The 72,089-nt window shown below is 37.3% G+C and overlaps 1 protein-coding gene across 1 annotated transcript; it reads left to right on the top strand.

Moving 5' to 3' along the window:
* Positions 1 to 18,769: 18,769 nt before the first annotated feature.
* On the top strand, positions 18,770 to 64,837 carry GORASP2 (golgi reassembly stacking protein 2). Its single transcript, XM_044669802.1, has 10 exons — positions 18,770 to 18,857; positions 47,776 to 47,856; positions 48,925 to 49,128; positions 49,427 to 49,513; positions 50,342 to 50,472; positions 52,859 to 52,991; positions 55,441 to 55,564; positions 58,861 to 58,947; positions 60,189 to 60,299; positions 63,689 to 64,837. Exons 1-10 carry the CDS (start codon positions 18,795 to 18,797, stop codon positions 64,018 to 64,020), a joined length of 1,353 nt encoding a protein of 450 aa, XP_044525737.1. The 5' UTR covers positions 18,770 to 18,794; the 3' UTR covers positions 64,021 to 64,837.
* Positions 64,838 to 72,089: the final 7,252 nt, after the last annotated feature.

Below are 72,089 nucleotides of genomic sequence, written 5' to 3'. Positions count from 1 at the left end.
TAAAAGGGTCGAAAAACTCTCTAGGTGACTGTTTCACATTTTAGGCCTATCCAGGGATATTTAATTTTTTCTTCTATCTCAGTTACCTTTCCATTTAATTCTATTTGAGTAATGAGCCTTTATGAACTTCCTAAATATAGTTGAAGTACAGCATCTGCTTATTCAAAATTATTCTATCCTATTAAGGATAGGTACAAAGGATTCTTTGGTATAGTTGTTCAAATTATTCCATGATATCAGTGTAGCATAGCTTCTGTTTCTAACCACATCTAGGAAAAATGAAATTCTGACAAAACAAGTGCAAATGACTCTAGTGGGGAATAAAAGAGAGGGGCTAGCTGTCTAAAGAAAAATCTATATGGATATGTAGGGAGCTCAGTGGTCAGCTCAGATTTTAAAAACAGATGTGTAAAAAATGGAGGGAAGATAAAGTAGGATGATGGCAAAAGACTGGCACAGTCCTATAAGAAACATTAGGAATTCTGAAGACTGGAATAAACTGTGCTGACTACGAATATTAAGGACTACAGAAATAGCATACTTTGTATATATCTATTTACATGTTGTCTCCTTCATTAGAATGGAAGCACCTTAGGGCAAGAACTATTTTTGCCTTTCTTTCTATCCTCAGTACTTAGGACAGTACCTAGAACACAGTTCTATATTTGTTGATCATTTGATTAAGCTGTGAAACATGGTAGATGATAATGCCATCCCAATACAGACTAGTTAAATGAAAACATTTGTCATGCACCAAGTGAGTCTCTATTAGGAAATAGAATGCAGAAAAAAAATCAAGAAAAGAGAGGAGAAAGAGCATCCCAAGCCTCAAGTTCCTGAGAAACATCTCTCTTTAGAGCTGGACTGCCTATAATCCCTTTAAGAACTCACTGGTGACAATAAGAGCACAATCTGGGCTTTAGTCATCATCTAGTTTCTGTGCAAAGAAATCCATCCAAAGATGTGATGGATACTGCCTTAACCTCCTACTCGCTGTGCTGATGATTGCTCTGCCAGTTTGGAGAGCTGAAGGTCACAGGGACTCATACTATCCCTGAGCAAGAAGAGTCAGAGGAGGTGCTTAGGAAATGGGTGGTAAGAATGCTTTCTGCTTGAGCTAACCTTTTGTTGTATTAAACATTTTGCATTCTACTTTAAATAAATGTCCCCTTTATTTGTCATATGATTATTTCTGTAAAGAAAATGGAGGCACGTGACTATGGTTTTTAAATAGATGATGAACTTAAACCTGAATGTGGTTTGGGATGATATTGACAAAAATATTCAGGGTGACATTTTTTGTAGTAACAAAAAGTTCAACATAGAATGTGTTAACCAATTGGGAAATTATTGAAGTAACCATATTGTGTGAATTTAGTAGAATGTTTTTATGCTATAAGAAAATACAAATGTAATAAATTCAGAGAAACATGAAGGCACACAAAATAAAGAAAGCAGAACCCCAAAAGGACAATTATAAACAATGATTATCACCACATTGGTGACAAAGGAGACAACCAAAGCAACCAGGGTTGAATATAAGCAAATATCCCCCCTTTCTATTAATAACAGACAAATTACAAAAGTGAAAAGTAGTATTCCTTTTAATGTAACCATTTCTAAGTACTACCAGGTGCCAGGCACTGCCCTAGATGTTCAAAACATCACTATAAGATGGAAACAGTCCCTGCCTGGGAAGAGGATATATTCTAGTGAGGGAAAATAACAAATATAATAAGTAAATAAAAATAGAGAAACCTAGGTAGAATTGATGAACTGATACAGAGTGAAGTGGTCAGGACCAGGAGAACAATTTCTACAGAATAACAACATTTAAAAATCAACCTATTTAAAAGATTTAAGAATTCTGATCATTGAAATGAACAACTGAAATAATTCTAGAGGATTCATGATAAATCATGCTACTTCCCTCCCAACAGAAAAGTAATAAGAAACTCAAGAAGCAGAATGACATATGTTTTCTTGGACACGGTCAATATAAGATTTGTTTTGCTTGATTATGTTTATTTATGACAAAGGGGTTTTTTCCCCCCAGTGGTGAGGGTGGGAAGGAGAGAAAACTGACTTTTGCTCTTTGAAAAAAATTAATTAAAAAAATAAAAGCAAAGGGAGAATACTAACTGGAAGAATTAAGAAAGGGCTTTTTAGGAGGTAGTGCTTGAATTGAACTTAAAAAGAAGTAGGGGGGCAGTTTAGTAAATAGAGAGCCAGGCCTAGAGATAGGAGGCTCTGAGTTCACATCAACTCGGATATTTCCTAGCTGTGCAACACTGAACAAATCCTTTCACCACCTATTGCCTAGTCCATACCACTTTGTTGCCTTGGAACCAATACTCAGGATTGATTCTAAAACAGAAGGTAAGGGTTGTTTTTTTTGTTTGTTTTGTTTTGTTTTGTTTTGTTTTTAAACCCTTGTACTTCGGTGTATTGTCTTATAGATGGAAGATTGGTAAGGGTGGGCAATGGGGGTCAAGTGACTTGCCCAGGGTCACACAGCTGGGAAGTGGCTGAGGCCGGGTTTGAACCTAGGACCTCCTGTCTCTAGGCCTGACTCTCACTCCACTGAGCTACCCAGCTGCCCCCTAAGGGTTTTAAAAAAAGAAAATTAAAAAGAGTTAGGTATTCTGAGAGGCATTAGTAGAGGTAGAGAAAATATCCTAGGCATGAAACACAAATTGTGCAAAGGCAAATAGATTAGGAAGGATTAGGAGAACACAATCACAATATTGGGCAGTTTTGCTTAACTATTTTAAGGGACTTTGTTGAATGGTTGTAGGGAAGTGACTATTGTGTCAAAACAAACAAACAAACAAACAATATATATATATGTACATATATATATATATATATACACACACATTGGGTATATAAAGGGATAGTGTGTGTTGTCCATGTGAGTATGTAGGGCTTATGGGGAAGCATAAATAGATTATCTCTACAGTCTTCACCACTCATTTTTCTCCAAGGTGGACTTTGAGGCGGGGTGCTCCTCTGTCCTCAAAGAGAGTATTATGGGAGGACTGGCTGATCTGGTTTGGGTGGACTGGTTCACCTAAGGATTTATAAGGCTCCAACAAATCTTAGAAAATAAATATTAGGAGAAAAGGTTAAATGACCAGGAGGCAAAATGGAAGTTGCCTCTCCGAAGAGGAAGAAGTAGGGAGCTTATATAGGAAATACCACATGACAAGTGGGATGTACAGAGAAGGGGTAAGGAATATCAAAGAGGTTTGGGGGGACCTTTCTTTATAGGCAGAAAAGAAGGTACATTATCTGTGATGGGGTAAGGTATCACATATTTACATATCCATTTAGGGGTTTCATATGTAAGGAGGTGAAAGGTGCAAGTCATCTTTTGTTCTTTTGTAAACTGGTTTTTCAGGCCAAACTGCATTCCTGAAGTCAGGGGCCAAGATAGTCATTGTGTCTCCAAGATTTGGCTGGGGAGTCCCTATATCCACCACAAGATGAAGTTTGGGCTAGAACTATATCTATCCTCCCCTTTAAATATTGTTAATTTTGGGGAAATGATTTTTAGATTCTAGTTGAGTTCCTGTCACATATGATGTCAAATGAAGTCAAAGTACCAGTCAGTTTTCCTCAATTAAAAAAAAAAGTTACAAGAGAAGACTTGATGAGTAGGGAAGGGAGTATTTATTTGGAAATTAATGGGACATAAACAAAAGTCATCAATAATTTGTAAAAAAAAATGTTAAAAAAATCTACCATTTGGAAGATGATTTCTAGGCTACCTCAAGGACAGCAGGAAGAAAATCTTGGGTACAGAGTAGTAAAGTAAGCACTGGATTTGAAGTCTGAAACCCTGAGTTCAAATCCTGTTCTGTCCCTACAGAATGTGATTTTGGATAAGCTATAAACAAGCATTTAGTAATTCCTAGCTTTGTGGCCCTGGGCAAGTTGCTTAACCTCATTTGCCTGTCCCTTACCAATCTTCTGTCTTGCATCAATACTTAGAATTGATGCTAAGAGAAAGTAATTTTTTTAAAGCTTTTATTAAGTTAGGCACTAGATATACAAATACAAAACAATTCTTTCCCTCAAGGAGGCCACATTCTAATGAACTGGAGGAATTCCATGTGAACTGGAAAGACCTCCAGGAATTGATACAGAGTGAAAGGAGCAGAACCAGGAGAACATTGTATACAGAGACTGATACACTGAGGCACAATCTAATGTAATAGACTTCTCTACTAGCAGCAATGCAATGATCCAGGACAATGCAGAGGAATTCATGACAAAGAATTCTATCCATATCAGAGAAAGAACTGTGGAAACAGAAACGCAGAAGAAAAACATATGATCGATCATGTGGTTCAATGGGGAGATGATTGGAGATGTTGACTTTAAATGATCACTCTATTGCAAATATTAATAATATGGAAATAGTTTTTGAACAATGATACATGTAAAACCCAAAGGAATTGCTCATTGGCTATAGGAGGGGGTTGGAAGGAGGGGAGGAAAAGAATATGAATCATGTAACCATGGGAAAATATTCAAAATTAATTAATTAAATAAAGATTTTAAACAACAAAAAAGGAGGCCACATTCTACTGATAAGTCTTTCTGGGTTTCAATTTCCCCATCTATAAAATGAAGGAGTCGGAATAGATTGCCTCCAAGGTCCCTTCTGGCTCTAAAATCTTAAAGATCCGGTAATTTCTAGGGGCAGCTAGGTGGCTCAGTAGACAGAGAGCCAGGCCTGGAGACAGGTGGTCCTAGGTTCCAATCTGAACTCAGCTACTTCCTAGCTTTGTGACCCTGGGCAAGTCACTGAACCCCATTTGCCTAACCCTGACCCCTCTTTTGCCTTGGAATTAATACGTAATATAAATTCTAAGACAGAAGGTAAACATTAAAAAAAATCCTGTAGCTTCTATGTTACTATTCAGTGTCTGGCTCTACATGATCCCATTTTGGGATTTTCTTGGCAAGAATGGGGTGATTTGTCATTTCCTTCTCCAGCTTATTTTACATATGAGGAACTGAGGCAAATAGGATCAAGCAACTTTCCCAGAGTCACACAGCTAGGAAGCAGAGTCTGAAACCAGATTTGAACTCATGTATGATGAGTCTTCCTGATTCCAAGTCCTACACTCTATCTACTGCACCATCTAGCTGCTCTTACTAAACCCTAGGAAACTCATCACACCTAGGGATTTTTTTTTTGCCTTTGCACACCTGCAACAGCACCAGACAAAATCATGTCCCTGTGCACACTTTTTCTTGACCATACAATTTAATTTATCCTATGAAAGAGAAAGTAGTGACTTGGATTTCCTTCCATCACTCATATCAAAACTTGGCATACAATCCATGCCCCTCTGTTGTCTGATGCTCTTGGGCAACCATCTCTTTGTGGCATCAAGCACTGAAAATAGTTTGTAAATAAAAAAGCCTCAAACTGTTATGGCTTCAGTAATTACTGACCTTATTCCATCTAGCAGCTTTCATCTTCATGGTGCTTCACAGGTGATAATTAGTCCCATAAGCATTTAACTCCCAAGTGTTCCACGCCTCCTCCTCCATAGTTGCTAGTCAAATTCACCCAGCAGAGGCATCTTATGAGGAAAGGCACCAGGAGGACAACATCCAGATAATTACAAGAGACACACTTGTCCCTGAAAAGTCCTTTAGGCAAGAAGAGATCTCATCATCTTCCTAACTTTCTTGGGAAATGTGGTGAGAATAATAACATATGATGAGGCTGGGCTCATCCACCTATTCAAAAAAACAACATTGAATTTAGAATGGGGAGGTTTGAATATCAATTCCAAAACTTACTTAGCCAAATGATCAAAGGCAAGTTACTTAATATCTCTGTTAAGTCTCCTCTGAGATAAAATGAGGACAATAAAGACATTCTATTATTATGCAAATACTTGTGGATTTGTTAGCACACAGCTGGAATTAAAGTCAGGAGCTCTGGGTTCAAATCCCATAGCAGACATTTACTAATTGTATGGCCTTGGATAAATCACTCAAGGTCTTAAAGCCTCAATTTCCTCATCTGGAAAATGGAGTTGATATGTGTAGTTCCTAAAATCTTTAAGTCTTATATTGTTTGGGTTGGGAATCATGATCCAAGAATGGAGATCTAGAGACAATGCAAGTTACAGAGGACACTTTATTACTAGCATGCACACTAGGACAGCTCCCAAATAGAACCCTGCTTGGGAGGAGGATTACAGCAGTTATATAGGCTCTTGGAAATGTTTGCATAGATAACAGGGTATCTCTAGTTTGGGTGGGGGGCTGTAGCTCCTTCCAGGAAGGGGCCCAGTGGGGTTTGTGGTTCTCTGACTGCCATAAATCCGTATTCTGCATTTGCTATCCAAATTCCTACCTTACCTGCTATAAGTGTCACTGACTTGCTATCCATAAGTGTCACTGACTTGCTATATGTCCAAATTCCAACCTTGCAATATAAATGTGAATTATATTGCTGAACCAATGAAACTGCACAAGGACACACAATCTTATGTTTGGGATGCATGAGTCTGATTCTGTTTTGTCTGCTGAGGGTTATGGGGGAAGGTGCAATTATGTAGCATTTTCTTGCTTTTGATTTCTTAGAGCTGTATTTGGTAGTGATTTCTAGAATGAATTTAGCTTATTCTAATGTATACATCAATGTAAGACTAATGTGTAAAGGCCTGTTTGTCCCTTTCCTATTTACTAATTACTGTAGTTCAGTCATTTTCATCCAACTCTTTGTGACCCCATTTGGGGTTTTCTTGTCAAAGATACTGAAGTGGTTCGACATTTCCTTCTCCAGATTATTTTCTGGATGAGGAAACCGAGGCAAACAAGATTAAATAACTTTCCCAGGGTCACACAGTTAGTTAGTGTCTAGGGGCAGATTTGAACTCAGGAAGTTGAGTCTTCCTGACTCCAGGTCCCAACCTCTAACCATTGTACCACCTAAATTCCCATCCTGTTTATTGATACCTAACCCAATACCTTTTGTGGAGACCATATCTGGATCCTATTAAAACTGGGCAGCAGGGAGCCCTGTAACTCTCAAGTATGCCTGGACAGCAGAGCTTAAGGTTAGCAAAGTTGCTTTATTATACAGAATAGTTTTAGATCAATCAATCTTCTTGGATTCAAGTGTAGAATATTTTGCTTCTAGAAACTGGTTTGTTTGCTTCTAAGCAAACACAAATCCATGTCTCTGGCATCCAAACGTGTGCCTTAAACAGATCTCCCATCATCTCTGCTTCTCTAAAGATAAGATTGAGCTAAAAGAAATCTGAGAGGTAATCTAGTCCAATTCCCTTAATTTATAAATGAAGATATGAAAGGATTTGCCCAAGTTCACAGAGCTAGTAAGTAATAAAAATGGGATTCAAACCCAGTACCTCTAAGTTGAAATTCAGTGCTCTTTTGAGTCAGACAATAAGCATGTATTAATCACCTACTGTGTGTCTGGGCCTGTGCTAAGTGACAATAATCTATGTTTTCCAATTTTCTAGGTAATTTGTGCCTAACAAAAGAATATGAAAGTGTAATCCCCTATCCTAATGGCACTACATGATTGGGAGAGTGGATATGTATTGCAAGTGTACTTCTCTGCTCCACAGTTCTACATGCCTGAGAATTCGCCCTCACCTTTATTTTTTATTTTTATTTTTTTAAACCCTTACCTTCCGTCTTGGAGTCAATACTGTGTATTGGTTCCAAGGCAGAAGAGTGGTAAGGGTAGGCAATGGGAGTTAAGTGACTTGCCCAGGATCACACAGCTGGGACGTGTCTGAGGCCAGATTTGAACCTAGGACCTCCCATCTCTAGGTCTGGCTCTCAATCCACTGAACTACCCAACTGTTCCCTTGCCCTCACCTTTATAATGGCTCTAATTTATCTCTTGGCACTCAAAACCTTGGGAGATTAGTAAAAGCATACTTTTCACCAGAATCCTCAGTTACTGCTTATACATTTCACAAATGTATGCAACAATCTGGCAAATGCATCATTTCTCGTATTGCAGAGTAAACCCCATCTGCCTCCATCCCACAGTCTTAGGGATTTCTTGGATGGTATTTTGACAGTTTCCTTTTATAGATGGAGCTCCCAGTCAAGGCTTCTAAGGATGCCCACATTTGACATTTATTACAAATGGTCCAAGACCCCTTCATACACTAAGACTGCATGCATACATATCACACAAATTAAAGGAGAGACTTCTCATATAAGTGTAACCTATAACATGGAGGCAGGGTCAGCCACAGGGTTGGATGCAATAATTATGTGCTGATGGGGTCCTCCAAATAGTTACAGATTACATTGAAAGTGAAGGGTTAGTATGTGTGCCCATAAGAAATTGCTTTTAACTCAAAGGCTTTATCAAAGCATCAAATGTCTTTATTATTACAATAAAAATTATTATAATAAAATTACAATAAAATGACATGTCAGAGTCACCTCTTCTTGTAGCTCCTCCTTCCCTTCCTCCATGCAGACAGAGATGGCAATGTTTTCTTGATTTTTATATTAATTCCAGTGCCAGAATGTATCAGTAATGAAAAAAGGAAACAAGCATTTACTAAGGGTCTACTATGTGTTAGCTAGGCTAAGATCTTTATAAATATTGCCTTATTTGATCCTTACTGCAACCCTGAGAGGTAAGTTCTACTATTATCCCCATTTTACAATTGAGGAAATGAAGGCAGACAGTGATTAAGTGATTTACCCAGGTTACATTGCTAATAAGTATCTAAGGCTGGACTTGAATACAGATCTTCCTGACTCCAGGGCTAGTACTCTTTCCACTGTAGCACCAAGCTTTCTCCAGAGATAGTACAACAACAACAATTCTTTTAAATAGCACTTTGTGGTTTGCAAAGCTCTTTACAAATATTATCCCATTTTATTCTCACAGCACCACAATCCTGGAATATAGATGCTATTAATATTTCCATTTTTACCAATGAGGAAACTGAGATTAAAAGACTTGCCCACATTTACTGAGTTAGTTAAGTGCCTAAGGCCCGAGAGCTAGCTGCCAGTCAGAGTGACTACAGCCCAAGAGACACGTAAATAAACTGTTGGGAAAGCAGTGAATTAGTCCAATCATCTCAAAAAATAATTTGGAATCATGCAAAAAAAAGTTACTAAATTATCCATATCCTTTGACTCAGAGATGCCTTTGTTGGGTCAAAAACAGAAAGGAAGAGTATGTATGTGTACATATACATACACATACACACCTACATGTATACACACATGTGTATTTATAAATGCTATGTTAAATCATATCCTAATAATATAATACACAGTGTGTTATATATAATACTTATTATATGTTACATATAGACAGAAAGGCTGGATATCACATATACATATACACATATGTGTGTGTATGAGTATGTGTTTGGACAAGTCATTTTGTCTCTCCCAGCTTCAGTTTCCTCTTCTATAAAATGGGGATTAATAACAGCACTTCTCTTACAAACAAAAAACATATAGAAAGTGTTTACAAATCTTAAAGTGTTATATAAATCTTAGATATTGTAACGATTGTTAGTGTAGTTGGATGAACACCAGAAAACCTGTTTCAGAAAGGCTTAGAGACAGTTTTTTGGCTCTCAACACCAATATTCATCCAGCTGCTCCTTCCTTGAGAATAGCGTGCCCCAACTCAATATCCTGCCTCTTGCCAGGGAAAGGTTTTTGTTTCTCCCTTAAATTATTTTTCCTGAAGAAAATAATCTCCCATTTGCCCAATGCAAGTAAAGGCATCACCTTTTAAGTTGCCCAAGAAAATAGGGCTTTTCTAATATTCTAATTCTAGAGTTAAGTAAAAAATAAAGTTTCCGAAGGATGCATGAAAGAAATTCCAATCCTGTGTTGAATTCCAAAAACCAATGATTCTTTCACAAAATGAGTTTTAAGCATAGCATAGTTGGCTCCTAAACCCATTTATTCAGTTGTGAAAATCAAACATTGATCCTATATTTTAGATTTGATTCTATTCTGTAACTCTATTCTGCATTTTTAAATAATAACCTGAGCCTTTCCTTTGTCTCTGAGTGAAGAAGCTCAGGAGTTTAATTGTTCAGTCTTCCTCTTTCAAGTTAGATACAAAAGTATAGTTTTCCCCATCGGTTACTTGTAATGGGAGAAAAAAATTCTGAAATCAGTTTAGAAGCTCTCACAAAACACTTTAATTCTAAAGGAACTGTTATCTCAGCACCATCTGAAAATCATTCTGTGCCAAGGAAATTTGTTATCCCTCATAACTTCTGTTTCTGGAAAACTCCATGACATCAGTTTGCTATCCTTGAAGACATACCAGCTGACCCAGTCCCATTTTTGCCTTTCATTGCCTAATTAAAAGTGGCCTTCATTAATGCATTGCTGGTGGAGCTGTGAACTGATCCAGCCATTCTGGCTGGCAATTTGGAACCATGCTCAAAGGGCTATAAAAGAATGCCTGCCCTTTGATCCAGCCATGCCATTGCTGGGTGTGTACCCCATAGAGATCATAGATAAACAGACTTGTACGAAAATATTTATAGCTGCGCTTTTTGTGGTGGCAACAAATTGGAAAAGGAGGGGATGTCCTTCAATTGGGGAATGGCTGAATAAACTCTGGTATATGCGGGTGATGGAATACTATTGTGCTAAAAGGAATGATAAACTGGAGGAGTTCCAGGCGAACTGGAGAGACCTCCGGGAACTGATGCAGAGCGAAAGGAGCAGAGCCAGAAGAACATTGTACACAGAGACTGATATACTGTGGTAAAATTGAATGTAATGGACCTCTGTACCAGCAGCAATACAATGACCCAGGACAATTCTGAGGGATTTATGGTAAAGATGCTACCCACATTCAGAGGAAGAACTGCAGGAGAAGAAACATATAAGAAAAGCAACTGCTTGAACGCAAGGGTCGGGGTGGACATGATTGAGGGTGTGGACTCGAAACTACCACACCAATGCAACTACCAACAATTTGGAAATTGGTCTTGATCAAGGACACATGACAAAACTAGTGGAAATGCGCATCGGCCATGGGTGGGGGGAGTGCGGGGGGGGGGGTGAAGGGGATAGGAGGAGCATGAATCAGGTAACCATGTTAAAAATGTATATTAATAAATGTTAAAAAAAAAAAAAAGTGGCCTTACTCATTTCCAGGAACCAGTGAGTCTACTTTCTCTGGTCCACTCTCAATAGTTTCAGGATGCTGATGGGTCCCAAAAATAAGACAGAGAATATGTCCAAGGTCTCTCATGTGTGTGAGCCTACTTTCCTTAGTGTAACCATTTGTGTTGTCCCCAACCCTACAATGCTATCTACCCTATAACCAATTGTATTATTTCCTCAACCTACCCCTGTTCTGTTCTTTGTTCTAATCTAATAAAAAAAAAGAGCTACATCTCCTCTTCAGGGTCTTTTGTCTAACTGAGGGAGTCATTTGACTGACTTTATTCAAAGGTGCTTGCTCTATTAAAAAACTGTTATCTTGCTCAGACAGAATGTGCCTCATTCTACCTTTGTTGAATTTCATTCAAGAAACAATAAAAGTGAGGCAGACATTGACTTAGGATCTGCCAATGCTCAAAAACTTGGTTCAAGTTTCCAAGCATAATGATTTTATTATACAAAGCATGCCAAGTATATAACAAGTATATAACAAGTATATAACAAGTATATAACAATCTTGGACGATGCCTCTTCACATTGGCACTGGACCCTGAATACAGGGGGAGCCAGATTTTTTATGCAGGAAAAGAAAACAGTTAATAGGATATAAACCATTGGTTTTATAAGATTAATCACTTACAAAAATGAACAATATGGATATATGTTTTGTGTGATAATACATGTATAACCCAAATTGAATTGCTTGTCAGCTCTGGGAGGGGGGAAGGAAAGAGGAAGGGAGATAATCTAAAACATAACTTCAGAAAACTTACATGGAAATTTGTTATTACATGTATTTGGTAAAAAATAAGCATTAAAAAAATTTTAATAGTATATAAACCAGAATACAAAATTAGGTAGTCTGATTTCTAATTGGAGGAAAGATTGGGGGCTTTCTGCATTGGAAGAATGAAAGCAAATGGGTAAAATTACCTAAACAAGAAAAAGAGGCATCCGCTGATCCCCAAGTGTCTATCTTCAATCCAAAGAACAAGAAAATAGAAACTTATTGACTATTATAGGCCAGTTTTCAAATAAGATATACAGGTTGCATCAATCTTCAGATCTGACTAGGTTTCTGCATACCCAAGGTCCTTAGGTAAGTGTCTCTAAGAAACAGGTAGAGGTGGTCCAACTTCCCAGACACGCAGGGATAGGCTCAAACAATGCAACAAAGTTTTCTCACAATTCCCATAATTGAATAAAGTTTTCTCACAAGACAGAAATTGGACTAGATCTATGAATAAAAAGAAAGGGGTCTGAGGTAGCACCAGAATTGAGTTACAAAATGGTTCACTCAATTACCGCAAATCCCTCCTCAGATGGACCTCTCTTCTTTGTCAGGGAGAATCTATAGCTCCCACAGACAAAAGGAACTATGATCCGAAATAAGCTGGAACATGCCAGAGTGGCTACAGAAGGCTCTTGGCTTCCTAGGACATATTCTTTTTGACATCTCCTTTTCCATAGTCCCTATGAAAGAGAGCTTCAAGTTATCTAAGAGATAATTATGAAATTGTTTACAAAATACATGGCCCAAAGGCTACAGAGAAAGAAGAAACTCCCATATAGAATCTAAACCAATGCTCTTTCATAAAAACATTCTGGATGACCTTGAATTACTTGTATAAGGAATGTTATTGAAGTTCACTCCTCTATAATTGCTTTGCTGTTAACAAGGAAGATTGTGCTTTCCCTTTTACCCACTAAGGGTGGTATGGTCCTCTATAGCAAAAGAATGATGCCTCATTGGTAGCTGAGGATGCCATGAATGTCATTGCCCATGCCAATATTTTGTAAACACATGAGGATGCAGCTGTGGATGGTCAACAAGACATCATTCAGAACTGAAACAGACCTTTTTCACAAATGGGGCTTTTTGCATGAAGGCAACACATCCACATAATTGCTTTCTCACTGAGAAATTAACATGCAGAAACAATTCAGTCTTGTTTTTTGTATATTGAAATATTTGTGTTTATTGATGATTGTTAAAGTTGACAATAATTGTTTTTAATTAAACATGTACTAACACAAAATATGATACAGAAAAGCTAGAGAAGTAGGCTATGGACTTTCTCAGGAGGCCTAAATCCATGATGCCTGGTGTGGTAGAAAAAGACAGTTTATCCTCATCTCCCATGAGTCCTTCCCAGAGATAAAATAAATGATGTCACTTATATCACAAATTTCTCCTAGTCCTCTGTCTGCCCAGAGGTACAGTCATGAGGGCACTAGTAGTATTTTTCCTGGGGCATAAAATACATGTAGGCTATAGATTGCTTCAACAAAAAGGAAATGTCCTATATTTCAGTACACAGATCTGCTAACAGTGGTACCTGCGACATGCTTCAGAATGTTGGGAGCTGGGGCTCTGATCTGACTATGGGGACTGCCTTAGAACCAAGACACAGTACTGATTCTAAGAAAGAGGGTAAGAGTGTTTTGTTTATTTTTAAAATAATTGTCTTTTTTTTATTATGGACTTAGCACAAACATTTATAGATAGAAAAAGAAAACCATTTGTTTGCTCCAAAAAAAGAGCACATAAAATTTAACCCACCACAAAACAACTCTTGTATTTTCCTCTGAATTTATGTTTTGAATTATGTATTGAATGCTAGTTATCTTTCAATCAATTGATAAACATTTACCAAGCCCCTTATATATGCCTGGAACTATAACAAAGGCAAAAATGGAATAATTTCTGCCCTCAAGGAACTAACATTCTAACAAAGGAGACAATATGCTTATCCATGTGTCTATCCATATGCATAGACTGTTGCTCAACTGTTCAGTTATATCTGACTCTTTGTGACCCCCTGGACCATACTGTCCATGAGGCTTTCTTGGCAAAGATTCTGGCATGTTTGCCATTTCCTTCTCCAGTGAATTAAAGCATTTTTAATTATTAAGCAATTGACTCAGAGTCACACAGCAAGGAAATATCTGAGGCCACATTTGAACTCAGGTCTTCCTGACTCCAGACTCAATGCTTTATCCACTGAGCCACCTGGCTGAATCACATACATACGCATGCACATATACATATATACATATATATTATACATAATGCAGTTTGGAGAGTGAGTGTACTAGCAGTTGGGGAAACTGAGAGAGGCTTCATGAAGAAGTCATTCCCTGAGCTAAGTTTTGTGAAAAAATTAGAGATTCCGAGAGTCAATGAAGAGGAGGGAGGGAATTCTGGTGCAAAGACACAGAAATAGGAGGCAAATTCTCGTTTATATGTTGAACAACAGGTAGGTGCATGGTTAAATGGAAAAAGGCCAAGCAGAGGGCCAGGTAGAAGACCAAAAAGGGAGAGGCAGGGTTGGGTTGGGGAGAGATTTAAATGCCAGAGAGGGGGTTCATATTTTAATCTCAGAGGAACAGTGCCCCTGGAGCTCACTGAGAAGGAAGGTGGAGTGTGATCAGGCCCAGGCTCTAGGAAGTGTCAGATGTCTGACTTGAAGGTTGTAGTCTTCTGTGACTAGGGTGGTTATGTCCTCAATGAAAGCAGAGCAGTTTAGAGGATTCATTGGCCGCACCAAGACAAGAGCTGAGTTAGCTGAGTTCATACCCGATAGCCATTAAGCATGTCAGTACCTTGGGTGCTTATAAGCCCAAGATGTGCAGTGGATTAGTAATGGCTAAAACCATCCAGATGCTGGATATCTTGCTGGATCCTAAAAGGAATCATCGATTCCATCTAAGTGATTAAGAGTGCTGGGCCTAGATAATTCAAATCTAGCTTCAGATACTTACTAGCTGTGTGACCCTGGGCAAGTCATTTAATTCTGTTTGCCTCAGTTTCCTCATTTGTTAAATGAGCTGGAATTCAGTATGTTTGCCAAGAAAACCCCAAGTGGGGCCAGAAAGAGTTCAAACATGATGGAAACAACTTGAACATCAACAGGAGAGCTGACATTCTGTTGGTGTGCTTCTATTAATTTACCTTTATTGTGACTCATTTCCACTTCTAGCTGGGCCTGCTCCAGACTTCCCGTACCTCCCCACAGCTTTCCATCAGCCCCATTACCTCAGACACAGAGGAGTCTAGACAACCTGGGGGAAGTCCAATCCTGACTCACACTAGCTGAACAGGCCCAAGAAATTACAAAAAAGGATGAGGGTCATCCAGCCACTCCTCAGTTATTTGCTCTGCTAATAAATGAAGAGGCCTCCAGGTAATGGGGAGCAAGTATGGCTCACAGAGAGAGCCTCTGATGGAACTTCACTCTCCCCAGGCTCTATCTACCTGGAGCTTGAGGTCCCCAACCCCTTCATGCTATGGGATGGTTGTTAACTCAAAAGCCTTCAGTAACTCCACAGATCCTGTTCTGTCTCAGTGTGTAGCAATCTATGACTTCTCTTGCCATTATACCTGCTGACATGAAGCTATATGCTTTATAGCATGGTCATGTGAAGTCACATGGAGTCAAAATACAGAGAAAGTCTTATAAAAAGATGTCCTCTTAATGGTGAAAAGATAGTGTAGGGGAGAAATATTATAAACTAATCAATAAATTAAAAAGAATTAAGTGTTTACTATGTACCAGCACTACTTTAGGTATGAAGGATGCAAAGTAAAACATTTTAAAAAATCTCTGACCTCCATACATTCTATAGGGGAAGACAACATATATGCATAAAAATATATTCAAAATAAGAATGAAAATAAAACTTATGGGGGACATGAAAGTTCAAGACTTTGACAGGCTGTAACGTAGAAGAGAAATTAGATTTGTTCCTATTGGCCCCAGAGAATAGAACTATGAGCAACAGGTCAAAATTGCAATGAAGCAAATTTGGGCTTGGGGTGGGGAAGAACTTCCTAGCAATTAGAACTATCTCAAGTACAATGATAGGACACAGTTGATTGCTTCTCCCTGGAGCTCTTAAAGAAATTACTAGATCTGTGGAAGTAGAAATCTAGAAGAAAACATATGATTTGTCACACATGTATGGGTATATGATTTGGGATTTCTATTTTTAAAAACTACTCTATTACAAAAATGAATAATATAGCTATGCTCTTTATGATGGCAAAAAATTGGAAGATGAGGGGATGCCCTTCAATTGGGGAATGGCTGAACAAATATCTATTGGTGATGGAATACTATTGTGCTAAAAGGAATAATGAACTGGAGGAATTCCATGTGAACTGGAATGACCTCTAGGAATTGATGCAGAGTGAAAGGAACAGAACCAGAACATTGTACATAGAGACTGGTACATTGTGGCACAATCGAATATAATAGACTTCTCTACTAACAGGAATGCAATGATCCAAGACTATTCTGAGGGACTTATGAGAAAGAATGCTATCCACATCCAGAGAAAGAAATACAGATGAAAAATATTTCCTCAATCACATGGTTTGGTGGGGACATGATTGGAGATACAGACTCTCAATGATCAGTCTAGTGTAAATATCAATAATATGGAAATGGGTCTTGATCAATTACACATGTAAAACCCAGTGTAATTGCTTGTCATCTTCAGGAGGGGAGAGGGAAAAGAGGTGAGAGAGAATATAAACCATGTAAACATGGGAAAAATTCTTTTTTTAATTTTTAAAAAGTTTAAAAAGAAATTATTAGATGATGACTTATCATGGGGAAAGTGGTAGAAGAAAGTCTTTCTCAAATATGTGTTGACTAGATGGTCTTTGAGGTTCCCCTCACCTCCAGAATTCTGTGTTTCTATGGCCACAAAATCAACAGCATGATATGGCAGCCGGAAACTAATGGTGATCTAATTATTGTGTTGTACTTTGCCCTGGTCATACTAAATCCAGAGTACTGTCCTGAGTTTGGGGCATCCAGTTCTAGAGAGGGCACTGATAGACTGGAGAGTGACTAAGGGCAACCAGAATAATAAAAGTCCTCAAGATCATACTATTGAAGTGCTAGTTGAAAAACTAGGAATGTTATCCATGTGTTCTTGGAGCCTTCTTGCAATTCTTCCAGCACGACAATCTATCTCCTGACTATTCATTTTCTTCTGATTTTTTCATTGTCTTCCACAACCTTGAACTCTTCCCTCCTCATCTCTGCCTTGCTAGCTTCCCTGGTTTCCTTCAGGTGTCAGAAAAAAAAAATCTCATCTGCAAGAAATCTTTCCCAATCCTCTTTAGTGTTGATTATCAGATTATCTCCACTTTGCCTTTTATATAACTGGTTTGGGCATGGTTGTTTGCATGTTATCCCCACCCATCCTACCATGAGCTCTTTCTGGAGCTGTTTCTTGTCTTATTAACCCCAATATTTTAGCATAGTGCCTGCCTTTGAGTAGGCTCTTATGGTCTTGATTTCAAGTTTTTCAAGAATTTCACATCAACTAAACAAAATATGAACAACAGCAACAATGTGTGAGAGAGGGCCTGAAAGGAGGGAGAGAATTTGGAATTCAATTTTTTTTAATGTTAAAAGCAAAAAAAATTAAAAACAAAACATTTTGGGAAGAATTCCATAGGCTTGATTAGACTGTGGAAGGAGTCCATGACACAAAATTGGTTTAAGTACCTCTGAATTAGAGGAATTCCCCAAACAAGAAAGGCCTCAAAATGATCATTTGGAGGAGGGCAACTACCAGGAACGTTTCCTATTTTAACATTTCTCACTCAACTCTTGCTTTCAGTATTTTGGGCTAAGTGAGACCAAGAGGTTGGGAATAGAAAGAGGTACTTTAGGAAGGGGAGAAACTAGAATAACACCTGACCAGATAAAGAAAAAGATAGGAAAGTATAAACAGAAGAGTTTTTGCTTGCGAAAGTGGTAGAAACACAGGGCCAGAACTACCAAGCCAGAGCAGGGCTCCTATGGGCAGGAAGGCTTTTTGACTAATACTGACCAATCCCCAGAGAAGAGGAGGGGTCCCCGCTGATGCTTCTCCCCAGCACCACCACCCCCAAACCTCCTCCCGCATAATGGGGGGAGAAGAGAGAAGAGAGAAGAATTTGCTCTTATTTTCCAAAGGCTGCTTTGGAGCAAGTGATATTCACTAAGGAAACAAATCCTAAGGTCAGAGATATACAGAAGCTATATTCCCTACAAAAGGCAGGGCTTAGGAAGCTGAGGTTTAAAGGATGAAGTGGACATCCTTTTCTCCGACGCAAAGCCAACAGAGGGTGCTGTGCTTCAAGGAGTAAAAAGCATCTTTCACGGAGGCGAAAACTCGTCAATAATCTTGTCTCAATGGGGTCGCCGTAGGAAACATCCCTGGGGAATGAACGGTAACGCTGAGATCTCGCGAGGAAAGCAGAGCGTTCCAGCCCATCGCGTTCCAGCCCATCACCTATCACATCACCGCCTCTTCGCTTCTGCGACTTCCTCGAATACAATCCTCTTCCTCCTCCAGCAACACTTCTACTTCCTCCTTCCCTCTGGAGCCCGGGAGGTGGCGCTGTCCCAGGCGCCGTCACCATCACCACCACTACCACCACCACCGCAGTGATTTCCCGTCGGTCTGTGCGGCGCCGGCCTCCAGAGCCAGCGAGTGCCACGTCCTAAGAGAGGCCCGGGCCTTGCGCGGGGCGGGGGGGGGGCGGGGAGCTACGCTGAGAAGGGGCCGGTGACACTCGTCCTGTGCCCGTCACCGCCATGGGCTCCTCGCAGAGCGTCGAGATCCCCGGCGGAGGTACCGAAGGCTACCACGTCCTGCGGGTAAGGCTAAGGCCCGGAAACCGGAGCGGTGCGTGTGGGTCGGGGTCGGGTCGGAGTGTGCAGAGCGAAGAGAGAGCGCAGACACACCCACCCCTCCTAGGGGGTCCCGGGAGCTAGGAGGACTAGGAGGCGGCCTCACTGCCCGACTTCTCCGGGGAGAGCTGTCTCCTTGCCTCCGGCGTGTAGGGTCCAGGCTGGCGAGGTGGTAACCTCGCGCATACCTCGGGGGCCTGGGAGCCGTCCACTTGTAGTCCTCTGCCTGGAGCTGCTCTCTATTCTTGGCCAAAGGCCATGCCTTTTCCGGCTCTTCTGGCCTCCAGGGAGGATGTATGAGCAAAAACAAGCGTGCAGTGGATGCTGCAAGGGACTGTGGTGCCGCCGGTATTGGAACCTTTCTAGTAATAGATGTCCCTCTCACTCTGAGTGGGGGTAGTATGGATCCGGCTGACACCTGTCTCTGAGGAAAGAAAGACTGGTGTCTGGCAACTCTGGCATCGTAGGATACCAAAAGAAAACAAAATGATATAGATAGGTTTGCCTGGTGAATGTTTACTTAATAGCATGGCACGGCAATCCATAACCTTCCTTCTCCCTTGATTCTTGGTTCTTAGATCCCCAGAATGTCAGTCTTTCTTTTTTAAGCCCTTCAGAATATGCTGCCCCCCCCCCCCCCACCAGACTTCTCACACCTTACTCTTCTCCCTATATTCTGCAATTCAATGACATTGGCCTCTGCTGCTCCTCACATTCGAGTATTAATTCCATACTTTTCCCTTGGCTGTCACCCATGCCTGGAACATTTCTCTTTCTCATCTCAGCCTTTCACTTTCCCTGGCTTTTTCCAAGTTTCAGCCGAAGTCCTACCTTCTGCAAGACTTTCCCAGTACTCCTTAATCTTAGTGCTTTCCCTCTGAGACTCACCCTAATTTATCCTGTATATATATATATATATATATATATATGCATATGTATATATATATATATATATATACACATCCTGTTTGCATATGGTTGTTTACTTGTCTCTCCCATTAGAATGAGTTCCTTAAGAGCATGGAATTTTTTTGCCTTTCTTGTATTCCCAAGGCTTAGCACACTGCCCTTTAGAAGCCACTTAATAAATGATTATTGAATAACGTCCTGAACCTTTCCTCATGTTTCTTGGAACCAGGATTCTATTGGAGAATAAAGATTTTGATCTGTAAGTGGAGAGTATTTTAATTTATGAGAACCTATTTCATGCATCTTCTTAAATAAAAATTATTTTGTCACAGAATCCAAAGAAGCTTTGCCAGTTATTGTCATCAAAGAAAAGCATATGTGGTCTCTGATAGTCTTTTCTTGGACTCAGCAAGATCTGGTTTCAGGTTCTGCCTCTTGCCACATAACTAGGTGGATGACAGTAGGGTCAGTAGTAACATGATGGGCATCAGCAGAATGGTTTCCAGGCTATTCAGGAAGATGACAAAGCCTCATTTATGTCACTAGATGAGGACTTGAAATGTGAGATCTATAGGTAATAGCATTTTCACTCCAAAAAGGAGCACAGAAATGACAGGATATGTTTATTAATACCTCCTACTTTTCTACTTATTGGCACCATTCTCCACCAATGTTTTTACTGTATAATATACATGTTACCATTGAGGTAGTTCTTGATTCCTTACTGACAGGAGTAAGGAAAAGTAAGCAGCTGATTGGCTGGGAATAGGGAAAGGAAAGTTATTGTCTATTATCATAGATTTATAGCTAAAACCTGTCAGTAAACATTTAAGCACACACTTGTGCCAGGCATTCTGCTAAGTGCTAGGGATACGAAAAAAAGGCAAAATCATCCCCTACTCTAGTCATCCAGTTCAACCCCCTAATATTATAGATGAGAAGACTCAGTCCCCAAGAGGCTAAGTAGTTTGCTTGAAGTCATATGGTTAGAAGTTACGGGATTAATAATAATAGCTAACATTTATATAGTATCTACTGTGTGTTAAGTACTTTACAGTTATTATCTCATTGATCCTTGTAATAATCCTGGGAAGTAGGGGCCATTCTGTTGCACAGAAAACTGAAGTAGAGATTAAATGACTTGCTTAGGGTCATATAGTTAGTAAGTACCTGAGACCAGCTTTGAACCCAGATCTTCCTCTAGCCCTGGCATTCTATCCACTCTATCACTTGGCTTCCACAGTTAGAAAGTTACTTCTTCTTTATCCAAGAATCTGCTTTATAATCCTCTAAATGATGACATAGTTAACACACTGACTGAGTCTGTTCTAGACTCACGAATCCTGGAGGATTCATTTATTTAATTTGTATTTACTTCTTTTTGTATGTGTGTTCACTCTCTCCTGTCCCATCATTAGAATGCAAGTTCCTTGAGGACAGGTATTTCTTTTTTTTAAATCTTTTCCTCAGCTACAGGCACAGGTGCCTGATACATAGTAGGTATTTAATGAAGGATAGTTGGATGAATGCCACAGATCCTGGGATGATGCTAAGACAAGTTAATAATGAATAAGAATTCTGAGTGTAGAAAGAAGAGAGCATTATATGTCAGTGTTATGGTAAAGGGAATCTTAGGTACAAAAACAATGCTTTCTGTTGCATAATACTTTCAGGTATAAATTAAGTGTAATTTCTTTTTTCTCATAGTAATACCTAAGTAACAACATCTGTTTTATAGATGGGTATAAAGAGTGATTGATTTTATCTGTTTTGTTTTATATTAGAGGCAATGTGAAATAGTCAAACATGCATCCGTGTGTTCATGGGAAAGTTGATTAACCTCTGAGTTGGTTTCAGCAACTCTCCAAGACAAATGCCCACCTGTCCAGTTTGCAAGACTTTTCCTACCTGAGAATTTTCCACATCCAAAATTCTCAGATAGACCACACCCAAAGAGAAGGAAACTGACAAATACTTTATTAATGTGCTTGTTGTTGTTAGCCATGAGCCATAATTATTACAGAAGGTGATGGATATGGTCTATTTAGTAGATGAGTTAGAGAGAATATTAAGATTGAAATGATAGTATAACTTAAAAGACTGCTTCTGCCTTATTGACTTTGAAAAGTTTCCTTTTTCTCTTTTCCTTGCTTTCTCCATCTGTAAAATAACGTTAACATTAAACTGACATGAGTACTAATTTCCCTTTTTTAATTTCTTCTATAGATTGAGGTTCTCTAGATATTTTCTCAGTTGTGCTCACTAGACATCTCAGGAAAGTGGCTAGAAGGCAAGTAGAGTTATCTCTATATTCCAAGATATAGCATGAAGTTAATTGATTTTACTTGAATGTACCCAGAAAGTCAGTCATTGAGGCAGAAATTAAATTCAGCTCTTTTGAGCACTATACTGTATTGTTTTATCTTGCGAGGAGCTAGTAACTGAAAAATAACAGAAATGTCTACTATCAATTGTCAGTAGATGTACAAGAGTATATTTCCTATTCAGTTCTATGAAGCAGAATAGACAAAATTATGACGTTCAATCAACTTTTTTCTAGACTAACCTAAGTCTAGGGTATATTTCTTTAATAAACTACTAAAATTTGCTCACATCTTGATCAGTAATAAAAATGAATAGCTTCTAGGCTTAATTAGTGACATTCTTATTCACTGTTATTTTCTCATTAGTTATTTTATATTCCCTGTTACTAAATTACCCGAATTTCCCATTTTTCATTGTTGATCCTTCTGTATTGTTAAGTTCTGCTTTGAAAATCAGTAGGTGATATGCAGATTTTCTTAATAAAACTCAAAAATATGCCATCTTTTTTATTTTGGTATCTTACTAGGCCCAGAGTATAGTAAGTATATGACAATATACTTAATTTTACATAAACATTGATCTTTAAGTGCGGGTATTTTGGAGATCTTCTATGCCCTGTCTTACACAAACTAAGAGGAATAACTTTTAAAGCATGCTCTTTATGTTACGCTTCTTTAAAAATCTAAAACCCCAATCTTTATTTACATGAAATATACCTCTCAAAAATAATTCAATACTTATTATGGGGCCAAATTAATACAATTTTAAATTTTCAGTGACTTTATTTTGGGAAGAACGTTTGATAAATGGGATTATTTTTATCTCCTACTTTGTGGTCCAGATTTGATAAATAGTCTCATGTGTCTTATCTGCATACTTGGTACATAGTATTTTACTGAGTTCCTTGAAATTTACCTATTATTAGTAAAAGTCCTTTTGTGACAGAGCTATATTTGACATGTTAAAATGAGGAAGTTGCTGAAATTCACTTTCCTATGCTACATTAGTTATCATATAATGCCTATAACCCAAATTCTTCATAATTGATTGGCAAGTGAAAGGAAGTGTTTTGAACCCAGTGGCCTATAATTACAAATATTTTGTGGTTACCATATGTTGGTTTGATTTGGTGCTCATTTCATTCCTGCCTCAACTGCCTCCCTTGTAATAAGTACTAAAATTTTTTTTAAATAAAGCAAATTAAAATTAATTGTGTTGTAAGAGTTTCATAATGCCATTAGTCTAGGGATACTTTTAGGCATTCCAAAACTAGTCTTGGCATTCAATCAAACAAGCATTGATTAAGCATCTGGTATGTTCCCTGAATTGGCATTAAGATTACAAAGGCAAAAATAAAATAGACTGCTCTCAACTTCTATCAAGAGAGGCAAAATGTACAAGTATATATGGAATATAAACTAAAAATGCACAAGGTAGTTCTGGGAGAGTGGACACTGACAGAGACATTTGAAGAGAAAGTACATTCCAGGCATGGGGGATATGCTGGTGCCAAGGCACAGAGCTCAGAGTTGGTATTTGTTGCTAGAAACAGGAAGAAGTCAAATCATAGAGAATATAAAGAAGAGTAATGTATAATGAAACACAATTTTATATTTACCTCTGGAGCCAACAGAGAGCCACTGGAATTTTGGGCTTTTTATTTTGCATGTCAGTACAATTTTTAAAAATCGTTTCCTGACACTTTGTGATCCATGTTCTTTTCCTCACTCAAACAACAGGTAATATGATAGATTCCACATGTGCTGTCACAGTACATATTTCCATATTCATATCACTTAACTTAGATAAAAATTCATGGTGGAAATAAAGTGGAGAATGCCACTGGAGTTTATTAAATAGAGGAGTAACATGGTCAGAATTGCTCTTTAGGAAAACTACTTTAGCAGCTATTTAGAGTAGGGAAATACAGTAGGGAACTATCTGAGACAGCAAGACCAATTAAGTAGTGTTGCATACAAGTAAGAAATAAGCACTGAGCTAAAGTAGTGACCATGTGAACAATGAGAAATGGTTGGACTTGAGAGATGCTGTGGAGGCAGAAATGGTGAGATCTAGCAGTTGAATCTGTTGGGGAGGAAGAGTGAGGAGTTGAGATAATGCCAAAATTATAAACCTGAGAAGATTGTAAGGATATTACCCTGAGACAGAAACAGGAAAATTTGAAAGAGGCCTGGGTTTGGAGGGGAAAAAGAATTAGTACTATTTTGGATACAATAGATTTGAGGTGTCTGTGGCTTTAAATAGTTTTAAATGTCAACTAGGAAGTTGGCTAGAGTTCAGGAGCCTTAGCTTGAATATATATGGGTCATATGTGGTAGTCATAGATGATTCAGGAAAATGGGAGGCATCATGAACATCATCCCTTTCCTCATCAAGTTCCTGGATTTTTATTTATGATTATGCTTTTGGTGAATTATTTAGAGGTTTGGAGGGGTTTATAGCATTGAAGTATTTTGAGGAGGAGGGTGCTGTTACAACTGGATTCACCTCTTGGGGCTCTTTTTGGTGCAAATAGTAGACAAGCAGGTATTTTTGTTGTTTATTATTGAAGAATATTATTATCAACTCTGTGAAGCCTTGCTATACAGCTTAACCAAATGTCAAAAGGTTATGTAAGGGGCAGCTGGGTAGCTCAGTGGATTGAGAGTCAGGCCTAGAGACGGGAGGTCCTAGGTTCAAATCTGGTCTCAGACACTTCCCAGCTGTGTGACCCTGGGCAAGTCACTTGACCCCCATTTCCCACCCTTACCACTCTTCCACCTATGAGACTATACACCAAAGTACAAGGGTTTAAAAAAAAAAAAAGGTTATGTAAACATGGGAGTGGTGAGAGGTTTTCTTTTATTTTTTTCCTCATTTAGTGAATACAGGTTTTGAGTTATCTTTCAAAGACAGAAGTGAGAAAGTTTGGAATACTATGCTTTTAAATCAGACTACTTCAGATTATTTTATAATACATGTTGGTTAAAGTCATTCTATACAAACCTTTATCATCCAATCATATGAAGACTTTATAAAAATTCAAATTCAGAAAATTTTAAATTATTAAATTTTTTATAAGAATATAATCCTTTTTGAAAGTCCTTTTATGTAGCTAAAGCGTGAACTTTTTTGACTAAACCAATAGTTGAGACTTATTTTGTTATACTACTTGAAAATTTTTAATTAAAAAAATACACTTGGTAAAGGTCATACTCCCTTATTTCACTTGAACATAAATTATTGGAAAATATACAGCTAATGTCACTCACATTTGTGTCCAAATACTCTTACAAAATTAGGAAACAAATTCATAGGTTATGCCTCACTAGTGATGGATCAATTAATTATATGATCTTTTAAGAGTGAAAATTATGAGACTGGCCTCAAATTAATAATTTTATTAAATCAAAAGTAGTAGGGAAAAAAATGGAAAAATAGGAGAGAGCTATAAAAGGTTTTTTCCTTATCGCTCCATTTAGCTTGCTATCCAATGCCAGCCATTAAGAGCTCCCTAGACACTCTTACAGGCAAGTCCAGTCAACGCTGAACTCAGAAGTGTAGAGCCCCAGATTAGCTTTTGCCTCAGTTTATCAAACTTCTTCTCCACCCACGAACTCCCATACATCAGGTCTCAAGAGACAACTATGGCTCTCTATTTTGCCTATTCCTGCCCACAGGGGCAGTTTAGGGGGTATTGCAGAGAAAATCACCCTCCTCCCCTCCCTTAACTCATGACTTCTTAACTCTAATGCAGTGATTCCCAAACTTTTTTGGCCTACTGCCCCCTTTCCAGAAAAAATATTACTTAGCCCCCTGGAAATTAATTTTTTTTTAAATTTTAATAGCAATTAATAGAAAAGATAAATGCACCTGTGGCCATCACTGCTTTCCTGGATCGCTGCAGCACCCACCAGGGGGCAGCGGCGTCCTCTTTGGGAATCACTGCTCAAATGCCACATTTTTCCTGCTGTTATTCTATCCTCCTGGACTCGATTCTGGGCCGTGTTTAAACTCATACCAGGTACATGTAGTCAAGAGAGGGAAGAGTAAATTCCCTTTTCACGATCTTAAATATACTTTATATACATTTAAATTTTTATTTTAAAATTTGTTCTTAATTTTATTAAGTATTTGCCAGTTAAACTTGAATATGGTTTCGGCCCCACTCAGGAGTATTAGCCCAGTGGGCCTAGTGTTTGAAACTTCTGCTCTTCAAAGGAGAGAGACATGCTTCACCATCAGTTAACCAACTGAAACAAGATTGGTCACTACATTGATTAGAATTCTAGTCTTTCAGTATTATTTCCCTTTATATTATTATGGTCATTGCATAAATTATTTTCCTGATTCTACTCATTTTCTCTGAATCCATTCATTTAAGCCTTCCGATTGTGTGGAGTGGGATTTTGGAGGGTCTTGATATAACAAGACGCACCCCCTTTAATCACTCAAATAATCAGTGAGGCCAGGATAAGATGCAGACAGATGCTGCTCTATTGCTAATGGGGCAAATAACCTTGGCTTGAGTCAGATATCCAAAGGCAATACCTAAAGATATACAAATGAACTTCCAATTTATTTAAAACTAATACAATACCCTCCACCTGTGCAAAAGAGTACTAATTAAAGGTTTATGTGAAAGACTGGGAGGGGTAGGGTAAAGGAAGAGCAAAGCTGTATAATTAAGCTAATGACTTAAACTTAACCTCTTTTTGGAGTTTCAGAAATAGTGATCTGATATTGTTACTACTGCTAACCAAAAACACATTGAGAATAATATACTAATTTTCACTTCATACACTAAGAATCTATAAATTCCTTATATTTGTCTTATTTTACAGTGCAGTATTCCATTACATTCATATACCCTGATTTGTTCAGCCATTCCCAAATCAATGCTTCTGCTTTTTTTTAATGTTACAAAAAGTGCTTCTATCAATATTCTATATATGCACCTTTCCCTCTGTCTTTGACTTAGTTATAATTTTTTTTCCATAATCTATTACAGTTTTCTTAAGAACAAAGAAAATTGTTTTTAGAGTAATGCTACTTATAGAAGCACATACCTGTAATCCCAGTTACCAGGGAGACTGAGGCTGGCAGATCTCTATCAGTTGCAGTAGGCTAAGCTGAGTGAGTATCCATAAAGTCCATCTTAGGATCTGTATGACATGTACATTATAAAGTACAACTATAAATATGTCTTTATTTTTTAACCTGCCGGAATTTATAGATCCAAATGAGTTTTATCCTATTCATATTAATCATTATTAGGAGAATATGTACTTATTCTTATGATAATGCAGTTGTTCAGATATGTTCTGGATTTGGCTTTTTCAGACCCTATAGCATAATCTTTTGAATATTTTTAGTGATGACCAAAATTAATTCTCTGAGTGGATTTAAAGTTATTTGGAATCAGATATGGTTGGTAATCAAGTTGGGAAATACAAACAAAAAAACAAACAAACATCTTAACACAAAATGTAATAGATCTGACAAGTTTCCAAAATGTTCAAAGCACTATATTAAGGATTACTTGAATAAGGTGATGAATACCTTAAAAAACATCTTTCTTTTGGATAGTAAGATCTGCTCAGGGCTTTTTTAAAGCTATTATTTAGCACAAGAGGAACAAAGAAAGCATTGGTCAGATTTTTAGGGCAGATGTTAAAATAGATAGCCAAGAGAAAGCAGAAGAGGTCAATTGCAGTTTTGATTCTATACTGTGTCTAAGAGAGTATTCTTCAGATTGAAAATGGTAGAAGAAATGTGATTAAGAAAGTATCAGATCCCTGTGCCTGGTGATCTAAGTGAGGCCATACCTCTTGGCCTGGACAGATAATATCTAAAGTCCTGAAAGATCTGGCAAATGAAATCACTGAACTGCTGTCATTGATCTTTGAAGAATTCAACCAACATTTAAGAAGCTGTTAACTGGAAAAAACACAGAACTATTAAATAGTCAGAAAAAACACTCTAAGGAAAGGGGTTCAGTGTAGTATTAGACCTCCATGTAGAGCTGTGCACTACTACCAATGCAGAGTTCCGAGGATTGAAACTCTGGTTGCTCTGGACACTGACACCTGGGAGTGCCAGCTGCCCAGAATTGACAACTCCCAGGAACAAAAGAATTTGGGGAACTTATATACCTTTTGGGAAACCTGAATTGACAACTCCTAGGAACAAAAGAATTTGGGGGACTTATATACCTTTTGGGAAACCTGAGGATGGGGAAATATGATTGTTTGACCTTAAAAGGAAATGGGAATGTTCAAACTTTACTGACAAAATGCAATCAAGCTTGGGAAAGGGTCTCTGATACAATTGGGAAGACTACCTAAGACAAAAAGAGTACTTAGCAACTGGGATTGTCATTTACTTTAGAGTTCATCATTCAGTCTGAAACTGCTAACCCGAGATTCTCTTCTGGGTGGATTCTCATGGGAACAGGGAACCAATCCAAGCTTTGGAGTCTCCAGCTTATCAGCTAGTCCTAAAACTTGGGGTTCATCAGATCTTACTAGGCTACAAGTTTGGGGTTTCTAGATTCCATGTTGACAAAGCCAAGAGACTGTGTTTTGTTCTGTATAATAGTAGGTTACATTCGTAGCTTATAGAGTTTGTTCAACATATTTGTCATTTCATTCTCAGAATAGTCTGTTAGGTAGTATTCTCATTTTGTGTAAGAGGAAACTTAAGTATCAGCTGGATAGTGATTTGTCCAGGTCACACATTTAGTAAGTGACAAAACTGGGGTGCAATCCTGGGTCTTCTGGAACTAAATCCATATTCTTTCTACTATACTTCATTTTCTTGGAGAGTTGGAATCATCAAGAAGAGACATAATATTGAAAGATTTAGAGATGAATAATTATTGTCCAAATCTTTTAAGGGTAAAAAGATATGTGACAAAGTATTAATAGGGGAGCTTGACTTCCTAGCTCATTTTAAAAGTATGGTCTTTGAACATCTAGAAAGAGAAATAATAATTAGTAGGAACCATCATATGTCACTAAGAACAAAATTTGTTAAACTAATCTCATTTCCTTTAAAAAAATTTTGGCAATTACTAGACTAGCAAATTAGGGAAATACTAAAGGTATATGTGAATTTCAGATTATCATTTGACAAAGGTTCTCATCTTTGTAAACATAGTAGAGAATTGGGTTGGATGGTAGTAACATTAGATGGATTTAAGCCTGAAAAGAGATTGTTAGCAAAGTTTTATCCGTGATTTGAATGAAGATTTTAAAAAGCTATATGAGGATGTACTTAAATTCATAATATTGGGAAACTAGATATGGATGATAACACCTCTAAAAATATCTAATTGTATTGGAATGCCTGGTGAATTTATTTTATATTTTACATTTGTCATTTTATTTAGTATTATTGTAGTTGTTTCTAGTATTGTCTCTAACAAGTTTTAGACTCAAGACCAAATTTTGGTGTTAGAAAGGCCTTTGTGGCTCTCTAAACCAATATATGCCTGAAAATTAATCCCCAATAGAACATGCAATGTCAGAATGTAGAGGAAGGGTTCCACCCTTACTCCCCCCATGTGAAAAAGAATTATAGGATGAGAACATGTGCCTGGGCTCTGACTAGCAATATAGGAAAAGGAGGTCTTGGATCTATTAAAGAATAAGAAAAATATTTTAAAACATTTAATAAAGATAAGTATAAAGGGTTTTTGCACTTAGGTTCAAAAAATAAACTAGAAAAGTACATCTGTAAGAGACATGACTGGACAGTACTTCATATGAAAAAAAACCTTAGATATTTTATGTGACTTGCCAATTCAGTATTAGTAATGTGAAGTGACTGCCAAAAACTGTTTTGTGAGCTTCTCTTATATTGATAGTGTCAAAAACAAATAATGAGGACTTCCGGTTAAGATGGCGGCAGAGTAAGGAGCAGCTGCCCGATCTCTCCTGACCAAAGCATACATGACTCCTCAAGGGGACATAAAACAAATCCAGACAAATGAAGGGACCGCACAACAGGGCGCAGCATTGAAGGTACGTGGAATCGGGGCATTTCCGCGCTATAAAGGGGTGAAACAGCTCTCACTAAAACACGAGAGGATGAAGCCCCTCCCCCACCCCCACACCAGGTACAGTGCCAAGGCCAGCACACAAGAGTTAAAGCAGGTTTGGGGCACCCATTAAGTCATTGGCAGCTCCAGGGCTTGTTCCTGAGAGCAGCAAGACTTAGGACCCCAAGAAGCTAAAGAACGCACACAGTCTTTGCATACAGACCCTGAGCGCCTGCGTGGGTGAAGGCATTGCCCTAGGCGTAGACAAGGATCTCGAGCGCAGGCTTGGACCTCGAGTGGGAACCCTGTGCAGACGGGAGCACGGCTATGGAAGCAGCGCCCTGAGACTGCTGAAGGAGCCTCAGGCAGAGGGGCAGACAAGGGATGACCAGGAGGCTCAAACCCGAGAACAACGAGACCTGAGACCTCGGGAGCCTAGAGAGCGCAGACGGACCCTGAGTGTGAGGACAAAGTGCAGAAAGCGCAAGTCTAACAATGGCAAGCCAAAATCGGGAACCCCAGAAGAGAAAGATTATCAAGAAGAACTCTGTAACACTCAACAACATTTACACAGAGAAAATCCAGGCAACAGAGGAGAACAAACAAGTAATGATATCCAAACCTTCCCAAAATAATGAAAACTGGTCACAAGCTATTGAAGAGTTCAAATCTGAGATGATGAGAAAGATGGAAGAGATCTGGCAAGAAAATAACAGTTTAAAAGGCAGAATTTTGCAATTGGAAAGTGAGGCTCAGAAATCAAATGAACTGATAAGCAAAGTGAACACCAGAAATGACCAGATTGAAAAGGAAAACCAAAAGATCATAGCTGAAAATCAGTCCCTAAAGGCTAGAATTGAGCAATTAGAAGCTAATGATCTCTCAAGACAGTAAGAACAAATAAAACAAAGTCAAAAGATTGATAATAATAGAAGGAAACATGAAATATCTCAATGAGAAAGTGACAGACCAAGAAAACTGGTCTAGAAGAGACAATTTGAGAATCATTGGTCTTCCTAAAAAAGCAGAAATTAATAGAAACTTGGACTCCATACTAAAAGAAATTATTCAGCAAAATTGCCCTGAAGTTCTACAAGAGGGCAGTATAGACATTGAAAGGATCCAAAGATCACCCTCTACGCTAGACCCAGAAAAGACAACCCCCAGGAATATAATAGGCAAATTCAAGAGCTTCCAAGTTAAAGAAAAAATCTTACAAGAAGCCAGAAAGAGACAATTCAAATATCAAGGAGGACCAATCAGGATCACACAGGATCTGGCAGCCTCTACGCTAAAAGACCGCAAGGCTTGGAATATGATATTCAGAAAGGCAAGAGAGCTGGGCCTTCAACCACAGATCAACTACCCATCAAAACTGACTATATACTTCCAGGGGAAAGTATGGGCATTCAACAAAATTGAAGATTTCCAAGTATTTGCACAGAAAAGACCAGGACTAAATGGAAAGTTTGATATCCAACCACAAAAATCAAGAGAAACATGAAAAGGTAAATAAGATACAGAGGGGAAAGAAAGAAAACTCATAATTTTTTAAATTTGACTCTTTAAGGGCTTCAATAAGATCTAATTATCTGTATTCCTATGTGGAGAAATGCTATGGATTGTAGTGAACTCTATTCACTATTATAGTATTCACTATTACAGCAATCAGAAGAATAATTCATAGGAAGAGGACGGAATACTAAATGGTCTAAGAAGACATGGGGGGTGGGAAAGAGGGGGGTGAATAGTAGGGGACACCAAGAGAAACTTGAGTGAATAAGAAAAATAGGATATTATATTACACACAAAGAGGGCATGGGAAGGGGGAGGGGATAAATACTATTATAAGAAGGAGAGGAAGAGAGCATTAAGAGGTAATATTTAAACCTTACTCTCAGTGTAATCAACCCGGAGAGGAAAGAGTAACTATATTATCCATTGGGATATAAAACTCTATCTAACCCTACTGAGAAAGTCAGAAGGGATAAACAAAGGGGAGATGGGAGTGGGGAGGTCAAAAAAGGGAAGGGAGAAGAAGGGGGAGGGAATTCATTAGGCCTTTAATAATAAAAAGAGGGGAATAATAAGGGAGGGGGTAGAAAGGGAGGTTAATCAAGGGAGGGGATAAGGGATACCAGCTCAAAGCAAACCACTGGTTTAAAAGGAAATAATATAAGAAAAAGGGGTAGGACTAGGGGAGGATACAAAAATGTCAGTGAATGCACAACTGATAATTATAACTCTGAATGTGAATGGGATGAACTCGCTCATAAAACAGAAGCAAATAGCAGAGTGGATTAGAAACCAAAATCCTACCATATGTTGTCTACAAGAAACACATATGAGGCGGGTGGACATGCAAAAGTTTAAGGTTAAGGGCTTGAGCTAAATCTTTTGGGCATCAAATGAGAAAAAGAAGGCAGGAGTGGCTATTATGATCTCTGACAAAGCCAAAGTAAAAATAGATATGATTTAAAAAGACAGGGAAGGTCATTACATCCTGATTAAAGGCAGTATAAACAATGAGGAAATAACACTGCTCAATATGTACGCACCAAGTGGCATAGCATCCAAATTCATAAAGGAGAAACTGGCAGAGCTCAAGAAGGAAATAGAAAGTAAAACCATAATAGTGGGAGATCTAAATATTCCTCTTTCAGATCTAGATAAATCAAACCAAAAAATAAGTAAGAAAGAGGTAAGAGAGGTGAATGAAGTCCTAGAAAAATTAGATTTAATTGATATGTGGAGAAAAATAAATAGGGACAAAAAGGAATACACCTTCTTTTCAGCTGCACATGGCACATTCACAAAGATTGACCATGTAATAGGGCATAGAAACATTGCAAACAAATGCAAAAGAGCAGAAATAATAAATGCAACCTTCTTAGATCATAATGCAATAAAAATAATAATTAGTAAAGGCACCTGGACAGGCAATGGAAATTAAACAATATGATTCTCCAAAACCAATTAGTCAAAGAAGAAATCATAGAAACAATCAACAATTTCATTGAAGAGAATGACAATGATGAGACATCCTACCAAACTCTGTGGGATGCAGCCAAAGCAGTACTCAGGGGGAAATTTATATCCTTGAGTGCATATATTAACAAATTAAGGAGGGCAGAGATTAATGAATTGGGTATGCAACTCAAAAAATTAGAAAGTGAGCAAATTAAAAACCCCCAGATGAAAACTAAATTAGAAATACTAAAAATCAAGGGAGAAATTAATAAAATTGAAAGTAAGAGAACTATTGAATTAATAAATAAAACTAGAAGCTGGTATTTTGGAAAAACAGATAAAATAGACAAAGTACTGGTCAATCTAATAAAAAAAAAGGAAAGAAGAAAACCAAATTGACATTATCAAAGATGAAAAGGGAGACCTCACCTCTAATGAAAGGAAAATTAAGGCAATCATTAAAAACTATTTTGCCCAATTATATGGCAATAAATATAACAATTTAGGAGATATGGATGAATATTTGCAAAAATATAAATTGCCTAGATTAACAGCAGAAGAAATAGAATACCTAAATAATCCCATATCAGAAAAAGAAATTGAACAAGCCATCAAAGAACTCCCTAAGAAAAAATCACCAGGGCCTGATGGATTCACAAGTGAATTCTATCAGACATTCAAAGAGCAACTAATCCCAATACTATACAAATTATTTGATATGATAAGCAAAGAAGGAATCCTACCAAATTCCTTTTATGACACAAATATGGTACTGATTCCAAAGCCAGAGAGATCAAAAACAGAGAAAGAAAACTACAGACCAATCTCCCTAATGAACATAGATGCAAAAATCTTAAGTAGAATACTAGCAAAGAGACTCCAGCAAGTAATTAAGAAGATCATCCACCATGATCAGGTGGGATTTATACCAGGAATGCAAGGATGGTTCAACATTAGGAAAACCATCCACATAATTGACCATATCAACAGTCTAACAAACAAAAATCACATGATTATCTCAATAGATGCTGAAAAAGCCTTTGACAAAATACAGCATCCATTCCTATTTGAAAACACTGAAAAGTATAGGAATAGAAGGACCTTTCCTAAAAATAATAAACAGTATATAGTTCCTCGTGGGCAGGACGAGCTAACATAATAAAAATGACCATTCTACCCAAATTAATTTACCTATTTAGCGCATACCTATCAAACTACCAAAAAACTTTTTTACTGAATTAGGAAAAACTATAACAAATTTCATTTGGAATAACAAAAGATCAAGAATATCAAGGGAAATAATGAAAAAAAAAATGTGAAGGAAGGGGGCCTAGCAGTACCAGATATTAAACTATACTATAAAGCAGCAGTCATCAAAACAATATGGTACTGGCTAAGAAACAGAAGGGAGGATCAGTGGAATAGACTTAGGGTTAATGACATCAGCAAGACAGTGTATGATAAACCCAAAGAGCCCAACTTTGGGGGCATGAATCCACTATTTGACAAAAACTGCTGGGAAATTTGGAAAACAATATGGGAGAGATTAGGTTTAGATCAACATCTCACACCCTACACCAAGATAAATTCAGAATGACTTGTATATAAAGAGGAAAATTATAAATAAGTTAAGTGAACACAGAATAGTACACCTGTCAGATCTCTGGGAAAGGAAAGACTTTAAAACCAAGCAAGAGTTAGAGAAAATTACAAAATGTAAATTAAATGGTTTTGATTATATTAAACTAAAAAGCTTTTGTACAAACAAAAACAATGTAGTCAAAATCAGAAGGGAAACAACAAATTGGGAAAAAATCTTTATAACGAAAAACTCTGACAGGGGTCTAATTACTCAAATATACAAGGATTTAAATCAATTGTATAAAAAATCAAGCCATTCCCCAATTGATAAATGGGCAAGAGACATGAATAGGCAATTTTCAGGTAAAGAAATCAAAAGTATCAATAAACACATGACAAAGTTTTCCAAATCTCTAATAATTAGAGAAATGCAAATCAAAACAACTCTGAGGTATCACCTAACACCTAGCAGATTGGCTAAAATGAAAGAAGGGGAGAGTAATGAATGCTGGAGGGGATGTGGCAAAACTTGGACATTAATGCATTGCTGGTAGAGTTGTGAACTGATTCAGCCATTCTGGCTGGCAATTTGGAGCTATGCTCAAAGGGCTATAAAAGAATGCCTGCCCTTTTGATCCAGCCATACCATTGTTGGGTTTGTACCCGAAAGAGATTATAAATAAACAGAGTTGTATGAAAATATTTATAGCTGTGCTTTTTGTGGTGGCAAAGAACTGGAAAATGAGGGTATGTCCTTCAGTTGGGGAATGGCTGAACAAATTGTGGTATATGCTGGTGATGGAATGCTACTGTGCTCAAAGGAATAATAAACTGGAGGAATTCCATGTGAACTGGAAAGACCTCCAGGAACTGATGCAGAGCGAAAGGAGCAGAGCCAGAAGAACATTGTACACAGAGACTGATATACTATGGTAAAATTGAATGTAATGGACTTTTGTACCAGCAGAAAGCAATGACACAGGACAGTTCTGAGGGATGTATGGAAAGGAACGCTACCCACATTCAGAGGAAGGACTTCAGGAGGGGAAACATATAAGAAAAACAACTGCTTGAAAGCATGGGTTGATGTGGACATGATTGGGGATGTAGACTTGAAACTACCACACCAATGCAACTAACAACAATTTGGAAATGGGTCTTGATCAATGACACATGTTAAAACCAGTGGAAATGTGCATCGGCCATGGGTGGTGAAGCAGGGGGTGAAGGAGAAAGGAGGAGCATGAAGCATGTAACCATGTTAAAAATGAATATTAATAAATGTTTAAAAAAAACAAATAATGAAGGAGGTGGTGGTTATACTATATGTACTTTGTTCTAGTCAGATAGCACCCATAATGTTTTTTATTCATTTCTGGATGCTACAATTTAAGAAGGTTAAGAATTTTATTGTAGAAGAAGGTGCTTAATGAGAAGACTTGAAACCCTCTCACTTTAGGTTAAATAAGAAAAGATTGGGAGAGGTGCAAAGAGAAGAGTTCATGATATATAAGGTAAAGGTTATATGAACTTATTCTGTATCACTCCAGAGGTCAGAACCTGGAACAACAAGTACAATTTACAAGAAGGCTTAGTATATGGAAGAGGCATTGCACTGCCTCATGAGATATTAAAATTTATATATATTATACGTAATATATATAATGAATAACTTCTTAGTCATGCTTCATTTTTATTCCTATATTGCTACATCTCCTTTGTCAGTCAAACAATAAAAATGGAACTAAATTCAGTTTGATTTTTTAAAATGATTTTTAGAACTCATCCCTTTTAAGATGAGAAAATTGAGGCAAAAATTCAAGTATTTTAGTCTCACAAAAATATTTGCTCCTGGGGCAGCTAGGTGGTGCAATGGACAAGTGCTGGGCCTGGATTCAAGAGGACCTACTATTAAATCTGGCCTTAGATACTCACTGTGTGACCTTGGGCAAGTCACTTAACCTTGTTGCCTCAATTTCCTCATTTGCAAAATGAGCTGGAGAAAGAAATAGCAAACCACTCCAGTATCTTTGCCAAGAAAACCCTAAATGGGGTCACAGAGAGTCCAGCATGACCAAAAATGACTGAACAACAAACTGCCTCAGTGATATTTGTTCCCTAGAAGGCAGTGGGGCAAATGATCAGCTTACCTGTTCCCATTTGCTAGGGTGGAAAATGCTCACAGAAATTAATGGGAAAAATAGTGATTCTTTTTTTTTTAAGACAAGAAAAGAGAGAATGCAAAAAGATTATTAATCCCTGTCAGAACTAAAGTAGAGCTATTTTATAAACAGTAGTACCTTAAAAAAAAATAACAAAAAGCAGCCCACGTGTGGAAAAGCTCCTTCATGGCCATCACTGGTCTCCTAAAAACTTCTACTTTAACTGTAGGGTTTCTAATGTATAGATTATATGGTTTCTCTTTTAATATGAAAATATGGCATGTATTTAATGAATAGCTACACCTATGCTTTACCAGTGCTTTTTAAAGGATGATCTATTTTGTTTCAATGAGTAGCATCCTCTAATTTTTATTAAAATATGTATATTTTAAGAAAGTTCTAAAGTACCATTTCTAAAACTTAGTTATAAATTTATTTTGTCTTTGGTTGCTTTCCTGTAATAACACTAAAGTTAATTAAGATGACTAAAAGCCTCATGTATTATAACTTTAAAGATTGCTATGTTTGATTTCCTGTGGTATTTACACATTACCAAATTAAATGTTCTGGCTCTAATAAACTATGAATTCTGGTATTTAAAGACCTATCTATGGTTATAAGTTTACAGTATGTTGTTCATTTATTTGGCACAAGCTTTGATTTTGTGTCTTTTTAATAATTTGTGATCATTATCTTCCAGGCATTATCATGTAACATACATTTTCTAGGGATCATCATATAACTATATTCTTTTGCAGCTATTATGCAGTGATGTTACTTAGCTACATTGAAATTATTCATTTCCCTTTTCTTTGCAGGAAGTATTGCTTACATGTAAATGACATGGTTGACTTTTCAGTACAATTTGCATTTTGAATTATTTTTCATGGATAAGTTAAAAATAATATTTTAGTGATTGGAAATCAGTTCTAGTTATAATTAAATTCTCTATGCCAAATTTATGTCTGTTATGACTCATACAAGAAAACCTACCCACTTGTACACCTAATAAACCATTTCTCTTAAAAAGGTCTTTTAAAATTGAAGTATGTGTTTATAATGCATTGTGTCCTCTGATCTCAATATTTCACCTTGATCACTGAAAATAAATTTAAAATTGGCATGTACTCAATTTAATGAGAACCATTCAGAGGTCCTAAATGAATAAAACTTAGCTTTAACTATTTCTTAAGTTTTTAATGGAAATTTGTGGAGTTTATTTATAGCATTTGAAGATAGAAAAATGCAAAAGAAAAATATTACATTTTAATTACAAATAGACTTCCCTCTTAAATTGATCATAGAGGGGAGAAGAGCACATGTTGAGTATAACCTTCAAAAAATTTAAGGTGTAGATAAGCTTTTTTTATGAAACTGAAGAGCTAAAGATATTTATGGGCCTTTTTAGAAGGCTACACAATTGTCTGTTTCTAACTCAGGGTGTCAAGGCAAGATGCCACAGTTTCTAGCTATGTTTCAAGTTATGCCTAGTACTACACACTTGATGGTTTGAGGTACATTTTTTTTTTATCTCCAATACCATCTCCTTCCATCTAGCATCTCCGGTATACAGGTAAACTGAAATCTTTCCTGTATTCTATTGATCACACATTGAGGCCACCAATTAAACTTATATTCAGAAGCATAAGACTAGCATAGGTAGTAGTCTGGTTTTTTTTCCCTCACTTGAAGCAAAAAGTGATACCACCTTGAGAACAAGTTAAGCTTCTTCTGTTCATGGAAGAGCCCAACTGCAAGAAGTTACTGTTCAAGTAGTTGACTTCTTACTGCTTACTCTAAACAAGAATTCTTTGGTTCCTTGAGCTTTATGGATGACCATTTTCTGGGGGAGTTGAAGAGAAGATTGTTTAAGTTATACATTGGATTAGGTAGCCTTTGAAACCCCTTCCCTTTCTGAGACTATAATAAAGGAAAAACAGGTAGGCTTGTAATATGAGGTGACTAATGGCAACATAACTGTCTAGTTAAACCGAGTTATCTCATTAGGTGATATTGATATTGGATTCATTTTTAGTTTACCTCTACTATTTTTTTCTAGATCATTAAGAAATAGAGCACTTAGGGATAGTGTTATTGAGGAGTGTTTATATTCCCTAACTATAAATTAATAGATGGGTACTACAAACATTGATGTGAATAGATAGAAGAACTTATTGAAGTGACAGAAGAAAGCAAAATAATATTTCTGGAAGGATGGATGTATACTATGTAAAAAAGGGAGGAAATAAAAGTTAGAAATTTAGGCACAGTTTATTAACATATGTAGTAAGCATTTATTAAGTATATACCATTTGTAAAGTGTTTTGCTGGGTGCTGGCAAAGAGAGTAAATAAACACTGTCTCTTTCCTCATATGGTTTACAGAATGATATCTATATGTCTACCGGAAGGACAAAGAAGTGCTGGGTAAAGTTTGAAGAGAGAAAAGCCATTAATGACTAGAGGAATCAAGAATATTTCCTGGAGTAGGTAGCACTTAAGTTAGATTTTGAAGAATAGAATTTTAGTAGGTCAAAGTGGGAAGAGGAAACAAAACAGTATAAACAAAGGTGTGAAAGTACAGAATATTTAGGAGGTAGGCCTGGTTGGTTGGGTTGAAGAAAAAGTCCAAGGGAATGATACAAGATAAGACTACAGAGCTTTACTGAGAAGACAGTAGGAAATCACTGGAGTGTTTTGACAGAGTAGAGGCATGATCAGATCTGCCTGTGTTAAACTTTAGGGCTAGAAAAATAGAACAACACAGCCCCTGCTTCTCAAGAATTTAGTAACTAATTGACTGTGAGGGGGTTAGAGAAAACTAAGAGATGACTTCCATATTTTTGAGCCTGTGTGAATGACAGAATGAGGATTTCATCAGTGAAAGTAGGGAAGTTAGGAGAAAGGTCAGAATTTGGGAAAGAAAGGAAAGAGGGAGATAATTTAATCAATTTTGGATATGTTGAATTATAGGTACCAAAAGAACATTCAAATACAGATATTGACAAACTAGAAAGGCAGGACTGAATCTCAGAGGATAGATAAGCCTGCAAACAGCTGTGCCTCCATATCTGTTGATTCAGTATCTGGCAATTTAGTTACCCATGGTTAATCACAGGAAAAAATGAAAATTTTGGAAATTCCCAGGGTCGTAATTCATAAGTTTCAAACTATCTGCCAAGTGAGTATAGGCAATAACAGTGATGGTGAACCTTTTAGATACTGTGGGTTGTGCCCTAGCCCCCCTTACCCCACACAGGGGAGGGAAGAAGTTCTCCCATTGGGCTGCTGAGGGAAGGAATGTGTACAGTGAGGAATGTCCTTAGCAAGTGTAGAGAGAGGGAGGGGAGTGGCCCAAACACTCTGCTTCCCTCCAGCTCGGCCACTTATGAGCTGCCCATCTTATCTGCTGTGCACTCCCACTGGACAGAGGGGCAGGGGATGTGAAAAATGTCATCAGACACAGTGGAGAGGGAGAGGGGAGCAGTTCTACCTGAGTCCCTATGCCTTTCTAGTAATGAACTTTGGGGAGGGAAGGCAGCTGCATGCCCACAGAGAGCTCTCTGCAATGCCATCTTTAGCACCTATGCCATAGGGTCGCCATCACTGGGCTATAACATGGTGAAGTCTACAGCCCAATACTTAATTCATCTCCCTTTGTTCCCATACCCACATTCTCATGCAAAAACTTTCTTCCATTCTGCCTCTAGTGTTCTCACTGATCACATTCATAATAGTGCTATCTCAGTGCCTTTGTTTAAGTAAGACCTTATTTACTATAATAATGGCCCAAAAGAGCAAGAGTGGTGGTTCTGGTCGTGCAGTTATGCCTATGTATCCACTAGCTCAGTAATCTGCTGATAGATTACCCTGTAGTTAACAGCAGGCATTCACATATCCATTGGTTTTAGCCATCCACAGGATAGGTCTTGGAACTCTTGATACAGGGACCCTACTCCATATAGCTCTGGGAGCTCTTCATAAAGGTAATAGATGAACCTTTGAGAGTTGTTAGGACATTTCGTCATCCTCCCCCATCTAATTCCCCATTCTTTATTAATCCGGTAGTAGAATAAAGAATGGATTAGAAGAAAAGAGAATGGAGGTGGTAAGATGTATATAAGAGCCTTATAACCAGTTTTCTAGGCAGATGGTAATGAGTGCCTGTGCTAATGGCCATAGAAAGGAATAAAAGGAGAAAAATAGACTTTAAAGAAAATCAATAGGACTCAGTAACTTGTTGGCTATGGGAGATGAAGTAGAAGGTAGAATCAGAGGTGACACCAAAGTTGCTTCTGAAAAAAAGGCAGAAAGAAAAAACCAGTTTGGGAGAGAAAAATAAGTTTACTCTTAGGCATACTGAATTTGAGTTGCTGCCTGAACATTCATTTGGAGGTGTCTAGTAGGGCAATGGGTCTGAAACAGGGAGATCAGAACTAGAGATAAAGATTTGATGTTCATCTGCATTAAAGTGATAGTTGAAGCCCTGGAAGATAGCCCAATGAGAAAGTAATGAGAGAAGAGAGAGAGAACTGAGGGGAGAACCTTGGGTATGCCGATATTAAAGCTAGGGAAGAGAAGAGCCAGAGAAAGAACAATCAGCAATGGGTAGAATGTCATATGGGCAGCTAGATGGCACAGTAGATAGAGTGCTAGACTTAGAGCCAGGAAAACATCTTTCTGGGTACAAATATGGCCTTCAGCACTTAGTAGCTTTGTGACCCTGGGCAAGTCACTTAACTCTGTCTCAGTTTCCTCATCTGTAAAATGAGCTGGAGAAGAAAATGGTAAACTACTCCAGTATTTTTACCAAGAAAACCCCAAAATAGGATCACAAAGAATCAGACATGATTAAACAATAACAAAAAGAATGCTATGTGTCTTGAAGGCTAAATGATGGAATGAGCAACATAACCACAACAAAAGATGGTTTAGCACTGTATAGTTCATGGAAGATGTTTAGAAATCTTAAGAGGTAGCCAGAAGATTGTAAGAAGAAACAACACTTGCATATAATTGAACAGCAGTGTTTAAAATTCTCTATCTTTGTGCTGTATTATAGCAGATCTAGGTACCTTAGCATGGAAGAATGAAGAAAAATTGAAATAAGTTCAGTATTAGCCACCCCAAAATGCAAAGAATAAGCATATTAAGAATATTAAAAATGAAAGTGAATAGAATGTCCTATGCAGATGAGAGAACAGAGGGAGGGAGGCTGAGTAGCAAACAAGAAACAAGTAAAATGCAAATGAAAAGAAAAATATAGGTTTATTAATCTGAGGAAAGTTTCTATTGGGACAATTTTACAGTTTGGTGGGATAAGTGCAAGCTTGGTTTTTATTATTCAGAAGTTGATTCAACATAGCCATGCATAATATATAGGAAACTTCTGTATTTTGGGAATAAATGTATTTACATACCTGATCTTATATTAAGTTTTAATATGCATTAATATCAAGTCTTTCCTCCTCTTTGCTGGAATTATTTATAATTGTTTACAATTTTTTATGATTATCATTTAATAAACATATTTGTCCATTGGATGTTTTCATAAAAATATGGATCTTAATGCCAGTAATTCTCAGATGTATTTATCCAACCTTCTCCTGATCTGCAGTCTCATATCTCCTGCCACCTAGTATCTTGAACTCAATATCCAGTAGGCATTTCAAACTAAAAACAAATGAACAATGATAAAGGGCTAAACAGAATAAAAACTGCTTACCTTCTAATTTGGAGAGAGAATACATTTTCCCTCTGAACCCCTGTTATTATCAGACATGGAGAAGTCCAATTAGACAAGACCTAGAAGTGGTTCCGTTATATCTTAGTGATCTTAAGGGAAAAATGGAAAGAGTGAGGAAGGGAAAGGAAAGATTAAAGAAAATCATCTTATATAATCAGGGTGTGCAAGTAGGCATCTATACAAATAAGGGGAGAATGAAATTCATTCTCATCTAAACTGGCTGAAGGAGGGAAGAGTAATACTCATACATAGTTGTATACAGAAATATATTTCATTCAATAGGGAAATATAAAAAGGAGAAAAAAGGAAGAAATAGAGGAAAGTTAGATTAAAGGAGAGATTAGCCCTAAGCAAAACACATGAAAGTATACAGAAATATTTAAAGCTCTTCTTGAGGTGTTTATAATGGGAATCTGAGGGGTTCCTTATGAATTGGGGAATGGCTAAACTATAAATTCGAAGGAATATTATTGTGCTGTAAGAAATAATGATGGGAATGGTTTCAGAAAAACCTATGGTGACATATGAACTGATGCAGAGTGAACAGAACCATTAGAGGAAAACATTTACAATGACAATTTAGACAACAACCTAAAAAGAATTAGAAACTCTGATCAATAATAGAGAGGTGAAGGACTTGTAGTCCAGAATGAGATGCACAGGCACATACATATACATACATAAAATAACCAATGAATACATTTGTTTTCCTTGACTATGCATACTTGCAACAGAGGTCTTGTTTTTCCTTTATTTTCAATGGAGTGAAAGGAAGAGAAAGAAAATTTTTGTTGATTAAATAATATACATATTTTTTAATACAGTGTAGATGCAAAGTTCCTATGTTGTCTAAATGTCTTTGAGTCCTATTTTTCTATTCCTGAACATTATTTTTAACTATTTCCCTATCACCTTTGAATTGATATCACCAAGTATCAAAGTCAATATTGACTTAATTTGGAGGATCCTATTGAATGTTGAACTGTTTTTCTGCTCCTTTGTCTTCTGCAACAGGTGTGATGATATTCTTTTTGCAAATACTTACTGTGATTTCTCAACTGAAGAGAGCCAAAATGTCCCATGAAATGTTGTTTTTGATTGCTATTAGATTCACAATAAAAACAAAAGTCATGTCAACAAGAATGTATTAATAAGTAAGAATGTATGTGTCAGGTTCTGTGCTGAGTGCTCGGGATATAAAGCCCCAAAATATTCCATGCCTTCAAAGGAACTCAGTTTCCTGGGGAAGGTGATATGCAAACAAGATATATACAGTCAATATTCAACTTTCCAGAGGGCAAAGTTCCTAGAAAATCCATAAAAGTCAAAAACAAATGTTGATACATTGAACCTATGGGAAATAAGGGAATTAGGTCCCCACAACCACCAAAAGCTAATCTTTCACTAGAAATTGCTGAAAGTACACTTTTCTGCATACAGTTCTTTTATAACTAAACATTCATTCTGGTAATGTGCACTTTTCCTAACACAGCCAGGAAGTAAAATGCAGCACACAAAATAAAATTGGGAACATGCAAAGCATTTTTTCACACTAGTAATTCCCTAGATTTCTGTGACCATTCGTGCTAACATCTCAGTTTTAAGGCATTTTTAAAAATTTCAGACAATATTCGATTTTTATAACATGTGAACTCTACAGTTCCATAAATACTGTACATAGCAAGTAAAATTCTTAAAACTAAAACATTTTTTAAACTAAATCTTCCCTTCCACCACATCAGATGGTTTGAGGGCATTTTAAGAGATACCATACTGCTTTTAATCTCTCTACTTTGACTGTTCTCTGAAAACCAACAGAAAGTTATAAAAGTTTAGTTGCTCCTTTCCAATGAAGACCTTATAGGTCGAAAACTTGTACTACACTTTAGGGAGATAATTGCAACATGAACTTGTGTTTTAAAAGACAAACAATGAAAATATGCAAAATATACACAGGGAACTCTTTATTAACAGCAAGGTAAACAAGACCAGTAAAGTGCCTAATACGATACCAACTATTCAATGAACTACTTGCCTGTCAGCCATTTTTCCAATTGGCTGCAATTTCTTTTTTGCCTTTGGTTTTATTTGTAACAAGAATGTCAAAAAATTGAGAAAATTCTTCTAATTGCTATACGTATGCATTGGTCATTAGCCAAAGATCTCACATTTAAACTACAAGCAGTAAGTACTTATAGAAGATCTAACAAACTTCACTATCACTGGAGTACTTTTAGAGTGGTGGAAAGAAGAATTTATTGTCTTAGAGAGAATTTGTTTGCCAGAGATTCTTATTTTATGGCTCAGGTACTTATTCAGAAAATTTTGATAACCATATTTCTTTTTTCTTCTCTTTTTTTAAACCTTTTCTTTCTGTCTTAGAAGGTAGAAGAGTGGGAAGAGTTAGACAATTGGGGTTAAGTCACTTGCCCAGAGTCATGCAGCTAGGACGTGTCTAAGGCCATATTGAAACCCAGATCCTTCCGACTCCAGGCCTGGCTATCTATCCACTGAGCCACCTATATGTCCTGATAATTGTATTTCAGTATAAATGGTTTCCTTTGTAATTGTATGTTACGTATTTTTATTAATTTAAAAACATTCTGAGAAGGGGTCTGTAAGCTTCACCAGATTTCTATCAGAGTCCATGGCACACAAAAAAAAAGATAAGAATCCTTGATTTAAATTTTCCATGAGTAAAAACCACAGGAGATGTTTTCTTCTGGTTCCTTCAAAATTTCATATACATGAAACAAATAATACTCATTTGATATCTTAATTTACCCCCAAAATTAAGTTTTTAGTAAAGAAATACAGTCAAATATTATAATTTTGAAAATAGGTAAATTTTAATAAACTATAGGATATAATTCTAAAACTACATTCAGTATTAACCATAGAATTTTGGCTTTCGACAGAACTTTGAAGCATCTAGGACAAGCCCAGTGATGTTGTATTGACCTTTAGGTCACTCACCTATGTAACAATAAAGCGCAAACTATTATTTGAGCCTGTTAATCCAGTTAGTTTCCTAAAGTGAATTAGATCATTTTAACTGTTAAATGCCATTTTGCCAATGTTGAATTGTTAAATGACCTACTAAATCACTGGACAGTGGGAGTTAAAGTAGTTTTTTGCTCATTGTAAAGGATATTGAAAGAAAAATTAATCAGATTTAAATGAGACTGAAGACAGAATTGGCAATTGAGAGAAGACGTGAGGTGGCAAGAATTGAGTGATAATGCTTAGAAGAGATTGGTGCCTAAAATATTTTCATCAGTCAGTAATATTGTGAGAGAAGCTTTACTATGTAAGATATTTAATTTGTACTGTTCTAGATTTTTAATTTCTCTTTGAAAATAGGAAGTTTCCTTGAACAGCATTTGGGCTAAAGAGAGACTCTTATGTACCCATTGCTCCCATTGCTGGTTACATAGCTATAATTAACAAGAACTATTTCTTGAATTGTGTTCATTCTGATGGTATTCATAAAATTGTGAAGGAAATTAATTTCAAAGTCCATTAGAACTGAGAGAAATTGATGTTTGAAGTAAATGAAAATGGAAAAAAAGATTAGCAAAATATTTTATGTTGGTATTTAGAACTAAAAAATGAACTGTTGAACCTTTTAAGTTGTGGGGAGGGTGCTTAGAATAGCATTGGAAGCCTTTATAAATATTTAAACACCTGCCTTATATTAGACACTGTACTAGCGTCTGGGAGTCCAAAAGCAGAAACCCAACAGTTCTTGTTTTAAAGGCGCTCACATTATATCGGTAGCATATATGCATATAGGTCAAGTAAGCACAAGGTAAGTTAGTGAGGTGAAGGGGTCATGTGAGATCTTGTATAAAGTGATATCGAAACTGAATCATGAAAGGAAATTAATGGAATATATTCTGGGCAATAGGGAGACAGCCTGTTCAAAATTAAAGCGATAGGAAATAGAATGGCATATAGGGAATCTACAGAAGTAATTTGTAAGAAGATTGAAAATGTCAGAGGGGACCAAGTTGTGTAGTTTAGATGCCCGACAGAAGTTTCTATATAATCCTGGAAGTAATATGGAACACTGAAGCTTGTTAAATCAAGGGAGATGATAGGGTCAGTCCTTAAATTGCAAAAGTCACATTGGTGGCTGTGAGAAGGATTGGATTGGTCAGGGAAACCAAACAGGAGACTTATTAGAGAAGTCTAGGTGAGAGAGTTGATGAAGACTAAGGTTGTGGCCATTTGGGTGTGGCAAGATAGGAATCAACTTCAAAAGAGATGCCATTCTAAAATAGTACATTTGGCAGCACCATCAAAAAAAGCCTGAAAAAAGATCCATAAATGAACAAATGAAAAGGAGGCTGCTTGGTGGCTCAGTGGATTGAGAACTAGAGATGTTCAAATATGGCCTCAGACACTTCCTAGCTGTGTGACCATGGGCAAGCCACTTAACTTTTATTGCCTAACCCTTACCCCTCTTCTTCCTTGGAACCAAGACACTGCACTGATTCTAAAATGGAAAGTAAGGGTTTTTGTTTTTGTTTTTTTTTTAATTTTAGGCTTTTATGAAGAATTTACCACACGCCACACACAACCCTAAAAACTGGGAACACAAATACAAAAGAGACATGTCTGTGCCTTCATGAAGCTTACTTTCTTAGAGGAGAGACAAGGCACATGGTGAATTGTGGCCAGGGAATGTGAAGTCTTGTGAATGATGAGTGGAGTAAAAAATTTGGAATCAAGATTTATTCACATCCTGGCACTTTTGATCCTCAGCAAGTAAAAATAGCTCTCAAATTGTAGTCAGGAAAACTGGGTTCTCATTCTGTCTCCTTTTTATTAGCTAGATGATCATGAACATGGTTTTCTTTATCTCTAAAATGAGAGTGATAATTTCATAACTAACTTCACTGAGTAGTGAAGGAAAGGATTTTGTAAGTCTTTAAGAACTATAGAAGCATGAGATATCATTTATTTTATGTAGTACTACACTTGTAGTATCCCCTGTGAAATTCCAAGTGAGCTCTGTACACTACAGGGTTTAGCAAATAAAATTATCCTAAACTAATTAAAAACTGACAACAATTGAATGATTAGTATATTGTCCTTTATTTATACTCATTTAAACTTTTCTATTAATATTTTATTTTTATAGGTACAAGAAAATTCACCAGGGCATAGAGCTGGACTAGAGCCCTTCTTTGATTTTATTGTTTCTATCAACGGTTCAAGATTAGTAAGTTAAATTTTTGTTCATCTAATTACATTGTTTAGTCTTTTGAAAGTCAAGAGTTTTAAGGCTCATTTAGTATTTTTATACCTAAAGGTTTTTTAAAATGTGCTTTTGAGTGTTTTTGGTTTTTGCAAGTTTCTTATTGCCAGATAATATGACTTTACTCATAGACATTCTCAAGTAACTGGTTATTTTCCTTAACATCTTGATTTATTGATATATAAGTAATTTAATTAGAAGCAAGTAAGAAAGAGTGTTCAAAGAGAACATAATTAAAATCACTTGTGAATTTCTTTCCTTTTACATACCCATTGGAAATTCCAGTTTTAAGGCTGTTGTGTAATCTTGGCAAGGTTAGTTCCTGTACCTGTTGGTCCTCGATTTGTTTATTTTAAAGGAGCTCTTTTGTCTCTTGTCCATTCTCTGATGGCCTTCCCATAGTGTTCATTCTTCTGGTAAAATACCTAAATTTTATTTCTATTTCTTTTTCCTCCATCCCTATTATCATTAATTAAACAAAGGTATGGTCAAGAAAGAGGCCCAAATACAGTTATCTCTTGAAAAACAACCTTCTACTATTAAAAATCCCTATTTTAAAATAGATATTTAAAATATTTTTCCATTTTAAACATTAGCGGGACTATTCTTTGGCCTTCTAGACTCATTTTTGTTTTTACCTCTAAAATCTTTTCCCACTCCATCCCTCAATGAAATAATCCCCAGATGACATTGTTAAATGGCACATCTCACAGTTCAGTTAGTAAAAATGTTAAATTTGGGATGGATGTTTACTTGGAAACAGGAGTAGTACTAAAGTATTTTTTTTAACATTATGCTGCCTTCTTCATAGAGGGGAAGGCAAATATTAAGCGAGATTTATTATTAGGTTTTCTTTACTTTCCTGCTTTTTATGAACTGATATATATAAACATTTTTATTCCTTTGTTACTTGTCCTTCCTGCATCTTGATTCTTGAAATGTTTTTTGTAGTGCTATGTGGTAAATAATCTTAAGAAAATTGGTCAACAATTTTGAATTTTATAAAGAAAAACTATTTCTCTTTGTTCACAGAATAAAGACAATGATACCCTCAAAGATCTGCTAAAAGCCAATGTTGAAAAGCCTGTAAAAATGCTTGTCTACAGTAGCAAAACACTGGAGCTTAGAGAAACATCAGTCACCCCCAGTAATATGTGGGGTGGTCAGGGTTTACTTGGAGTGAGCATTCGTTTCTGCAGCTTTGATGGGGCCAATGAAAATGTCTGGCATGTATTGGTAGGTATTGTTTGTGAACTGTCACAGCTGAGCTGTATTTTATACCAACAGTATATAGATTTAGAGGAAGACATAATAGAGCAAGTTTCTGTGGAAGATGCACAATGTTTACTGTATGGAAATTTTTTAAAGTTTATATAATTCTAAAACTGTTCTGAAAAACTGGATTGTTATATTCAAAAGATTGCTTATGCCATTTGTTTTTCATTTTGTAAGAAGACCTACAAATTTTAAAATTTGGAGGATTATGAAATTCAAACATGTTTTGTTTTGTTTCGTTTTGTTTTGTTTATACCAGGAAGTGGAGTCAAATTCTCCTGCAGCACTGGCGGGTCTTAGACCTTATAGTGATTATATCATTGGAGCTGATACTGTTATGAATGAGGTAATATAATGTCACTTGACTTCTGTTACTAACAATGAAGGTCATATATTTTCCTATCAATATTTGACTTCAGAAGTATAGTATTATCTACTTGGCATCTAAAAATTAAATTTTAGAATTCCTCTAGAACCCAGGGCCATTGCCACACCATAGCGAGGCATTGGGGTAATAATTTAGTAGAGGATTCTTTTAAAAATAAAGTATAAAAAGGAAGATTGTTGTGGAATTGGACAGTAGAAAAAGAATACCATTAAAAATACTGACTGCATGGAGTGATCTCTGAATTATGACCCAAAGGCTGAAAAAAGAAATTCTTTTATCAGATCTGGGGAAAGCAGAAATAAAAGGGTTAAGATGGAGTTTGGAATTAGGGTGGCAGCATGTGATAAATAGGGGGAATCATAAGCATTAAAGTGGGAAAAAAGAGAACTGAACAAGTCACAAGGCAAGGGATGAATGATAGTGAAAGTATACAATCCTTTTCAAACCCTCTTTTATGACTACAGTGACACCTTCTACAAACTACTTCTCTTCAACCCTTTCCAAATCTACAATTATCTCTCTCCAAAATCATGCTTAAATATTTTATGTAAAACCCAATTTCTCCAAATTTGAGAGGTAATACTTCTTAAACTACAGAGGTATCATTTAAGAAGTTATTGTCCACATATATAATTGTTCAAGAGTAACATTGGCCTCTGATTGCACACAAAAGCATGCGTACCCTTTTCCTAGGAAATCACTGACAATTTGAAAACATGTGACATCTGTATGCTACACTGTGGTGATATAAAGGCATTTAGTTGTCTCCTGTGCATTCTTTTTCAGTCTGAAGATCTGTTCAGCCTTATTGAAACACATGAAGCAAAACCATTAAAACTTTACGTGTACAATACAGACACTGATAACTGCCGAGAAGTGATAATTACGCCAAATTCTGCATGGGGTGGAGAAGGCAGGTAAGGTTAATTAATCCAAAAAGTTATAGCTACTTAAACTTTAATAAATGGCTTCTTTATTGCATCTTTTCTATTTTTTGAGTGAAAGATAGAAAGGAAGAAGTAATATACATGATTTTGCCCAAACTAGGAATCTATAATATAATCTTTTTATATTTTTAGTTATTTCTTAGGTGCTTTAATTATGTAGGAATATACAGTGAATTTAAGCATTTCTTTTTACTCCAAACCATGATTATAGTTTAGTGCAAGGGTTGGCAGCATTTCAAAAGCAAGGTCCATGCCTTGTTCTAACATGGTAAGGAAAGTGCTTTGGTCCAAGTGCCAAAGAGTGGGTGGATGGCATCCTGACTTGCTTAGGCAATGGTAGAACCTGCAAACTGGATAGTTAAGAACTCTTCTCTCCATCCTTCCCCCTCCCCCCTCAAAGAAAAAGGTCATTTTTTTCATATTTCCTAAAATTCAACAATTCCAGGTAAGTTCCTTTTAATTAATGAGAATGTAATTTAAATGCAAATACTTCTGGGAAAACTATCAGTAACTCATACATTAGTACAAATTAACTTAATTAGCTTACTTTGGGGAGGTTTAATTTTGAGTAGGAAGGTGAGGGGGAACCTAAATGTAGGACATTCCTTAATTGTGAGAGGAAATTTTGAGCAACTAGAAGTTAGCACATTGGTGGGGTATTGGATATCAAAGGATAAGGAAGAATAGTTGTCAAAATTTACATCAGAGTACCAGTGTTTTCTCTAAATGCCAGTGGACATTGGCTTTTCTCTTTAAAAAGTGGCAGCCCAAGAAGTAGTGGCCTTGAGGTTCCACCTGCCCATTATCCTTAGAAGAGGTCCAGTGGGGCAAGTGCATCTCCTGCTTACTGATTACTGGAGTCATCTAGGAGTTGGAATAAAGCCTATTCTGTGGAATGAAAAAGGTTTCCTGTCCCATGCCTCTACCCCGTCTTCCAATTCTCCCTGATTTCTATTTAAGAAATTCATTCTTCCTTTCTTCATTCCTGCTTGCTGAGCTTAATTAATGATAAAATAGGTAGGAGCTTAAGAGAAGCTTTGCAGAAATGGGCCCAGTATAGGGGTAGGGAACTGTGCATGAAAACCATTTAGGGAGAGCTTTAGAAGATACTAAATATAAACATGCCTGCTACTAGATTTTGTCCAGATTTTTCATTGACCTTTGTCTTGGGAATTAGAGCATCAGTAAGTAGTGACTCTCAAAGTGGTATTGGGAAGACTCAAAGTCTCAGTGGCAGCAGCCATCCTACTGCACTGGAAATTGGTCCACATACCAAAGTATATGTCTGTGCTTTTACCTCTGGTTTAGTGAAATCTTCTAATTATTCTTTCCTCTGAAGGGAAGGAAAAGAAGAAAGGAGTACACATTTATATAGAACCTACTTTGTGCCAGGCACCATGCTAAGCACTTCACAAATATTTCATTTGATCCTTACAACCATATGGAATAGGCACTATTATCCCTGTTTTAATTTGAGGAAACTGAGGCACACAGGAGTTAAATGACTTGTCCAAGATCACACAGCTAGTAAGGAAAGGATCTCAGGCCAAATTTGAATTCAAAGTTTTCCTCACTTCAGGTCTAGCACTCCTACCCACAGCGCACCACTTTGAGGTTTTATATAGAATTGGTTTGAATTAAACATAATACTTGTAAGGAATTAGGTTTTATGATAAGATCCTTTCCCTTTATTTTTTCTTCTACAGTAGATTGCTCATAGACATAAATACTTGTTGCCTGACAGAGACTCATAGAATTGAGAGTTGGAAGGGATCTTAGAAATCATCCATTCTAAATTCCACATTGTACAAATGTATAGTCTGAAGCTCAGAGGGGTTAAGAATCTTCTCCTGCCCATGGTCCAGCAGCAGTAAGGAGCAGATCAAGGCTTGCACTGCCCTCTGACCCTCAACTCCAGGGATCTTTTCATTGGCTTATTTTGTTGTTGACTCATGATACCCTAAGCTTTGAAAGCCAAGTTATTTTTCAACAAATGTTAGCAGAAAATGCTCATGATTAATGTTTTGTATGTGTCACACTCCCATTTCTTTAATTTTTAAAATGAGACAATCACCAGATTAGACATCTATCAAAGCCTATTTGATCTGGAGCAAATTGGTTTCCAAGTGCTTTGCATCTTTTGCATCTGTAAAATGATGAATACTGCATATCTGGATCTATTTTTCAGTACTGTTACTAATATAAATGAAATAACTACATTGAAAATATTTTCAGTTCTTTGGGAATAGAGCTATGAATATGCAGTTATTTAAATTTATTTTATATAGCAAGCATACTTAAAGACAAATTGTGACTGATCTTCAATAGTGCCTTTGAAAATGTCATGTTTCTAAAGCCTAGGATGTGGCATTGGCTATGGCTATTTACATCGAATACCTACACGACCATTTGAAGAAGGGAAGAAAATTTCTCTTCCAGGACAGATGACTAGCACCCCTGTTACTCCTCTAAAAGATGGTTTTACAGAGGTAAGATACTTGCTTCACTGATCTGATTTATTCCTTGAAAAAAATTTTGTTGATGCTTTTGTTTACATATTATATTAGTCTGGATATAAATCTCCTGCTGGTCTCTCCTCACCTCTTTTCTCCTGCCCCATTGAAGCCTCCCTTGTAATAATGACATTGTTCAGCAAAACCAACCAACACAATGATAGCATATAGCAGCATAAATTCTCCACCTCTATAGCAATTCTTCTCTCTACCAAGAGGGAGGAGATAGGTTTCATTATCTGTTCTCTGAGCCCTGTTTTGTTTATTATCATTTCCCTGTATAATTCATCTTGTTTTTAGTGGTCTTTTTTTAAATTATTATTAACATTATGTATATTCTCCTATCTTTTATTGCTTTCTTTGGCAACAATTCACACAAATACCCTTTTGTTTTTCTGACACAATATTACATTACATGGAATTATATTACATGGTATGGATTGTTCAGCTATTCCTTAATTGGTGGGTGCCCACTTTGTTCAATTTTGTTTTGTTTTGTTTTGTTTTTTAGCCACAAAAAAAATCTATGAATGTTTTCGTACATGTGAAAGTTTTCTTTTTCAGTTTTTTACCTCCTCATGGTCTATGTTCAGTCATGCAATTGCTGGATCAAAGCATGAGCAATTTGGTGACTTTTATTCCAAATTAATTCTTACTTAGAATAAATGTCTTCTCAAATTGAACTTGTAAATTAAATAAATTTTGTTTAGTTGTCTCAGTTGTTTTCTGACTCTTTGTGACCCCATTTGGGATTTTCTTAGCAAAAATACTGAAGTGGTTAGCCTTTTTGTTCTCTTCATTTTACAGATGGGGAAACTGAGGCAAACAGGGTTAAGTGACTTGTCCAAGTTCACACAGCTTAGAAGTGTCTAAGGCCAGATTGAAATCAGGTCTTTCCAGACTCTAGGTGTGGCCCTCTTATCCACTGAGCCACCCAGCTGCCCTAAATAAATAACCCACTTTAGCCCAAAAAAGGATGGGGAGGGAGTGAGGAACATTAGATGAAAACTTCTGTGTTACTTCTTGTTTCCACTGGCATTTTTTTTTTTATATCCATTTTGACTATACTTTTTATTACTTTCATTTTATCTAAAACTATTTGAATGAACTCAGGTACACTGTACTCCCTAAGATCATACCTTCTGTCCCTGAGTACTTTCAATCCTTTAGGCAAAATTCAGGCAAAGCATTTATGTACCCTGGGCAGAGTTTGGAAATTTTATCTCCTGTAGGCTGGTATCTTTGAGGCTTCACTATAACACCTGTTAATGGGCAGTGCCTTTTCTACCTTGCCCCATGTGCCAAACTAATCTCATTTTCTTTTTTAATAGGGTTAAAAGACTGATAATGAAAAAGAATCAGGGAAAATATTGTAAACATAGTATAACTGGATCTCAGCAACACATTCAACAGTCTTTCTTGATCTCTTTGAAGACAAGATGGGGGACCTTTGGACTTGATGAGGATGTAATTAGGTAGAATGGTAGTTAGTTGAACAGTAATACCTAGTGAGTGTTTACTAATTAATCATTATGCTCTTGGAGGGATAGCCTCAGTGGTTTGCTGAAGGACTCTCTCCCAAATCTTCTTTGGCACTTTTGTCCATTGGGTGACACCAAGCTGGAAAGAATAGCTAATATATATATATTGTATAATAATATCAGAATCCCAAAAGATACTGACACATTGAAATAATCCATTTGATCCATAGGCCAAATCCAACATGATGAATTTTAATAGGGATAAATCTAAAGGCCTGATAGAGGTTTTTTGTTTTGTTTTGTTTTAAATCAGCTCTACAATTGCATGATGGTAGAGATGTCCCATAAGAGCAGTTCATGTGAAAAAAATGTCTTTGCTGATTGCAAACTCAATGTGAGTGAACAATGTGATGTTAGATGCAAAAAAAATTATGTGAACTTAGGTTTCATCAACAGAAAGTAAAAAGGAATACCTAAAATAAAATATAAGTTGACTGGGAGGAAGGGAAGTGGTAAAGAGGTGGGGTATGGTTATAGTTTTGTAGTTGATTAAAATGGAATGTTTAAGGTGACTGAAGATTATTTAAAGATCAAGGTTAAAGAGAATTTAGGAGTTGGTGTGTGTGTGTGTGTGTGTGTGTGTGTGTGTGTGTGTGTGTGTGTGTCTGTCTGTCTGTCTGTCTGTCTGTCTGTCTCTCTGTCTGTCTGGAAGGGCAGAGGTGACAACTTTGAACAAGAGATGTTAATAGCTAAATATGGGATGCCCAAGTGAGGTACTTATGCTGGTGTCTAGGGATGGTAGTCAGGGTCACTGCTTTCGTATGGGTCAAAATGGCATCACTGGGGCCAGATCATATGCTAATGAAAAATGTTGCTCACTATTTATTATGTGTTCAAATATTTTCTTTGAAATATAACTAATTTTTATCTTGATTTTCGGTAAGGTCCAGTTGTCATCAGTTAATCCTTCACCTGTGTCACCACCTGGAACTACAGGCATTGAACAGAGTCTGTCAGGACTTTCTATTAGCTCAACCCCTTCAGCTGTCACTAATGTTCTCAGTACAGGTAAACAAAAAAAAAATTGTTCTTTAAAATTTATTTTTCTAATGGTCAGGTTTCCAAAGGTAGCTTGCTTCTCCAGTCCACAAGGCAAATGTTTATATTCCAGCATTCAACAACAAACAAGGGGTTTAAAGTGTTACATACTGGTCATTGGTTCAAAGATTATAAATTCCATGATAAAGAATCAACACTGAACTCCACAGATAGGAACATCTGGAGGCTCTGATAACATAGAATAGCCTTCTTCATGAGAGTGGCAAATTCTTTGACAACTTACCTTATTTTTGAAAATCAAAGGACCATTGATCTCTGTAGTTATATCTGAAGGAATCTTTTACTGTCTTAACATATACATCAGTTCAGATATCTTGTAAAAGAAAGCCTGTAATTGTGGATCACATGACCAGCACAGTGGCACATTAATCATTTTCTAAAAATCATTTGAATTCTGCATTTAAAATAAAGGAATTATGCACCATGTATGCAATAATCATAGATAAATACCCCAGTACAAGAAGACAGAACTATGACAAGGTAAAATCCCTATAAATTAGTTATCAAAACCTTAATCATTAGAGCACTCATTCATCATTCTCACCCAAGCCTTACATATTCTACCTTGAACACAAGTTCATTCATAAATTTATGCAGTGTCCTCTCTTGGAATTCCCTCCACTGCTGTAAGGGACTATAAGAAACCCATCCTTTACAGCGATGGGCAAACTATTCCCCATGAGCCAGATCCAGACTGTTGTTTGCCCATCATTGCCTTAAGCAGTAGTTACACTGACTCTCCCATACTATTTATAGCAGAAGTGGAATGGGGCTCAAAAATACTCTTTTGATTGTGGCCTGGCCATTGGAGTAAGGACTCCTAAAGCTGCTAAGACTTTGCTTAGAACACCCTTGCTCATAACCCCACAGAAAAGTAAAAGACAATGATTCATTCTAACTATGAAAAAGAAAAGAGAGCCAAGGAGAGAAATGGGATGAGATACTAATATGGGCACATGTTCCAGGCTTGAAGTAAAGGAGACTGAAATCCATCCAGGATCACCCTCACTCCTACGGGTTATCCAAGGGAGGAGATCCAAGCTGAGGAGGACAAAGCATCCTTACTGCCTGGCCTTAGGGGTATAAAATGAGTGGGTTAGATGGATTGGCCTCTCTAAAGTCCCTTCATGAGCAAAGCAGGAAGGGAGCTGAAAGTGAATAACAGGAGAATACAAAAAAAAAAAAAAAAAGCAAAAGCACCAAAGATTTCGAGGGAAAACCTTCAATAAAAGCCTAAAGCACACATAGATTTATCAGAAAGAGAGTATCATAAAGTGAAAAGAGTAACAATTCTCAAAGAAAATACCAAGCTTTCTTAACATAGACTCTAAGATAGTAAAAAAATTCTAGAGTGAATAAAAAATAGAAATAGAATCAATCCATAAGAGAAAAAACTAAAAATTAATATAGGTCAAAATTTAAGAGCCCTCAATACAGAATTTTAAAAGTCAATTTACATATTAGGAAAAAGTGATAGCAATGTTAAAGGAATTAAACATATTTTATGCAAGCCAGAATGACTGACCTTGAAAACAAGATGTGCAGAGACAACTTAAGCAACACAGGTTTACCAGGAAACACATAATTCTGTAATGCAGCAAATGATATAATGAAAGTATAGACAACAAAGCATCATTTGAGAGAATCCACAAATTGCCTCCAAAAAGAAAACACCCAGATTTGTGCTTCAGTCTCCAAGAAACAGAGTGGTTAAATTGAGAAATTTCTGTCACACACATCAAATTTTGCAAGAGGCCAGGAGGAGAAAGATTCTCAGACATAAAGAAAAGGAAATTAAAACAATACAGAATTATTCCTTAGCTCTTGACAGTTTGCAGGAGGGAATGGAACAGTATAGTCCTAAAAAGCCAAAGAATTCCAGCTGCATCCTAAAATGACATACCCTGCAAATCTTAGCCTAATCATCAAATTTTTAAAAAGAGAAGCATCTCTCAACAAAAGAACGGCATCTGAAGCATTCCTGAAATAAAAAAATTCAGAGATGAGAAGAAAATCTGTAAAACCACAAAACTATGTTTTGTTCTATTGAATCAAATTCTTTTTTGTCATCAACAAACAGAAATTTTGTAGTCTTGTATTTTCATCATCTTTTTTTAAAAAAAGTCATTTATAGTACATTTGCGTGGAATGTTATGTATTACAGAATGTATTAACAGATAGCCAGCCATTTCAAAAGTGTGGTCCACAAAGCCCTGGAATCCCCAAAGCTTTGTCAACTGATCTAAATGATGTTCATAATAATGTTAATACATTATTTGCTGATTAAAATACTCTTCCCTTTTCCATCTATCTGTGTGAGGCTGGATCTTCAACCCAAAAAACATATTGAACACAAAAACAGATATGAGAATCCAACTGCCTTCTATTAAGCCAAACATTAAAGAGATTTGCTTAAATATGCACTTTTTTTGTTTTAGAAAATATAGTTACTTTTTTAAGTCTTGCCTTCTGTCTGAGAATCTATATTAGTATCAGTTCCAAGGCAGAAAAGCAGTAAGGGCTAAGGCATTTGAGGTTAAGTGACTTTCCCATGGTCATATGTGACCTGGCTGAGAAGTGTCTGAGGTCAGATTTGAACCCAGGACCTCCCATCTCTAAGCATGTGGCTCTCTAAAGAGGGGAAAAACTAGATATTTAAGGTATGGTCGCCAGAAATCGGATTAACTCGATTTCAAATAAAAAAATAGACCCAAGTCAGGATGACTCCACCTAGCTGCCCCAGTATGCTTTTCATAAAAAACTCATTTATGTTCATATATCTTGAGTTCATTGTTAATTTTTAAATGAATTAATTAAAATTACTCACTTTAATTTCTGATATGATGGCATAATAGATGAAACACATGTAAACAAAAGTCTTTTGTGGTCTTCAACAATTTTTAAGAGTAAAAAGAGGTCCTAAAACCTTTGATTATTATTGTTCTAAGCATTTAGTCTTTTTCTCAGTTATTAGTAAATAAATACTTTGATTAATTTGATAGCCATATTGATTCTAAATTTTTCAAAAGAATATTTGCAGATCAATCAGTTTGTTACTTTATCTCATTCCTTTCATATACACAGACTATTATACAATAGTTATCCATTGCCTATCTGTTTTTGAGACAGATTTTGGTTCATAGAGGTATACCTTGAAAAAATCTAGGAGGCACAAAGTATTATAGCACATTGATTATTGGCTAAACAAATTTATTTGAAATAAAAGTGACTCTGGTGTATTTTAGGTGTACCAACAGTACCATTATTGCCACCAAAAGTTAATCAGACCATCAGCTCGGTACCACCAGTTAATCCAGCAGCTACGTTACCAGGTAATTAAAAGCACATATACTTTGGAGAGCAACATTTATGATACAGAATAATAATAACTAACATTTTATAATAGTGCAGGGTATTTCTTTTTTTTTTAATGACTTTTCATCTTACTTTATCCTCAGGGTGGTCTTGGGATAGAAACAGAACAGTTATTAGCCCTATTTTATAGTTGAGGTTATTGGTACCAAAAGGTTTGTGGCTAATTAGTAGATACAGGTTTAGAATCTGGGTCTCTTGACCACTAACCTCATGTTCTTTCCAATAAACCACTCAATGTGAGCCAGTAAAGAAAAGGATAAAGAACATATACCACAATAAGAACGGTAATTCCTTTCCTTTCTTTTTTTGGAGGAATGAAGGGGAATTTAAACAGATTTTTTTTTTTTTTACCAAAAGGCAAAACAAAAATGAAGCCCTAATGAGTATCAGACTTAATAATGGCACTCCAAATTATTCATTAGTTTGGATAATTTCAAGTGGATATCTACTTCAAAATCATTATGCATTTAAATTTTTCACATATTTATAATTCATGTTATGCAGATTAATTCTGTTGCAAATCCATGGTCATTCTCATTACAGATTTGAGCTCTCAACATTCCAATCCTTTAAAATGTCATATGCCACCACTTACCAGGAGAGACCACATTCTTCTTTTTTCCCCAACCCTGGTGTTTGATATTTGGACTTTTCCAAATTTCCCATTATTATAGAACCCAGTCATATTCTTGGCTGCTGCTGACACTCTCTGTATATAGGTAGGCTAGTTAGTCCTCAGAAAACAGAAATATCTGTCACTGCAATTGCACTTAATGCTTTCAGCTTGGTGAATTCTGCCAGAGCTTCTTATATTCTTTTGACAACAGCTTTCAAGAATCCAAGGTCACTAATTGTGGCTTCAGAGGTGAAATGGGTATGTGTAGGGTGGCATACATGGCCAGGGTGAGTTAGGTTTTGTTTTATTTTGCTTAACTTTAATGCTTTAGTACAATGGAGGGTTCTTGATTTGGTTGGAGGCAGAATCACTGGGAATTGGCAATGATGTTTTTTTTAAAGACATCCATTAAACTTTTAAAAATCTAGAATCAACTTCCACACCAGTGAGGCAGCACTTTTATGCATTTCTGTGGAGAATTTGTAATAAATTCCATCTCTTTTATTGTGATTTATAGCCTGTTGAAGGTAAAATGACTTATTTTTTTGGTGGTGGGGGGGTGGGGGATGGTTCTTTCTTCAGGTCTGGTGCCTTTGCCAGCAGGATTGCCCAACCTAGCAAATCTCTCTAATCTCAACCTACCTGCACCACAGTTAATTCCAGGAGCTGGATTACCAGAAGTTATGCACCCTGGTACGTACTGAATCTGTGTTGAATCATTTTAGAAACATCTTTCCTCCCCCCCCCCCAAAAAAAACTCTTGAAACAAGAAAGAGCCAAGATCCTCCATCTTACTTTTTCCTAGAAAAATCTTTTCAGCCATATTAGAACAGGCACTCAAATTTCCTCTGACATTTGGTCAGAGGGTCTCTCCTTTCACCCTTCCCGAACCAATCCAAACATAGAGAAAGAAGAGTGCATAGATATACTTTCATGGGGATTTTCTTGATTTGCAAGCAGAATTATCCCACTTTTTCTCTTTATGCTTCTCTCACCTTAAACATGGTTACTAAAAGCCTGTTTTAGAAACAGGAAACAGGAATATGATTTTTAAGCAAGTGAATTATATTGAGAGGCTCGTGACAAGTGTAGTTGTGGTTAATGAACTAACTACTTACAGAAATTCTTTTCTACCAGCAAATGAATAATGGTTCCTTTTTAAAGTGTAGTCTAGATTCCAGTCTTTAAACTTACTTCAAATGTGGATAATGGAGAATAGCAGAAATATTATACATGATCAACTTTATCATGCTTTTGTAAAATTTAAATTAATATCAATAATGAAAACTCAGGTTCTTGTTTTCCATAGAGTTTTATTAATAATCACTAAAAATAGAGAAAGCCAATTAAAGCCTAATCTAACCTAACTGACCACCACCTGGCTCTCCACCAAGCTCCCCAGCTGCGTTATGGGAAATAGAGAGAATAGGTGGTGCCACTTTTATCCTCTATCAATTCACGCAGCATTTATATGGCATAAGCACACAAATGGGATACTGGATCAGATAAGCCTTGGGGAGTGAATTCTATTTACACCTTTTTAATGTAAAATATACATTTCTTTTTAACTTAACATAAATATCCTTAAATTTTACATTCTGCTTATAGGATGATTCAGGAGAATTTACATTATATTAAAGTCCTTTTGTGGTTTTTAAAGCTCAGTAGTTTTAAATGGTAGAGATGAGTGTTGTATGGCTGGTGTGCCTTTCAAGTCCTACAGCTAATAGTTTACCTCCTAGAAAATAAAAGCCATTTATCATTTGTCAGGGGTTGTGAAATAAAAGAAAACTTTGAATGTAGATGAATGACTTGTTATTTTTTTAAAAAAAAATTTTTTTAAACCCTTACCTTCCATCTTGGAGTCAATACTGTATATTGGCTCCAAGGCAGAAGAGTGGTAAGGATAGGCAGTGGGGGTCAAGTGACTTGCCCAGAGTCACACAGTTGGGAAGTGTCTGAAGTCAGATTTGAACCTAGGACCTCCCGTCTCTAGGCCTGGCTCTCAATCCACTAAGCTACCCAGCTGCCCCCTGAATGACTTATTATTAGAAATGTATTTGTTAAATTCTGTTTTTAGATTATTTCTATTACAGCTACAACCTAAGTTTAAAAGATTGTTAAGAATTTAGTGATTGATCTGGATCTGAATTTCCTTATCTTTAAAATAGAGAAAAGAAAGTAGGTCAACTAAGGTCTTTTCCAGCTCAAAGTCTTATGCTCCTGTCTATTTAGAATAAAAATTCTGGTAGCATTGCAGTTCTTTTTTTCAGGAGGGAAATATTGAAAATGTTCACCATTAACATCATTGCTTTTTTGAGAACCATGTACTGTAACCCATTCACATGGGCACATTTCTATTTGTCTTCATTCTACTTATCTGTCTGAAAGAGTAGCCAAATTGCTTGGATTTCAAACTGATCATATAATTTTGGTTATATGTTGATAAAACTTTAAAAATTATGACTCATTTCCGAATTTCCATTATAATTATAATTCCACTTTAAAATCTAGTTATGTTGCTCAGAAGTGTTTCTGACATTTGAAAAATTTTTAGCCACATTCTAATTAGTATTTACATATGACATACGAGTGCCAGTTAGTGTTCTGCACACAGAATACCTAACATGGAAAATTGATCCCATAGATGTAAACCCTTTGCCTGTGGGGGACTGAAATCCATCCTAGCCACAAGAGAAAATGGAGCTTCTTATTGCTAGGATGGTAAAGTGATAAACAATCTCTCACAGATCTGTCACTGAAATTATTGAGGTTTAATGACACCTGAGGACTTTGCTGAACACCAGGTAGGAAAGATCATCCATCACAAGGCCATCCAGGCTGAGGTCACAGGGTCAAGCCACCACGTAATTAGGAGGGTTTTTGGCACAGCAACTCTTAAAGACCGTCTGCCAAGAGCTGGAGGGTTTATGGTCTTTGTTGATGAAAGCAGAACCCACCTCCTTAGTGTCATAGGTCTTTGAACTCTTAATGGTGGCATAATGCTGGCATCTTTGGTGGTCTCAGAGTTCCAGGGTAGCCTCTCCCATTAGGAAGTTCAAAGTAGCCATATTTCTCAGCAACAGCTTTCCTTTTCCAAGAGCTTTATGTCCGAAGACATTCCTTAAGGGAACATCACCTACCCTTCAGCCTCAACTGGGCATTAATTTAAATGCTATATTTTATTACCATCTTTGGCTGACTGTGTTTTGAGTTTTTTGTTTCCTTCCAGTCCTATTCATCAGGCAATGACAAAAAGTCTTGGGCTTATTAAAATATGTTCTAAGGCATCATCCTCCTTCAAAGTGGTTAGCTAAAGACAAACAAGTGCTATGGTTTGTGTTGTCTCTGTTTCCTTAGTGAAATGCTGCTTGTTTTGTGATACTGAAAAGTTGAAATTAATTCTGTTTAATAATCAATTTTGTAAATGCTTGGTCCCCTTTCTTTGTCCTTGAGTTGAGCTCAGGAATTTAACTTTCCCTCTGAGTAAGTTTAAAGTTAAAATTAAAAGAAAAGTTATCTTTCATACTGGTAGCCCCTGGGAAATTCCAGGACATATGTATGTTATCTTTAAGCTCCACAAATTAACTCGATTGTATTCCCAAAAGATATATCTCTGCCTTTGTGCAATTAGGGGAGTTTTTATCTCTGCCAAGGAGAAAACAAGCCTGATGGTTTTGATCCCCTAGTAAAGATTATGAGATGCAGCTGTGTTCTATAAAATAATTAACATTCTTTAATTGTCAGCGAGCAGTGCATGTGAATGCCAGCTCATCTTTCTTGGTATATAGTCAATCATAATGTTCCTGACCCAGCCTGACAGCTTATCACTTTTTCTCCACACCTATCAAGACCCTTTTTTGTTGTGTGTCAGTAAAAAGGGTCCCCTGCTTCTCATGGGGGTCACTAGGTTTACCGAGGCTGGGAATCTGATTTGCTTTGTTAACGATTGTTCTCATCACTACTGATAAACTGATCCTGCCTCAGAGTCTTGTTCCTTACTCTACCTTTCTTAAATTTATTTGAGACAATTCCAGATCATCTGTGGGTTTGTTTTTGTTTTGTTTTGTTTTTCATTCTAGGTTTGCCACCTCTTCCTTCCTTGCCTCCTTTAAACCTATCTGGAATAACGCCTCTGTCCATGCCATCAGAATTCCTCCCATCATTCCCTTTGGTCCCAGAGGTTTCTTCCGCAACACCTGAGCTTCTGTCCTCCCTTCCTCCAGTAGGGAGCTTACCTTCTGATCCAGTTTCTACTGCAAGAGCAGAACAAACCTCTTCGCTTCCCACAGATGCTCCTCTCCTCACTTCAAAGGCTACAACTACTGTTGAAGACACAGCAAACGAATCCATCACAACCAATGAAAAGCCAGTTTCTATCATAACAGATACAAGTGCTTCAGAGTCACCTTAACTTGGAACCATTCCTTGGGATTGGCTTGGTATATTTATTTAGCCACAGGAGCGTGTTTGGAAATGCAAACTATCATTAATTTCATACTAGTTTGTACTGTATCTGTAGGAGTCTTGTAAATAATTCTAAGGGTAAGATAAAGAAGATATAGGCTTTCTATACTTCAAAGTTTGGGTGGAGGGTAAAGAACACCAGAAAGTGCTTGTATTTTAAGAGTGACACAGGCTCCCACTGCCACCCTTGGAGAAGCTAGGACTGTAGCCTGCTGGGTCTTCTGCCAGCTCCTTCTGTAAGAAAATGGAACCTTTTATGCATAACCTTTACCTGCAGTGTTTCTTGTACTTTGTAAACAGTTTGCAGGAATGCAAACCATCTCACACAGACGGGGAGGGGGGGGGAGGGAAGAGGTTCTACTTTTGATCTTTGTCAGTCACATCTATTTTAACATTTGCAAAGGATCTTCCAATTAAAGATGTTTGTTAAAGTTACAGAACGTGCACTGTTAATTGAGCATATTTTTATTCAACCTATACACATCTTTGTTTTCAGCTCGTAAAATTACACCACATTTTGTAACTGCAGCTGTGTTGTTTGATGAGTCCACTGTAAAATGGCATTTGAAAGAAGATGTTGCATAGTTTTAAACCAGAAGGTGGCACTTTGTGGCTGCTTGTAAAATAATAGCTATACTGGGAAAACATAGATACAGCAGCAATAAATTACTGTAATTTTACTTTTCTTCCTGTGTGTTACATTCTAGTACCAGTCATTGCTGGGTATAATTCTGGTTCAAGATAAAGGTCTTACATCTTGATGAGATTTTTGCCTATTCTTTGGGGTTTTCAGGGTGGTTAATAGCCAAGGGTTGAGTTCTTGAAAAAATGGAATCTGTTTAATAGGCATAGATAAAAGACAGCTCAGTGACAATCGGCCTAGTAAACTTGTGCTAAAAGAGATCCCCATCTCTCTCTTGCTGCATGGTGTGGTATTTTAGGTGATTTCAATGTATTTCAGAACAGAGTTTTTTTAGCCAAAAAGGTTAGAAGAATTGTATCTTCTACTCATTATAGCTCTTAGAGTTGAGACAGGCTTGCCACCTTATAGAACATTTCATTTTCTGTCACTGGGTTTATACAAGGTTTCAATCTTGGTTTACAATTGTTTCTTCCATTTTCATGTAGAACTAGTTTCCTTCAGGCCAGTAGGCTTGCGTTTGAAACATTCAAACAAGGGCATAAGAGGAAATAAAAAGGGTTTTGCATATTTGGAACTTTTTTACTGGTCCATCACAGGGTAAAATTGGGCTTCCCTCTATTAGAGGTGTTCATATAAATGCCATTAATTGGATAATATGGCTCCCAACAAGTCCTTCCATCTCCAAGAATCTGTGACTCCATGTGAAAGTTGCTAGTACTTTCCAAGAGATGTTCATCAATCCAAGGAAACACCCGATATGAGAAACTTTGACTTAAGAAACAGACCTATTTAAGGCATGCTTTTTCACTTATGAAAGTATTTACCATAAGATTCCTTTAAATAGCCATTCTTCTGTCAAATGCTATGACCAACAAACAGCTCTTCTGGAATGCAATTAATCTGCCATTTAGGGCTTTACTTAAAAAGTGGGACTAGGGTAGCAGACTCCCTAGGCCATAGAGATGTTTGATCAACTCTGTGCCTTCCAACAGAAGCAGTTTCACTTTTGGAATTGTCATGTCATCACTCCAGCTGTTCATAGAAACCAATGAGGAGGAAGGAAGATGCTCATTTTGATCTTAGTCTTGAGATGGCTTTACAAGAATTCACTTTCTCTTTCAATCTTTTCATAATGCATATTTAGCCTCTCACCATACATTTGCCCTTTACTATTTCAATAAACAGTTGTTAGTCAGCCAGCAAGATGATCATCACCTGCTACATGCAAGACACCACACTGCTACAAAGACAAATGAATGGAAGAAGTCCTCAACATCGAGAAGTTTATATTCTGCTAAGCAGCTTTGCCAGGGTAGACCTTGAGAGTTCTCATGACCAAGAAATCATCATAATGTCACAGCTGCTTTCAGCATATGAAATACTAAATTAGAATCCAGGAATAGACCTGCCTCATTGTTTCATCATTTCAGACCATGAAAAACAACAGCTATTTAAAAGTCTACTGTGTGTATGGCAGTATGCCTGGGTGCAGGAGATCCCTGCCCTCGAGAAGGTGACAGTTTAGTTGGAGACAAGTTTGGGATTAAGAATTAGAAGAAACCTTTGGGATAATCTTGTCCTGCCTTCTCTTTTTTTTTTTTTCCCCAGGTGAGGACACTCAATAAAAAAAAAAAGTGACCAGCCCAGAATCAACAGGCAGGACTCAAATCCAGTCCAGCTGCCAGGCCCTTTTGCACTCTGAAAACTAACAATACAAGGCAATTTGTGCTAAGTCCCAAATAAATAATACAGACAAGTACTATAAGAGTCTAGACTCTGCTTAAGTAGTCAGAGAAAGCTTCACTGAGGACTTGAGCCTTATTCTGCAGAATGGACAGGAGAAGAGTGAGGGAAACATTGATTTTATTCCCATGTTTGTCAGTATCACAAGAAAAAATATATTTTAAACTCCTGTACTTACTTGGAATGTCAGGTTTCCTTAGCACAAGCTACAAGTACCTTTCCTGAAAGAGGAGGATCCTTATACCCCAACCTCTTTATTATTTGACCAAATGCTCACTTTTCCTCTCTACTAAACCTGACTCCCTCAAAACTAGCTAGTAGGCTCTTTTCCTTCTAAGGAGGTGATTGAATTACCAGGATTCTCAACTTGGGTATTTAATAAGGTGATTGTCCCAACTAATGGTCTTGGTGAACATTTGTATATTTTTGCAACTTAAATAGCCCAGAGTTAGACCTCAGCAGAAGCTTCAAGAGTTTATAGATTCCAATTAACTGGGTACCAATTAATGGGACTCTCCTCCTTCTTTGAAGTTATTAAGACTGCCCCAGGCACTGGGCTCCAGAAACTGTCCTGTGAAAGCCACACAAAAATAATAGTGTAGGGTTAAATAAAATGCCTTGGGCAAGTCTTTTTTTTTTCTTTGACCTAGGAAACTAAACTATGCCCACCTACCCAGCCCCTTTGCTTTGTCTCTTGTATTTAGGATGTTTGACTTAACAGTTTTTAATTCTTCTGTGGTCAATTATCCTAATCCTGTAAACAACAGGTAAGTAAAAATGTAAATTAGAATTCTGTACAAACTGTCATTTTCTTCTTAGGAAACTGCTTTTGCTCTGACATTGTCTTTATGCCACAAATGCTCCATTATCAAGCTTCTCACAGCTGGCATGCTGCTTGGGAAAGCTCCCATCCTGAGGAGAATAAAGAAAGACTTCAGCGTTTGAAGACTTCATTTTCTGAGTGTCTGGCCAGACACTACTTACATTGATTAAGCTACTTGGAGAGGAGTTTCAAGTCATGGGGACCACCAAAGACCAATCTGAAAATTGGGGCAGCCTTCCAGTCCTGTTCTGGACCACGATTTTGGAAATCATAGGGTCTTAGGGGTAGAGCTTGAAGGGCCCTCAGAAATGATCTAGTCCAAACCCCTCGTTTTGCAGATGAGAGCAGAGTCCAAGTGCATCAATGTTATCTGCCTAAGAGCACCTGGGACCAAGGGCTTTTGACCCAAAATCAAAGGCTCTTATTTAGATGTTTATTAAGTATTAAAAATTTAGTACGGTTTTCAGCTGCCACCGCAGCTTACCTGGCACAGGAATATTTCACTTCCAGCGTCTTCTCCTAACCCTCTGGGGGGGCAGGAGTCATGGCAGGCGCACGGATAGGAGAGACAAAATGGATAGGGCACCATTGCTCCTGGTTGAATTGGGTCTGGCTATCGGCAGTTGTAGTTCTGTCCACTAGGTGGTGCTGAACAGTTTCCCAGCATGAACGTCAAGTCACCCTGTTCCACAGTCAGTGCAGCCAGTCGTCCGGTTCCCCACAGCCCTCTGGATGCATTTATAATTGTTGATGCCAGTGGATAGGTTCCAGTAAACAGCAGAGAGGAGGCAGCAGGAGCGAGGATGTGCGTAGATTCAGGGGAGGCCAATTGCCTGCAATGCCGGGCCTGCGGGTCTAGGAGGACACCTGAGCTTTTATTTGACAGAGAAAGGCGCGCTGACACCTTAACTTAATCTGAGGTCATCTCTGGCCTATTCAAAATGCAGCTGCCACAACTCTCTCTTGACTTCCCAGAAAAGCCTTTTCACACGCACCGGGCTCCCTTCGAAGTCCCACGCTAGGAGCAGACAGGCTCGGGCTCACTGTCACTCCGTGGCATCGGGAGCGGGAGAGGCGATGGCAAGAGGGAAAGGTGCAGTTAATGTCCACGTACGGGGGTGGGTGCCCGGGTCCGTGACTGCGCTGGGACGTCCAGTGACAGATTCATCCCTGGCCCCAACGGAAGCCACTGCCCACACCTGTGCCTCTTCACAACTACTTATATTGTTAATTGGCCGATAACTAGTTCTGGGGCTCTCGGTTTAGAATTCACACACAGAGAAAAAAATACAAGGCGCTTCCTCCACAGACCACCCCGGGAGGAAGCCTGGGCCAGTCTGAACCCTCTTACCCCCACACTAAAGTGAAAGAAACGGAGCCCAGTACAGAAACGTCGAGCCAAACCATAGAACCGGGGTTCTGACTGACTCCAGTAACGTTTTCTAAAGTACCAGAAGAGATGAAGTCATCGTCGTCAAGTATCTGAGGAGAGGCACACACCCAGTGGGGAGAACTTAGAGAAAAGGGTGGAAGGTCCTAAGGGCTGATTTAGGCTTGGCATGAGGGAAAAGTTCCCCACCGAGCGGCCTGGAAGTGCGCCCCTGGCCGGAGGAGGCGGCGACTAAGAGGATGTCTTCTAGTGCCTCGCTGACGGCTTGTCAGGAACGAGCTAAAAGGGCTCCTCTAGAACCAGGCTGGACCAGAAGACCCGAATTTCGAGCCAACATCATCTTCAGAACAAGAGGCGCTTAAAAGGGCCGTCCACAAAGCGACTTCTGGAGACCCACCGGGGATTCTCCTTTAGGGACACAGCTGTGGCCTCAAAACCGAATGCCCAGAAGCGGCCATTGGGAGCCATGTGGCATTTCTCGGTGAAAGTTGGAACCTGCAAGATCGGACTAGTCCCGGAGGAATGGCCAAACCCTCGGGATGAAGGGGGTCTCAGAGAGACACCCACAGGAGGGGAAATGCACCTTCCTGTTGCCCAAGACCTCCACACGCCATCTCCAGTTCAGTTCAGCAGTCTTAGCTGCCTTAGGCTTAAATGTGAAAATAATTCACATTTTTACAAGATTTACAAAGCACTTACCTCTTAACCACCCTGCGAAATAGGGAGTATAGATAATATTTTCTCCCTTTTAAAGACAAGGAGACCACTGCTTACAAAAGCTACGAAAATAGGCCTTATGGCAAAAACCAAGACCCCATCAAAGCCAAAATTGTTTACAGCCAAGGTGTTCACAGCAGCCTAAAGAGGACCACAACACTCCCAAGGGAGGGCTGACGAGCTTCAAATGTAATTGCGAAATAAATATTAATAAAATACCATCAAGTAGAGATACTATTTTATAAATAAAACAGACATGTGGCTTTCTAAGTCAATATGTGCTGTAGAGATCTTTCTGTACAGGGTAGCAGCCCTGTTTCTTTTTTCAGTCTGACCCCCTCGGGTTTACAGCCACATGGACCGGAGCTGCCCCTCCACCGGTACCGAGCTTTAAATATTCCTGCATATGATTGCCTTGGATATACAAGTTTCTTATATGTCTTTAATACAGCATCCCTCTTTGCATCCATTTCCTCCTGATGGTGTGTCCATTTACATGACATCGTGCCCCAGGCTTAGAGAGGGAATGTTTCTTTTCTTTCTTTTTTTTTTTTTAACCTTTACCTTCCATCTTAGAATCCATACTAAGTATCAGTTCCAAAGCAGAAGAGCAGTAAAGGCTAGGCAATTGGAGTTAAATGACTTGCCCAGGGTCAGCTGGGAAGTGCCTGAGACCAAATTTGAACCCAGGATCTCCTGTCTCCAGGCCTGTCTCAGAAAGAAATTCTCTAACTCATATCCAACTAGCCGCAAACAGTGATGTAAGGTTTGCAAACATTTTACAAATATTCTCATTTTGTCCTCCCTCACCACTGTGGTGGCAGGGCAGGTGCTATTATTGTCCTTATTTTACATATGAGAAAGTTGAGCGACTTGCCTGACATCACACAGCCAAGGCTGGATTTAAACTTGGGTCTTCCTGACTCCAGGTCCAGTATGCTCTCCACTGAACCACTTAGCTGCTTCTAATAATTCATTATTATCTCACAGCTTTTCCAATAATGCTATCAATGAAACCATCCACTAAGTTTTCTGTGAGGTTTCTGAAAAGCCCTAAAAATTACTCTTTGAACCAAACTAAGACAAAACCTTGACCAATGCCGGGCGATTCCTCCTCCTCCACCACCACATACACAGAATCGGAAGATCAGTGAGAATTGCCTGCCTGGCCTTCCACTAGTTAAACCAATCAAGACTGAAGAATCACCTTACTTAGAAGCATTTATGCTAACATTGAAGAACAAGTTGATCCTTCATTTTGAAGTGATGCTTTTCCTCAGTTTATAGAAATGTACTGATTTTTCCTGGAGATCTGTATGTACCAGATGATGCTACCAACAGCTGGTATATTGTCTCAGAAAATAGAATCTCTTTCCTTCTGTTATATGGAATAGGGATTAGATGGTTTAGCAGTATTCTAAAGCCATTGACTATTTTACAAGTGTTCCTAACTATTTGGTCTGGCCCACCCACAGAATATTTGCTGACAGTTAAGACTGTTTCAAATTGAGCCAGTCTACCTCTGCTGAAATGTAAAAAGCCATTGATGATCTTTCAAGACTAAAAAGACACATTCTGAAAGAGGATTATTATTAGTTCAATTATGAAACTGCCTATTGCTAAGCAAGGATTGTACACTTGACTACTATAAATTTCATGGAAGAGATATTTCTGGTCTATTAAAAAAGTAATGAAACAAAATAGCTAGTGATCTCTTGTTACAAGAGCAAACCTGTTTCATGGGTTAATTTTTTTTAAGACTTGTTTATGTCAAAAATGACAAAAAACAGACATAATCAGTGCTGGAAAATCTGTGGGAAGACACATAAATGAAGACACTATTTGTGGAGCTGTGGACTGGCCCAACTGATTTGTAAAAGAAATTAGGAGAAAAGTCAGTAGTAACCTGATTATATCCTCTGATCCAGAGGTCCTATAGGTCCAAGTTGGTGTGAATAAAGAATCTCTTTAATGTAATTATACATGTTCAGATCTGCACTATTTGAAGTTATAATTGTGTACAATATGATCATTTGTTCTGGTCCAATGGAATATGCTATGCAAATTCAAATTATGTGGCTATGCAGAGATTTTTAACTTGTGCTAATTGGCACCTACTGTATATCCCAAAAACATGAAAAAGGAAAAAGCTCCAAGTACCCAAGATATTCTCAGCAGCACTTTTAATTCTATTAAAGTCAAAACAAAACTGGCAATTGGTGAATTCCCATCTATTTGGAAATAGCTGTACAAATTGTAGTCTATGAGTATCACTGAATTTTACTTTGCAGTAAAATTTAACATAAAAAGAATCCAGAGAAATATGAAAAGCTTTGTAGGAATTGATGGAGAGAAAAGAATGAAGAACTAGGAGAAAAATAGTATAATAGAACAATTAGATAAATTATAAGAATACTGAAAGGAAGCCGAACTTACATTAGAGTTATGTAATGACCAGTCTTGGACCTAGAGAAAAGATGATAAAATACATCCCCTTTTCAGTAGAGATTTGAAAGATTATAGGTGGGGAATGTCATATATGAAATTATATTGTTTAACTTTTTATTTATTACAAGGGAATATTTGTTAGAGGTGGGGTCATATATATAGAAATGGACTTTGGTGTAAATGAAAAATAAATAAGAATATATCTTTTTTTTTTTTAAATAAAAGCTGGCATTTGGCTGAAGTCCTAATCTG

This window comes from Gracilinanus agilis, chromosome 3 (assembly GCF_016433145.1).
Source record: "Gracilinanus agilis isolate LMUSP501 chromosome 3, AgileGrace, whole genome shotgun sequence".
Classification (NCBI taxonomy): domain Eukaryota; kingdom Metazoa; phylum Chordata; class Mammalia; order Didelphimorphia; family Didelphidae; genus Gracilinanus; species Gracilinanus agilis.
The sequence above is the reverse complement of the archived record's forward strand: the minus strand, read 5'-3'. Positions and strand labels throughout refer to the sequence as shown.

Bases quoted from the DNA above. Each gene is read 5' to 3' on its own strand.
- GORASP2 (XM_044669802.1), top strand. From the start codon at position 18,795: ATGGGCTCCTCGCAGAGCGTCGAGATCCCCGGCGGAGGTACCGAAGGC. The intron at 50,473-52,858 runs GTAAGGTTAATT...ATGTTTCTAAAG, and splicing joins GCATGGGGTGGAGAAGGCAG to CCTAGGATGTGGCATTGGCT. The intron at 58,948-60,188 runs GTAATTAAAAGC...TTCTTTCTTCAG, and splicing joins TCCAGCAGCTACGTTACCAG to GTCTGGTGCCTTTGCCAGCA.